Source organism: Coregonus lavaretus (genome assembly GCF_964263955.1).
Source record: "Coregonus lavaretus genome assembly, contig: HAP1_SCAFFOLD_3475, whole genome shotgun sequence".
NCBI classification, from domain to species: Eukaryota; Metazoa; Chordata; class Actinopteri; order Salmoniformes; family Salmonidae; genus Coregonus; species Coregonus lavaretus.
Window position 1 is genome coordinate 1 of NW_028156235.1, and position 55,000 is coordinate 55,000.

The window sequence follows — 55,000 nt, forward strand, 5'->3', positions numbered from 1 at the left end:
TGAAGAGGCCCAAGCAGCAGACTCAGCCCCTCAGCTTCCTCTCCTTCTTCAGCCGGAAGCCTAAATCCGACCCCAGGCTCGAGAGGCCTGCTGGGGCCCACAACAAGGAGGAGGTCTCCATCACTCTCACGCCCAGCGAACATGCAGACCAGGTGAGAAAGACACGTCTTATTCTCTTTTTATAGTGCACTACTTTTGACCAGAGCCCAATGAGGAAAAGGCACCCTAAGTTACACACTTTTTTTTTTTTACCAGTACCCTGTAAAGAGAATAGGGTGTTATTTGGGATACATCCAGTGGCTCTGTCCCTAATAGCACCCTATTCCCTATGTATTGGTTCCTGTAAAAAGTAGTGCACTATAGCACCCTATTCCCTATGTATTGGTTCCTGTCAAAAGTAGTGCAGTATAGCACCCTATTCCCTATGTATTGGTTCCTGTAAAAAGTAGTGCACTATAGCACCCTATTCCCTATGTATTGGTTCCTGTCAAAAGTAGTGCACTATAGCACCCTATTCCCTATGTATTGGTTACTGTCAAAAGTAGTGCACTATAGCACCCTATTCCCTATGTATTGGTTCCAGTCAAAAGTAGTGCAGTACAGCACCCTATTCCCTATGTATTGGTTCCTGTCAAAAGTAGTGCAGTACAGTACCTAGTGAGTAAGCTGCCACGTCAGCCTCTGAATGCATTCATTTGAAAGCCCCTGTGTGTTTGGTTTTCCCGTTCCCTCCTATAACCCCCTGGCGCCCTGCGGAGTGTATGTTCAATTAGTTGTCTCCTGCATTCTGTGCAGGTTGGTGTTTTTTTTCGTCATGAATCTTGTTCTGGGGGCAGCTCTGCCGATTGGTCACTAGCTGGCACAGCCACAAAGTCATACAATCCCATTTTTAAACCTAACCTTAAATTAAGACTTAAAAAAGTAAATTTGTGTTTTCATTATTTATTTATTTTTTACAATATAGCCAATTTTGACTTTGCAGCTGGCCCATCTAGCGGAAATCGCTCAGTGCTTTCTCCAGGACAACATTTTACATTGACATTTTAGTCATTTAGCAGACGCTCTTATCCAGAGCGACTTACAGGAGCAATTAGGGTTAAGTGCCTTGCTTAAGGGCACATCGACAGATTTTTCACCTAGTCGGCTCAGATTTTTTTTTGTCCATTAAAAGAACATAAAATTGATCAGAAATACAGTGTAGACATTGTTAATGTTGGAAATGGCTATTGTAGCTGGAAACTGAATGTTTAATGGAATATCTACATAGGCGTACAGAGGCCCATTATCAGCAACCATCAGTCCTGTGTTCCAATGGCACGCTGTGTTTGCTAATCCAAGTTTATCATTTTAAAAGGCTAATTGATCATTAGAAAACCCTTTTGCAATTATATGTTAGCACAGCTGAAAACTGTGTGCTGATTAAAGAAGCAATAAAACTGGCCTTCTTGAGACTAGTTGAGTATCTGGAGCATCAGCAATTGTGGGTTCGATTACAGGCTCAAAATGGCCAGAAACAAATAACTTTCTCCTGAAACTCGTCAGTCTATTCTTGTTCTGAGAAATGAAGGCTATTCCATGCGAGAAATTGCCAAGAAACTGAATATCTCGTACAACGCTGTGTACTACTCCCTTCACAGAACAGCGCAAACTGGCTCTAACCCGAATAGAAAGAGGAGTGGGAGGAAAAGCCATATCTCAGACTGGCCAATAATAATATAATAATAATAATAAGCCATTTAGCAGACGCTTTTTTAAATCCAAAGCGATTTACAGTCACACATGCATACATTTTTACGTATGGGTGGTCCCGGGGATCGAACCCACTACCCTGGTGTTACAAGCGCCATGCTCTACCAATTGAGCTACAGAGGATAAAAAGAAAAGATTAAGATGGCCAGTCTTTCTTTGCAACTCTGCCTAGAAGGTCAGCATCCCGGAGTTGCCTCTTCACTGTTGACGTTGAGACTTGTGTTTTGCGGGTACTATTTAATGAAGCTGCATATAGGGAGAAGGTCAGAGACCTGGCAGTGTGGTGCCAAGACAACAACCTCTCCCTCAATGAGAGCAAGACAAAGGAGCTGATCGTGGACTACAGGAAAAGGAGGGCCGAACAGGCCCCCATTAACATCAACGGGTCGAGAGTTTCAAGTTCCTTGGTGTCCACATCACCAACAAACTATCATGGTCCAAACACACCAAGACAGTCGTGAAGAGGGCACGACAACACATTTTCCCCCTCAGGAGAATGAAAAGATTCTGTATGGGTCCCCAGATCCTCAAAACGTTATACAGCTGCACCATCGAGAGCATCCTGACCGGTTGCATCACCGCCTGGTATGGCAACTGCTCGGCCTCCGACCGTAAGGCGCTACAGAGGGTAGTGCGTATGGCCCAGTACATCGCTGGGGCCAAGCTTCCTGCCATCCAGGACCTACAGTGGGGAGAACAAGTATTTGATACACTGCCAATTTTGCAGGTTTTCCTACTTACAAAGCATGTAGAGGTCTGTAATTTTTATCATAGGTACACTTCAACTGTGAGAGACGGAATCTAAAACAAAAATCCAGAAAATCACATTTGTATGATTTTTAAGTCATTAATTTTACATTAACATTGTAATTACTCCACAATACTAACCTAAATGACAGAGTGAAAAGAAGGAAGCTTGTACAGAAAAAAATAATTCTCCATAACATGCATCCTGTTAGCAATAAGGCACTAAAGTAAAACTGCCAAAAATACAAAGCGTTATGTTTGGGGCAAATTCAAGACAACACATCACTGAATACCACTCTTCATATTTTCAAGCATGGTGGTGGCTGCATCATGTTACGGGTATGCTTGTCATCGGAAGGACTAGGGAGTTTTTTTTGGGATAAAAACGAAACTGAATAGAGCTAAGCAGAGGCAAAACCCTAGAGGAAAACTTTTTTTAATTTTTTTTATAGGGATGTCATACTGAGACTAGGGTCTCTTTTACAGATGAGCCCTGCATAAATACAGTGCATTCGGAAAGTATTCAGACCCCTTGACTTTTTCCACATTTTGTTACAGCCTTATTCTAAAATTGATTAAATGTGTTTTTTCCCCTCATCAATCTACACACAAAACCCCATAATGACAAAGCAAAAACTGGTTTTTGCAAATGTATTAAAAATAAAAAACTGAAATATCACATTTACATAGTACTCAGTACTTTGTTGAAGCACCTTTGGCAACGGTTTCTGCCTTGAGTCTTCTTGGGTATGACGCTACAAGCTTGGCACACCTGTATTTGGGGAGTTTATCCAATTCTTCTCTGCAGATCCTCTCAAGCTCTGTCAGGTTGGATGGGGAGCGTCACTGCACAGCTATTTTCAGGTCTCTCCAGAGATGTTCGATCGGGTTCAAGTCCGGGCTCTGGCTGGGCCACTCAAGGACATTCAGAGACTCGTCCCGAAGCCACTCCTGCGTTGTCTTGGTTGTGTGCTTAGGGTCGTTGTCCTGTTGGAAGGTGAACCTTTGCCCCAGTCTGAGGTCCTGAGCGCTCTGGAGCACGTTTTCATCAAGGATCTCTCTGTCCTTTGCTCCGTTCATCTTTCCCTCAAACCTGACTAGTCTCCCAGTCCCTGCCGCAGAAAAACATCCCCACAGCATGATGCTGCCACCACCATGCTTCACCGTAGGGATGGTGCCAGGTTTCCTCCAGACGCGATGCTTGGCATTCAGGCCAAAGAGTTCAATCTTGGTTTCATCAGAACAGAGAATCTTGTTTCTCATGGTCTGAGAGCCCTTTAGGTGCCTTTTGGCAAACTCCAAACGGGCTGTCATGTGCCTTTTACTGAGGAGTGGCTTCTGTCTGGCCACTCTACCATAAAGGCCTGATTGGTGGAGTGCTGCAGAGATGGTTGTCCTTCTGGAATGTTCTCCCATCTCCACAGAGGAACTCTGGAGCTCTGTCAGAGTGACCATCGGGTTCTTGGTCACCTCCCTGACCAAGGCCCTTCTCCCCCGACTGCTCAGTTTGGCCTGGCAGCCAGCTTTAGGAAGAGTCTTGGTGGTTCCAAACTTCTTCCATTTAAGAATGATGGAGGCCACTATGTTCTTGGGGACCTTCAATGCTGCAGAAATGTTTTGGTACCCTTCCCCAGATCTGTGCCTCGACACACAATCCTGTCTCGGAGCTCTACGGACAATTCCTTTGACCTCATGACTTGGTTTTTGCTGTGACATGCACTGTCAACTGTGGGAACGTATATAGACAGGTGTGTGCCTTTCCAAATCATGTCCAATCAATTTAATTTGCCACAGGTGGACTCCAATCAAGTTGTTGAAACATCTCAAGGATGATCAATGGAAACAAGATGCACCTGAGCTAAATTTTGAGTCTCATAGCAAAGGGTCTGAATACTTATGTAAATAAGGTATTTCTGTTTTTTATTTGCTAAAGTTTCTAAAAACCTATTTTCACTTTGTCATTATGGGGTATTGTGTGTAGATTGATGAGGATGTTTATTTAATTGTATCCATTTTAGAATAAAGATGTAACATAACACAATGTGTAAAATGTCAAAGGGTCTGAATACTTTCCGAAGGCACTGTACATCAAACATATTCAACATTACAAAACATATTAAGAAAAACAGACACATTTATCAACATACAGGTCTCCCGAGTGGCGCAGTGGTCTAAGGCGCTGCATCGCAGTGCTAGCTGTGCCACTAGATATTCTGGTTCGAATCCAGGCTCTGCTGTAGCCGGCCGCAACCGGGAGACCAATGGGGCGGCGCACAATTGGCCCAGCGTCGTCCAGGGTAGGGGAGGGAATGGCCGGCAGGGAGGTAGCTCAGTTGGTAGAGCATGGTGTTTGCAACGCCAGGGTTGTGGGTTCGTTTCCCACGGGGGGCCAGTATGAAAATAAAAAAGAATAATGTATGCTCTGGATAAGAGCGTCTGCTAAATGACGTAAATGTAAAAAATGTAAATGTCTCCGATCATTACTCTGAATTGACCAAGGGGGACCAAAACATCTAATTTCAGAGAGCTCTGTGAGTTGTTCCACTGTATGGAAAAATAAAAAATAAAAGCAGCTTTACCCAACTCTGTGGAGACCGAAGGGGCCTCCAGTGTTATCCAAGCCAGAGACCAGGTTAGGTAATTTGTAAATCTAAATTGAATTAATGATGATAGATACATAGGAAGTTACTGCATGAGTGCTTTTAAGATAAACACAAGAGAATGCTGCTCTCTCCTTACATACAAAGAGGCCCAACCCACTTTTTGATACAAAACAAAATGGTGAGTTCTAGAACCATCACCAGTAATATCCCCATAATCTAAAATAGACATAGAAGTGGACAATTTACTTCCTATTAACAAAAGTAATATATGCTTTGTTTCTGTAAAAGGAACCAACCTTGAACTTCAACTTCTTCACCAGCTCTGTGACATGTTTTTTAAATGACAGTTTGTCATCAAGCCAGACACCAAGATATTTGTGGGAAGGAACTTACTTAATATGTGTTCCATTCAAACTAGTCATTACAAATTCATTTAAATCTGGGTTATGGGACCTAAAAAAAAAAGCATGCATTTTGTTATGTTTGCATTTAGCACTAACTGTATATCCAATAGTGACCTCAACAGTGCTTGAAAATCAGACTTCAAATGTGAAAAGGCTTGGCCAACTGATGGAGCAATGGAATACAACACTATCATCTGCATACAAATGAATATATATTTTACAGCCTTACCTATATTATTTATATAGATTGTAAACAGTAGTAGGCCGAGGATCGAACCTTGGGGCACCCCTTTATGTAACTCAAGAAACTCAAGATTTGACCCCATCTACCTTGATGGCCTGAGTTCTGTCATTGAGATAATTATGAAACTATCGGCGAGCATCAGTACCCAACCCTATCGAGGACAGCTTATTCAACAGAATAACATGGTCTACAGTACCAAAAGCTTTTGACAGGTCTACAAACAATTCTTTCTATCATCTAAGGCATTTGCAATTTAATTTACAACAAGCATGGTAGCCGTAGTGGTGCTATGTTTAGGTCTGAATCCGGATTGATTAACATTTAAGAATAACATTTTCAGATAGACAATAACGCAGCTGTTTGTTGAACAATGATTCTATTATTTTCGCAAGAGAAGGGAGCCTGGAAATGGGTGGATAATTATCGAGATCACTACTATCCCCGCCCATATTGAGTGGTAGCGCAAAAGCTGCTTTCCACACTTTTGGAATATTTCCTGATACTAAAGTTAAATGTGTCTCACTGAGCCAGCAATGAGGGGCGCTGCATACTTAAGCAAAGATGGGTCCAAATTGTCAGCCCCTAATGACATCTTGGTGTCAATAGCTAATAAGGCAGCAATAACTTTTTAGTTTCTGTGAGTAGTCAAAAAGAAAAAACCCAAGTCACGTGAGGTTGACTGATCGTTCATCAACTGGAGGCTGTATGTGGGAAGAACAGTCAACTGGAGGCTGTATGTGGGAAGAAGAACAGTCAACTGGAGGCTGTATGTGGGAAGAAGAACAGTCAACTGGAGGCTATATGTGGGAAGAACAGTCAACTGGAGGCTGTATGTGGGAAGAACAGTCAACTGGAGGCTGTATGTGGGAAGAACAGTCAACTGGAGGCTGTATGTGGGAAGAAGAACAGTCAACTGGAGGCTGTATGTGGGAAAAAGAACAGTCAACTGGAGGCTGTATGTGGGAAGAAGAACAGTCAACTGGAGGCTGTATGTGGGAAGAACAGTCAACTGGAGGCTGTATGTGGGAAGAACAGTCAACTGGAGGCTGTATGTGGGAAGAACAGTCAACTGGAGGCTGTATGTGGGAAGAACAGTCAACTGGAGGCTGTATGTGGGAAGAAGAACAGTCAACTGGAGGCTGTATGTGGGAAGAAGAACAGTCAACTGGAGGCTGTATGTGGGAAGAAGAACAGTCAACTGGAGGCTGTATGTGGGAAGAAGAACAGTCAACTGGAGGCTGTATGTGGGAAGAAGAACAGTCAACTGGAGGCTGTATGTGGGAAGAAGAACAGTCAACTGGAGGCTGTATGTGGGAAGAAGAACAGTCAACTGGAGGCTGTATGTGGGAAGAAGAACAGTCAACTGGAGGCTGTATGTGGGAAGAAGAACAGTCAACTGGAGGCTGTATGTGGGAAGAAGAACAGTCAACTGGAGGCTGTATGTGGGAAGAAGAACAGTCAACTGGAGGCTGTATGTGGGAAGAAGAACAGTCAACTGGAGGCTGTATGTGGGAAGAAGAACAGTCAACTGGAGGCTGTATGTGGGAAGAAGAACCGTCAACTGGAGGCTGTATGTTGGAAGAAGAACAGTCAACTGGAGGCTGTATGTGGGAAGAAGAACAGTCAACTGGAGGCTGTATGTGGGAAGAAGAACAGTCAACTGGAGGCTGTATGTGGGAAGAAGAACAGTCAACTGGAGGCTGTATGTGGGAAGAAGAACAGTCAACTGGAGGCTGTATGTGGGAAGAAGAACAGTCAACTGGAGGCTGTATGTGGGAAGAACAGTCAACTGGAGGCTGTATGTGGGAAGAAGAACAGTCAACTGGAGGCTGTATGTGGGAAAAAGAACAGTCAACTGGAGGCTGTATGTGGGAAGAAGAACAGTCAACTGACTGACCAAGACCAGTGTGACCACTATTTCTTACAAATAGGAAACCAGCTGAGATAAAATGCTGATTTTAAATGCATCACAAATCTTAACTTGTTCAGTAATGATGCAGGAGTCTAAAGCTACTTGCTTAGGCGGGGAAGTAGAGAAATTACCCCGTTTCAGTGACTTAACGGTTTTCCAGAATTTAGAGGGATCGGTAACAGTCTGCCATAGCGCTAAGGAAGTAGTTTGATTTGGCCTGTTTAACCGAGGCAGTGAACCCATTTCTCAATTGCCTAAAAAGCTGTCAATCAGCTAACGAGCCAGTTTCTCTAGCCTTGGCCCAGGCTTGATTTCTTATCAAGAGGAGGTCTGAGAGTACAACAGAGTACCATGGATTCGTTCGGTATTTGACTCTGAGTCGCTTGAAAGTTTATCAGCCAGAGAGCTAAAAATGGATGAGAAAAATTCAAGCGCCACAACAGGGTCTGGTATACAGCTAGTAGACAACAGCTCTTAGTAATATAGATCATGAAGGAACGCCTGGGGGGTGAATAATATAGATCATGAAGGAACGCCTGGGGGTGAATAATATAGATCATAAAGGAATGCCTGGGGGTGAATAATATAGATCATGAAGGAACGCCTGGGGGTGAATAATATAGATCATGAAGGAACGCCTGGGGGTGAATAATATAGATCATGAAGGAACGCCTGGGGGTGAATAATATAGATAATGAAGGAACGCCTGGGGGTGAGTTTTCAATTTGGTTTCTCTAATGCAAGCAATAGGGCAGTGGTCGCTGATATCATTTGGTTTCTCTAATGCAAGCAATAGGGCAGTGGTCGCTGATATCATTTGGTTTCTCTAATGCAAGCAATAGGGCAGTGGTCGCTGATATCATTTGGTATCTCTAATGCAAGCAATAGGGTAGTGGTCGCTGATATCATTTGGTATCTCTAATGCAAGCAATAGGGCAGTGGTCGCTGATATCATTAGCAAAAACACCACTAGCCAAATACTTAAGGGGATGGTTAGTCAGGATAAGGTCAACCAATAAGGAGTTTCAGGATAAGGTCAACCAATAAGGAGTTTCAGGATAAGGTCAACCAATAAGGAGTTTCAGGATAAGGTCAACCAATAAGGAGTTTCAGGATAAGGTCAACCAATAAGGAGTTTGCTAGGGTTTTTTTACATTAATCTGAGTGGGTTTCATTATCAACTGAGTCAAGTTGCCTCAGATCAGTTTAAGAATATCTGACTTGAGTTCATGTGTAAGCCAGTCTATTGAGATCTCCTAGCACAACCAGTTCAGATACCAGAAAGGGTTTTAAATCATCAGAAATAATGGCTGGGGGAGGGGTAGACCGCAGCAATAAATATATGCATATTTTGGCTTATGGCCACTTTTATAACCAACAGCTCACACATTTTGGGGGACAGAGATGCTAAGGCAGCATGATACCATAAGAGATCTTACATAAATAGCCACTCCCCTTTTTTTCACATCTGAAAAAGTTTTTTGTCCGCAATGGCAACGTCCTTATCCCTAATCAAATAATTCAGCCAGGTCTCTGAGATAACCGGAACGTCTGGGCAAGCGTCATGCACCCAGACATCCAGAAAGTCCAGTTTAGACATTAGGCTTCGCACATTTTATATGCAACAGTCCAAGCCCTCTGCGAGATTGGAAAACAGCAGGAGTATCCATGGTGACACAAGACTCAATAGAACTGGATGAGCTAGCCACGATAGGCTTCCTGATTGGATTAGAAGTTGCAGAGCTAATAGTAGAATTCAGGTAAATGTGCACAAGATTACTATTGACAATACCCCTATGCTTATGAGCACATGTAGCAATACGATATCTTGATATAAAACTATTAATAGCATAGGTGGAGCTTACAACAGTGGGTTCCTTACGGAGCTAACAGCTATCAATGGGAATTAAATTAACAGGCACATAATTACTTTTTACAATACCCCTATGCTTATGAGCACATGTAGCAATAAGATATATTGATATAACACTATTAATAGCATAGGTGGAGCATACAACAGTGGATTCCTTACGGAGCTAACAGCTATCCATGGGAATTAAATTAACAGGCACATAATTACTATTTACAATACCCCTAACAATATCGGAAGCTGTGGTGGAATGATATCACTGCGATATAATGGGAGTAAATACCTTTGAGGAGTTTGATTTGATCAGTCAATGCCTCAGCGCAGCCTTGTAGTGTTTGGACAGGATCCAGGCACCCAAATGATTAGAGTGGATCCCATCTTCCTTATAGAGCATCCTCTGCTTCCAAAAGGTGTAAACGTTTTCTACAAAAGTTACACCCAAGGAGCTGCAGGAGTAACGTAGCCAGTTGTGAAGTGCTAGTAGCCTGCTAAAACTTTCACTACCTCGACCCTAGCGAGGGCACAGGTCCAGAAATGATAGGACGTTTTTTTTTGTGTCCAGCAGAGACCCAATCAATTCTTCAAAGTCCTGTTGCAGCCATTCCAAGCTACCATTCCTAATGTCTTTAAATCCCACATGGACTACAACAGCATCAATCTCCGTGTGCTGATGTAGAATGGTGGCTAACAGCCTAGTAATATCCTGTACTCGAGCCCCGGCGTAGCACAGAGTTTTTGCTCCAGAAACCGAGATGCTTCTTACCATTGCGCCACCTAAGACAACAGCTGGCAAGATGGAAGAGAAATCTGCCCGTTCCCATGCCTCGCATGATTCAGGAGACCCGTCGAGGACTTGCGAGAGAGGCGGAATCTCGCAAGCCCGCAACTTTTGGCACCCGGTTCGAGCCTCCCATAACCAATGAAGCCTCATTCACTGTAGAAGCCACCGGAGAGGGAGTCAGAACAGGCTGAATCTCTGGATCCAGGGCGGTGAAGCTGTTTTGACGTCTGTATCCGGTCCAGGCTTCCCAAAGGCCGCTGCTTTCGACTTCCACGGCAAGTGACGTGCCTCCCATGGCTGTTTGGCAGGGTCAAGAATAGGAGCATCCACTAAGTCATCCAGAAGCATCCTCAACTAACTCAATTTCCCAGGGAAGGGGGGAGACCCCTTCGGGGAGGGATCCCTGCAGAGCACCGGCCAGTCAGCTATGGAGAGACGACACGGCGGCGACATTCCCGTCAGGTCAGAGAAGGCGTCCAGCTACGGGAGTAAAAGAGAAAGAGATAGTAGGTGGACGTGGATTCTTCCGGAAGGATCTCTGCACTTCCTCTGCAAACAAACCGTGGTTAGATTGAAAGTCCAGACATTATCCTGGAATAGAGTAAAATAAACAGCATTGAAAACCGTTCATTAGTGAAACTACAGGCTTGCTAGGCTAACTCGGTTTCTTCTTGACAGGAATTTACTAGATGTTTGCTATAAGCTACAGTGGGTTCGCAAACGCAGCCCCTCCCGAAACAAGCACAGCCTGTGAAATGGCAAACATTCAAGCAACACACACCGGAGTCGCACACCAGTACGGCAAACGGAGAGAAAGCGGAGGATCCTGTATCCTGACTGCACATAGGCTAAATGAGCGGGAGATGACCAACTCGCAAGTTGGTGCTGTAGAAGTAAAGCAGTAAATTGCGGGGTAGTTTTGATGCCAAAACATCAGTCAACAAGTTAAGGAGAGACCGGTAGCTGGACCATTCGCTTAACTACGAGCAGGTTCAGTCTGCTTTCCAACAGACACTGGGAGACACATTCACCTTTCAGCAGGACAATTACCTAAAACACAAGGCCAAATATACACTGGAGTTGCTTACCAAGACGACATTGAATGTTCCTGAGTGGCCTAGTTACAGTTTTGACTTAAATTGGCTTGAAAATCTATGGCAAGACTTGAAAATGGCTGTCTAGCAATGATCAACAGCCAACTTGACAGAGCTTGAAGATTTAAAAAAAAAATTAATAATGTGCAAATATTGTGCAATCCAGGTGTGCAAAGCTCTTAGAAACTTACCCAGAAAGACTCACAGGTGTAATTGCAAAGGTGATTTTAACATGTATTGACTCAGTGGGTTGAATACTTATCTAATCAAGATATATTCGTTATTTCTTTCCATTATAATAAAACATTTTGTACAAAGAATCTTACATTACATAGTATTTTGTGTAGATCGTTGACAAAAAAGGACAATGAAATCAATTTTAATCCCACTTTGTAGCACTATTTTTTAAATTTTTTATTTCAAGGGGTCGGAATACTTTCTGAAAGCTCTGTATATGTCAATAGGCTTTGGTATGGGTTCCTCTCTGACTTCTCTCAAGGCTTTGGATTTGAGTGATTTCACTAATGAAAGGGTTACATCCGCTGGAGAAATGGAGCAAGTTGTTTCGAAGCTCATGAGCTAGATTCAGAGATACATTCAGCTCGATGATAGTTGTTAGTACAGAAAACGTATGATATATATATTTTTAGTGAGTTTTATCAAGTGAAACGTGAAAACACATACAGTACTTTGGGGCCTAAGCAACTCTGGAAACTAATGCTACTTGTCTAACCTTTCTGTCTGTCCATCTGGCAGGACCAGAACATTACAGCCGAAGAGGGCGGGATCGAACAAGGTGGCATCGGGGCGGCGTCGTCGGGAGTGACGGGTGACGAACCTGCCGCTGCGGTGGCGGCGGAATGCTGCGGGGGCGGAGCCAACAGCTGTTCCTCAGGTGTCCTATCCCTCTCGTCTTCCAGCCAGGACCAGCTATTGGACGATCACCACTTGGAAGAGTGTCCTTTGTGCCTCCTCAGCCAACCACGATGCCGGTTCCCCCGCCTCTCTTCCTGTTCCCACCGGGCCTGCTACGACTGCCTGAGACAGTACCTGAAGATCGAAATCTCAGAGAGCAGGGTGGGCATTGCCTGTCCGCAATGCCCCGAGGCGTTGGCGCCGCAAGATGTGCGGGCCATCCTGGATGACCAGGCGCTGCTGGAGAGATTCGAAGAGTACCAGCTGAGACGGTTTCTGGCGGCCGACCCGGACACACGCTGGTGTCCTGCACCCGACTGCAGGTAGAGCCACTGAGTCACTCAGTTCATTCTACTGATTTCAGAATCGTTTATAGTCAGAAGCTTCATATTCGGGGAGTCAATAGTACCAGCTCAGGAGGTACCCTGCGCCTGACCGCCTGACTGCAGGTCGAGCCATTGTAACAAGTACACCATCTGATAATTATGTTCATAGATTCAGGGTAAAATGTTTTGAGTCAGTCAGTCAGAACTATCCAGGGAGAGAGTTAACTGCAGGAGTCACGTAACAGGAGTAAAGGGAGACTCAGCGAAGTGACTTTGGACGAGCAAAGATGCAAGACTTCTCACGCAGAGTATCTGCTCATGTGCTTCAGTTCCCTTCACGCAGCTACAACGCGGTAGATACGGGACCAAAACAGCGGAGAAGTTTTAGCCTTGTGCTTCAACGCTCTTTAGTTGTTGCGGACATTGGCAACTACATTTTGCTTAGGGTCCCCCCGCAAAAAAAAGGCTAGGGCCCGGCTCTGACTGCATGTGTGTGAGCATGCTGACCCACGAGCCACTGCGGCCCCTCCCCATCAGTTGGCCGTTCTATATCAGACGATGTTGACACAATGGGCCTCCAGTATTTATTTATCAGGTATTACTGGGGCCAAGAGGGGAAAGTCCAGAATTGCATAAGCCCGAAAGTCTTTAAAAGTATCCAGCATTGCATAAGCCTTGAATTCACAGCTGTGACTCATGTTCCTAATATACGCACGTTCCACAAGGTCTTAGGGACAGAAGGTTAATACTAGAGCCTATTCAGTTTTTCAATGTGTGTTTTGTTTTGTGTATGAGACTGAGTGTGTGTCTGTCTGTGTCTGTGTGTTTCACTGTGTGTGACAAAATGAGTTTTTAGTGACATTTGAGTTCGATTTCTACAGAAGTGTGTGTGTGTGTGTGTGTGTCTGTGTCTGTGTCTGTGCCTGTGTGTGTCTGCCTGTCTGTTTTATTGTCTATTTGGTATCCATTCTATTCTCTCTGTGTCCTCCCAGCAAGGCAGTGGTAGCATTCTGTCTTAGTTACCTGTTCTGTTCTGTTCTGTTCTGTTCTGTTCTATTCTATTCTGTTCTCCTCTCTGTCTCCCCAGCTTTGCAGTGATAGCGTATGGCTGTGCTGAGTGTCCTAAGCTAAGCTGCGGGCGTGAGGGCTGTGACACAGAGTTCTGCTACCACTGTCGCCAGCTGTGGCACCCCGACCAGACGTGTGACCAGGCTCGACGCCAGCGGGCACGCCACACCTCCGGGGGAAATGATGCCTCCACACTATATGTCTTCAACGAGGAGCCTGGAGGCGGTAGGGAGATAGCCACACTGTATATTTACGTACTAAGTCCCATACATACACTACATGACCAAAAGTATTGTGGACACCTGCTCGTCGAACATCTCATTCCATGGGCATTAATATGGAGTTGGGCCCCACTTTGCTGCTATAACAGCCTCCACTCTTCTGGGAAGGCTTTCCACTAGACGTTGGAACATTGCTGCGGGTATTTGCTTCCGTTCAGCCACAAGAGCATTAGTGAGGTCGGGGACTGATGTTGGGCGATTAGGCCTGGCTCGCAGTCGGCGTTCCAATTAATCCCAAAGGTGTTCGATGGGGTTGAGGTCAGGGATCTATGCAGGCCAGCCAAGTTCTTCCACACCGATCTCGACAAACCATTTCTGTATGGACCTCACTTTGTGCACGGGGGCATTGTCATGCTGAAACAGGAAAGGGCCTTCCCCAAACTGTTGCCACAAAGTTGGAAGCACAGAATCGTCTACAATGTCGTATGCTGTAGCGTTAAGATTTCCCTTCAATGGAACTAAGGGGCCTAGCCTCCTCCACCAAACTTTACAGTTGGCACTATGCATTGGGGCAGGTAGTGTTTTCCTGGCATCCACCAAACCCAGATTCGTCCGCCAGACTGCCAGATGGTGAAGTGTGATTCATCACTCCAGAGTCCACTGCTCCAGAGTCCAATGGCGGCGAGCTTTACACCACTCCAGCCGACGCTTGGCATTGCACATGGTGATCTTAGGCTTGTGTGTGGCTGCTCGGCCATGGAAACCCATTTCATGAAGCTCCCGACGAACAGTTATTGTGCTGACGTTGCTTCCAGAGGCAATTTGGAACTCGGTAGTGAGTGTTGCAACCGAGGACAGGCGATGATTTTTACGCGCTACGCGCTTCAGCACTCGGCGGTCCCGTTCTGTGAGCTTGTGTGGCCTACCACTTCGCGGCTGAGCCGTTGTTGCTCCTAGACGTTTCCACTTCACAATAACAGTACTTACAGTTGACCGGGGCAACTCTAGCAGGGCAGCAATTTGACGAACTGACTTGTTGGAAAGGTGGCATCCTATGACTGTGCCACGTTGAAAGTCACTGACCTCTTTAGTACAGGCCATTCTACTGCCAATGTTTGTCTATGGAGATTGCATGGCTGTGTGCTCGATTTTATACACCTGTCAGCAACGGGTGTGGCTGAAATAGCCGAATCCACTCATTTGAAGGGGTGTCCACATACTTTTGTAAATATAGTGTAGTCCATGCAGTATACATACTAGTCATGATACAGTACATTGTACAGAGGAGGTAGTCTGACACAGAGACACTGTGGACACTGTTCAGACTGTTAATACAGTTCAGGCTGTTAATACAGTTCAGGCTGTTAATACAGTTCAGGCCGTTAATACAGTTCAGGCTGTTAATGCTGTTCAGGCTGTTAATACAGTTCAGGCTGTTAATACTGTTCAGGCTGTTAATACTGTTCAGACTGTTCAGGCTGTTAATACTGTTCAGGCTGTTAATACTGTTCAGACTGTTCAGGCTGTTAATACTGTTCAGGCTGTTAATACAGTTCAGGCTGTTAATATAGTTCAGGCTGTTAATACTGTTCAGGCTGTTAATACTGTTCAGGCTGTTCAGGCTGTTAATACTGTTCAGGCTGTTAATACTGTTCAGGCTGTTAATACTGTTCAGGCTGTTCAGGCTGTTAATACTGTTCAGGCTGTTAATGCTGTTCAGGCTGTTAATACAGTTCAGGCTGTTAATGCTGTTCAGGCTGTTAATACTGTTCAGGCTGTTAATACTGTTCAGGCTGTTAATACTGTTCAGGCTGTTAATACTGTTCAGACTGTTAATACTGTTCAGACTGTTAATACAGTTCAGGCCGTTAATACAGTTCAGGCTGTTAATGCTGTTCAGGCTGTTAATACAGTTCAGGCTGTTAATACTGTTCAGGCTGTTAATACTGTTCAGACTGTTCAGGCTGTTAATACTGTTCAGGCTGTTAATACAGTTCAGGCTGTTAATACAGTTCAGGCTGTTAATACAGTTCAGGCTGTTAATACAGTTCAGGCTGTTAATACTGTTCAGACTGTTCAGGCTGTTAATACTGTTCCGGCTGTTAATACAGTTCAGGCTGTTAATACAGTTCAGGCTGTTAATACAGTTCAGGCTGTTAATACTGTTCAGGCTGTTAATACTGTTCAGGCTGTTCAGGCTGTTAATACTGTTCAGGCTGTTAATACTGTTCAGGCTGTTAATACTGTTCAGACTGTTAATACAGTTCAGGCCGTTAATACAGTTCAGGCTGTTAATACAGTTCAGGCTGTTAATGCTGTTCAGGCTGTTAATACAGTTCAGGCTGTTAATACTGTTCAGGCTGTTAATACTGTTCAGACTGTTCAGGCTGTTAATACTGTTCAGGCTGTTAATACAGTTCAGGCTGTTAATACAGTTCAGGCTGTTAATACTGTTCAGGCTGTTAATACTGTTCAGGCTGTTAATACTGTTCAGGCTGTTCAGGCTGTTAATACTGTTCAGGCTGTTAATACTGTTCAGGCTGTTCAGGCTGTTAATACTGTTCAGGCTGTTAATGCTGTTCAGGCTGTTAATACAGTTCAGGCTGTTAATGCTGTTCAGGCTGTTAATACTGTTCAGGCTGTTAATACTGTTCAGGCTGTTAATACTGTTCAGGCTGTTAATGCTGTTCAGGCTGTTAATACTGTTCAGGCTGTTAATACAGTTCAGGCTGTTAATGCTGTTCAGGCTGTTAATACTGTTCAGGCTGTTAATGCTGTTCAGGCTGTTAATACTGTTCAGGCTGTTAATGCTGTTCAGGCTGTTAATACTGTTCAGGCTGTTAATGCTGTTAATACTGTTCAGGCTGTTAATACTGTTCAGGCTGTTAATGCTGTTCAGGCTGTTCAGGCTGTTAATACTGTTCAGGCTGTTCAGGCTGTTAATACTGTTCAGGCTGTTAATACTGTTCAGGCTGTTAATACTGTTCAGGCTGTTAATACTGTTCAGGCTGTTAATACTGTTCAGGCTGTTAATGCTGTTCAGGCTGTTAATACTGTTCAGGCTGTTAATACTGTTCAGGCTGTTAATACTGTTCAGGCTGTTCAGGCTGTTAATACTGTTCAGGCTGTTAATGCTGTTCAGGCTGTTAATGCTGTTCAGGCTGTTAATACTGTTCAGGCTGTTAATACTGTTCAGGCTGTTAATACTGTTCAGGCTGTTAATGCTGTTCAGGCTGTTAATACAGTTCAGGCTGTTAATGCTGTTCAGGCTGTTAATACTGTTCAGGCTGTTAATACTGTTCAGGCTGTTAATACTGTTCAGGCTGTTAATGCTGTTCAGGCTGTTAATACAGTTCAGGCTGTTAATGCTGTTCAGGCTGTTAATACTGTTCAGGCTGTTAATGCTGTTCAGGCTGTTAATACTGTTCAGGCTGTTAATGCTGTTCAGGCTGTTAATACTGTTCAGGCTGTTAATGCTGTTAATACTGTTCAGGCTGTTAATACTGTTCAGGCTGTTCAGGCTGTTAATACTGTTCAGGCTGTTCAGGCTGTTAATACTGTTCAGGCTGTTAATACTGTTCAGGCTGTTAATACTGTTCAGGCTGTTAATACAGTTCAGGCTGTTAATACTGTCCAGGCTGTTAATGCTGTTCAGGCTGTTAATACTGTTCAGGCTGTTAATACTGTTCAGGCTGTTAATACTGTTCAGGCTGTTAATACTGTTCAGGCTGTTAATACTGTTCAGGCTGTTAATACTGTTCAGGCTGTTCAGGCTGTTAATACTGTTCAGGCTGTTAATACTGTTCAGGCTGTTAATACTGTTCAGGCTGTTCAGGCTGTTAATACTGTTCAGGCTGTTAATGCTGTTCAGGCTGTTAATACAGTTCAGGCTGTTAATGCTGTTCAGGCTGTTAATACTGTTCAGGCTGTTAATACTGTTCAGGCTGTTAATACTGTTCAGGCTGTTAATACTGTTCAGACTGTTAATACTGTTCAGACTGTTAATACAGTTCAGGCCGTTAATACAGTTCAGGCTGTTAATGCTGTTCAGGCTGTTAATACAGTTCAGGCTGTTAATACTGTTCAGGCTGTTAATACTGTTCAGACTGTTCAGGCTGTTAATACTGTTCAGGCTGTTAATACAGTTCAGGCTGTTAATACAGTTCAGGCTGTTAATACAGTTCAGGCTGTTAATACTGTTCAGGCTGTTAATACTGTTCAGGCTGTTCAGGCTGTTAATACTGTTCAGGCTGTTAATGCTGTTCAGGCTGTTAATGCTGTTCAGGCTGTTAATACTGTTCAGGCTGTTAATACTGTTCAGGCTGTTAATACTGTTCAGGCTGTTAATACTGTTCAGGCTGTTAATACTGTTCAGGCTGTTAATACTGTTCAGGCTGTTAATATTGTTCAGACTGTTCAGACATACCGTATGTAGTCAGTCATAGTACTTTACATCCACACGGTAGTCAGACAGTGATCATGTATGTAGCTAGTCATAGTACATCCATAGTCTTCTTCTTCTTCTTTACATACTGCCATAGGAGTCACGTCCTTCCATGTCTCTGTCTCCTTCCAGAGTCAGAGGAGATCAAGGCGTGTCCTCGTTGTGGGGCCTACATCATGAAGACCAACGATGGCAGCTGTAACCGGATGAACTGTACCGTGTGTGCCTGTCAGTTCTGCTGGCTGTGTATGCAAGAGATCACCGACGTGCACTACCTCAGGTAGCTATAGCCACTGTTACTAACGGTTACCACTACCTCAGGTAGCTATAGCCACTGTTACTAACGGTTACCACTAGGGCTGTGGCGGTCATGGTTATTGTCATGCAAAAGACTGCTGGTCTCACGGTAATTTAACGTTAATTAACATAAACACGTTTAGTATCTCCAGGCCTCCAGGCATCCAGGCATCCAGGCATCCAGGCATCCAAGCTGCAATACAAGCTGCTTATGAGCGCCTTTGCAACTTCTACATTTAAAGAAGTCTAATATATCTATTTAATATACACCATCACAATACATCCATTATTTATTTAGTCAAGTCTAAAGAAAGATTATTTATTTATTTCACCTTTATTTAACCAGGTAAGCCAGTTGAGAACAAGTTCTCATTTACAACTGCGACCTGGCCAAGATAAAGCAAAGCAGTGCGATAAAAACAACAACACAGTGTTACATATGGGGTAAACAAAACAAAGTCAAAAATACAACAGAAAATATATATACAGTGTGTGCAAATGTAGCAAGTTATGGAGGTAAGGCAATAAATAGACCATAGTGCAAAATAATTACAATTAGTATTAACACTGGAATGATAAATGTGCAGAAGATTATGTACAAATATAGATACTGGGGTGCAAATGAGCAAAATAAATTACAATGTAAATAACAATATGGGGATGAGGTAGTTGGGTGGGCTAATTTCAGATGGGCTGTGTACAGGTGCAGTGATCGGTAAGCTGCTCTGACAACTGATGCTTAAAGTTAGTGAGGGAGATAAGTGTCTCCAGCTTCAGAGATTTTTGCAGTTCGTTCCAGTCATTTGCAGCAGAGAACTGGAAGGAATGGCGACCAAAGGAGGTGTTGGCTTTGGGGATGACCAGTGAGATATACCTGCTGGAGCGCATACTATGGGTGGGTGTTGCTATGGTGACCAAAGAGCTAAGATAAGGCAGGGATTTGCCTAGAAGGGATTTATAAATGACCTGGAGCCAGTGGGTTTGGCGACGAATATGTAGTGAGGGCCAGCCAACGAGAGCGTACAGGTCACAATGGTGGGTAGTATATGGGGCTTTGGTGACAAAACGGATGGCATTGTGATAGACTACATCCAATTAGCTGAGTAGAGTGTTGGAAGCTATTTTGTAAATGACATCGCCGAAGTCAAGGATCGGTAGGATAGTCAGTTTTACGAGGGCATGTTTGGCAGCATGAGTGAAGGAGGCTTTGTTGCGAAATAGGAAGCCAATTCTAGATTTAACTTTGGATTGGAGATGCTTAATGTGAGTCTGGAAGGAGAGTTTACAGTCTAACCAGACACCTAGGTATTTGTAGTTGTCCACATATTCAAAGTCAGAGCCGCCGAGAGTAGTGATTCTAGTCGGGCAGGCGGGTGCAAGCAGCGTTCGATTAAAGAGCATGCATTTAGTTTTACAAGCGTTTAAGAGCAGTTGGAGGCTACTGAAGGAGTGTTGTATGGCATTGAAGCTCGTTTGGAGGTTTGTTAACACAGTGTCCAATGAAGGGCCAGATGTATACAAAATGTTGTCGTCTGCGTAGAGGTGGATCTGAGAGTCACCAGCAGCAAGAGCGACATCATTGATATACACAGAGAATAGAGTCGGCCCGAGAATTGAACCCTGTGGCACCCCATAGAGACTTCCAGAGGTCCAGACAACAGGCCCTCCGATTTGACACATTGAACTCTATCTGAAAAGTAGTTGGTGAACCAGGCGAGGCAGTCATTTGAGAAACCAAGGCTATTTAGTCTGCCAATAAGAATGTGGTGATTGACAGAGTCAAAAGCCTTGGCCAGGTCAATGAAGACTGCTGCACAGTACTGTCTTTTATCGATCACGGTTATAATATCGTTTAGAACCTTTAGCGTGGCTGAGGTGCACCCATGACCAGCTCGGAAACCGGATTGCATAGCGGAGAAGGTACGGTGGGATTTGAAATGGTCGGTGATCTGTTTGTTAACTTGGCTTTCAAATACTTTCGAAAGGCAGGGCAGGATGGATATAGGTCTGTAGCAGTTTGGATCTAGAGTGTCACCCCCTTTGAAGAGGGGGATGACCGCGGCAGCTTTCCAATCTCTGGGGATCTCAGACGATACGAAAGAGAGGTTGAACAGGCTGGTGATTGGGGTTGCGACAATTTCTGCGGCTAATTTTAGAAAGAAAGGGTCCAGATTGTCTAGCCCAGCTGATTTGTAGGGGTCCAGATTTTGCAGCTCTTTCAGAACATCAGCTATCTGAATTTGGGTGGGGGGTGGTTGGGTGGGGGGTTGCATGGGCAAGTTGCAGCGGAGGGTGCAGAGTTTGAATGAATCATCACCTTAGAAAGCGCTGGCCATTTCGTTGTGTTAGGCTTTGAAACAACATCCACCACGTCCAAGTTTTTCACTCAGTTTCAACCTGCTGTTGAACTTCTTTCTTCAAATTGATCAATCACAGTTTTAAAACATGATACTATTTTGATGATGCGTTTTGATTTTTTGATTGCATTTGCATTGATGTCAGAGTGGTTAGAGGGACAATAGAGCGCTGAGTACCAGGCCATTAGGACCTGATGGTTAGAGGGACAGGAGAGCCCTGAGTACCAGGCCATTAGGACCTGATGGTTAGAGGGACAGTAGAGCCCTGAGTACCAGGCCATTATGACCTGATGGTTAGAGGGACAGTAGAGCCCTGAGTACCAGGCCATTAGGACCTGATGGTTAGAGGGACAGTAGAGCCCTGAGTACCAGGCCATTAGGACCTGATGGTTAGAGGGACAGTAGAGCCCTGAGTACCAGGCCATTAGGACCTGATGGTTAGAGGGACAATAGAGCGCTGAGTACCAGGCCATTAGGACCTGATGGTTAGAGGGACAATAGAGTGCTGAGTACCAGGCCATTAGGACCTGATGGTTAGAGGGACAATAGAGCCCTGAGTACCAGGCCATTAGGACCTGATGGTTAGAGGGACAGTAGAGCCCTGAGTACCAGGCCACTAGGACCTGATGGTTAGACTGACAATAGAGCGCTGAGTACCAGGCCATTAGGACCTGATGGTTAGAGGGACAATAGAGCCCTGAGTACCAGGCCATTAGGACCTGATGGTTAGAGGGACAATAGAGCCCTGAGTACCAGGCCATTAGGACCTGATGGTTAGAGGGACAATAGAGCCCTGAGTACCAGGCCGTTAGGACCTGATGGTTAGAGGGACAATAGAGCCCTGAGTATCAGGCCATTAGGACCTCCTAATGGTCATTAGCTAGTTGGGTACTACCAACGCCCAGAGTGAATAACAGGACATTACCATAATAATAATAATATGCCATTTAGCAGACGCTTTTATCCAAAGCGACTTACAGTCACGTGTGCATACATTTTTACGTATGGGTGGTCCCGGGAATCGAACCCACTACCCTGGGCGTTACAAGCGCCGTGCTCTACCAGCTGAGCTACAGAGGACCACCCATGACTCAGTCACATAGCATTTTACTGTGGTCATGACTCATGACTGCCGGTGTGGTGGTAATACCGTCACCGCAACAGCCCTGGTTACCACTACCTCAGGTAGCTATAGCCACTGTCACTAACGGTTACCACTACCTCAGGTAGCTATAGCCACTGTCACTAACGGTTACCAGCTGTTGGAAATAGATTCACTTTGACCAAGAACCCTATTCTATCACATGGGACACACAGGCAGATACACTGACAGGCAGCGGACACAGACACAAAGTGGGACAGAGAAATGTAACCAAAGAGACAGACCAACCACGCTCCACTCCGAGGTACTGTCATATCAATTTAGGTCAGACTGACAAAGCCTATGGGGTTTTTAAAGACTCATTGATCCCAGCCATCAGATAAAATGTGGCATTATACTACCCCATGTCTTTCTACAGTAGAGGAGCAAGCACCACGCATCTCTGTAGCTATTATATGAATGTATTCCAAATGGCACCCTATTCCCTATTTAGAGCACTGCTTCCCAATGGGCCCTGGTCAAAAGAAGTGCACTATATAGTGAATAGGGTGCCATTTGGGATGTAGACACATATAATGTGGTCCTCTGTAGCTCAGCTGGTAGAGCACGGCGCTTGTAACGCCCAGGGTAGTGGGTTCGATCCCCGGGACCACCCATACACAAAAATGTATGCACACATGACTGTATGTCGCTTTGGATAAAAGCGTCTGCTAAATGGCTTATTATTATTATTATTATTATTATTATTATTATTATTATTATTATTATTATTATAATAGCTATAGAGATTGTCTGGTTTGCTCCTATGTCTCTGTTTCTAAACTGTTTTAATAACATGGCAGTGGAGTGGTAGCAGCCGTTGATTTTCCCAATGTTGGACGAGCGCCAGTGCTGACTTTTAATCAATGAATCAGCCGAATCTGCTCCAATGTGTGTCCTAAATGGCTCCCTTTTCCCTGTGCAGGGCCTTCAGAAAGTATTCATACCACTTTTCTTATTCCACGTTTTGTTGTGTAACAGCCTGAATTCACCCATCAACACACACCTGATAATTACTGTTCAGACTTTTTAATTTAAATTTTTATTTCACCTTTATTTAACCAGGTAAGCCAGTTAAGAACAAGTTCTCATTTACAACTGCGACCTGGTCAAGATAAAGCAAAGCAGTGCGATTTAAAAACAACAACAACACAGAGTTACATATGGGGTAAAACAAAACGTACAGTCAATAACACAATAGAACATCTATATACAGTGTGTGCAAATGTAGTAAGTTATGGAGGTAAGGCAATAAATAGGCCATAGTGCAAAATAATTACAATTATAATTTAGTATTAGCACTGGAGTGATTAATGTGCAGAAGATGATGTGCAAATAGAGATACTGGGGTGCAAATGAGCAAAATAAATAACAATGTAAATAACAATATGGGGATAGGTAGTTGACTGTTCAGACTGTGTTACAGCCTGAATTGAAAAATAGATGAAATTGATTTTTCTCTCTCCCAATGACAAAGTGAAAACATATTTTTTTAAATATTTGTAAACTTATTGAAAATGAAATACAGAAATATTTCATTTACATAAGTATTCACACCCCTGAGTCAATACATGTTAGAATCACCTTTGGCAGCGATTACAGATGTGAGTCTTTCTGGGTAAGTCTCTAAGAGCTTTGCACACCTGGATTGGCCATTTATTCTTTTCAAAATTCTTATTTTCAAGTCTTGCCATATATTTTCAAGCAGATTTAAGTCAAAACTGTAACTCGGCCACTCAGGAACATTCAATGTCTTCTTGGTAAGCAACTCCAGTGTATATTTGGCCTTGTGTTTTAGGTTATTGTCCTGCTGAAAGGTGAATTCATCTCCCAGTGTCTGGTGGAAAGCAAACTGAACCAGGTTTTCCTCTAGGATTATGCCCTGTGCTTAGCTCCATTACGTTTCTTTTTTATCCTGAAAAACTCCCCAGTACTTAACAATAACAAGCATATACAAGCATACCCATAACATGATGCAGCCACCACCATGCTTGGAAATATGGAGAGTGGTATTCAGTAATGTGTTGTGTTGGATTTGCCCTGAACATGTTTTGGAATATTCCTTCTTTTCACTCTGTCAATTAGGTTAGTATTGTGGAGTAACTACAATGTTGTTGATCCATCCTCAGTTTTCTCCTATCACAGCCATTAAACTCTGTAACTGTTTTAAAGTCACCATTGGCCTCATGGTGAAATCCCTGAGCGGTTTCCTTCCTCTCCGGCAGCTGAGTTAGGAAGGACACCTGTATCTTTGTAGTGACTGGGTGTATTGATACACAATCCAATGTAATTAATAACTTCACCGTGCTCAAAGGGATATTCAATGTCTGCTTTCTTTTTACCCATCTACCAATAGGTGCCCTTCTTTGCGAGGCATTGGAAAACCGCCTTGGTCTTTTTGGTTGAATCTGTGTTTGAAATTCACTGCTCAACTGAGGGACCTTACAGATAATTGTGTGTATGTGTGGGGTACAGAGATGAGGTAGTCATTACAAAATCATGTTAAACACTATTATTGCACACAGAGTGAGTCCATGCAACTTATTATGTGACTTGTTAAGACATGTTTTACTCCTGAACTTATTTAGGCTTGCTCTAACAAAGGGTTTGCATACTTATTGACTCGAGACATTTCAGCTTTTCATTTGTAATTAATTTGTAACATTTTGGAAAAAACATAATTTCACTTTGACATTATGGGCAGTTGTGTGTAGGCCAGTGACAAACCATCTCAATTTAATCCATTTAAAATTCAGACTGTGTAACACAACAGAATGTGGAAAAAGTCAAGGTGTGTGTGAATACTTTCTGATGGCACTGTATATGGAACAAACTCTCATGAATGCATTGCAGTCCCTCGGGCTGTACATTCTGGTCCATCATCTAAACTCTTCTTCCTGTCTCTTCCTCCAGTCCCTCGGGCTGTACATTCTGGGGGAAGAAGCCGTGGTCTCAGACCCGGAGGGTGCTGTGGCAGGTGGGCATGCTGCTGGGCGCCCCAGTAGTCATCTCACTCATCGCTGGCATCGCCATCCCAGTCATCATAGTGGGCATTCCCATCTACATGGGCCGCAAGGTACGAGGATATATTGACCCCTAACCCTAACCCATCTACATGGGCCGCAAGGTACAAGGACATATTGACCCCTAACCCCTAACCCATCTACATGGGCCGCAAGGTTGGAGGACATATTGACCCCTAACCTTAACCCATCTATATGGGCCGCAAGGTAGGAGGACATATTGACCCCTAACCCCTAACCCATCTACATGGGCCGCAAGGTACAAGGACATATTGACCCCTAACCTTAACCCATCTATATGGGCCGCAAGGTAGGAGGACATATTGACCCCTAACCCCTAACCCATCTACATGGGCCGCAAGGTACGAGGATATATTGACTCCTAACCCATCTACATGGGCCGCAAGGTACGAGGACATATTGACCCCTAACCCTAACCCAGCTACATGGGCCGAAAGGTAGGAGGACATATTGACCCCTAACCCCTAACCCATCTATATGGGCCGCAAGATTGGAGGACATATTGACCCCTAACCCCTAACCCAGCTACATGGGCCGCAAGGTAGGAGGACATATTGACCCCTAACCCCTAACCCCTATCCCTAACCCCTAACCCCTAACCCCTAACCCCTAACCCCTATCCCTAACCCCTAACCCCTAACCCCTAACCCCTAACCCATCTAAATGGGCTGAAAGATAGGACCTTGTCTTGTATAGAGAGACTAGTAATGTCAGCTCTCTGTAAAGTCTATTGGTCGCTTGTTTTCTGCTCTTAAGTGATATTTTAATAAAGCTATCGGTCATACAAATACAGCAATTCAACCATTTTATTCTAAATTGAAATCTGTCATCAATTGTAAAAAAAATTAAATAAAAAAAATACTAATGATGCTATAAATGATCATGTCAACCATTTTGAAGTCATGAGTTATTCTTCCCCCAGGTCCACGGTCGCTGTAAGAAGAACAATATCTCAGGTAGTAAACATTACTTAACGGTGGCCAGCGGCGTCATGATGTCCGTGTTCGTCTCGCCCGTCATAGCTGCTGTCACTGTGGGTAAGGACAAACAACAAACAACAAACAACAAACAACAAACAACACAAACCACAAGAACAACACTCCCATCTTGTCCACTAAAACCCTAAGAGTTAGGCCCGGGAATTTACAGGGGGCGACATGCACTTCCTGATTCGGCCTTGTTTTTCATGAAGGCTCGTTAAGAAAACACGCTAGTGGTTCATGACCGAAGGCAAACGACAGTTGTCTTGGGGTTGTGGTTTGAAGTGGGTGCTTCTTGGATGCGTCTTTGCCATTCAGTCACAACAAACGGTCCCAGTAGTGAGGACAGTGAGGTAAGCTAAGCTAGCTTTGCTATGGAGAGTTGAGGACTTCTCTCCTGCTGACTGACTCGCCATCTCTAGATGGTCAGCTGATTGAGTCCTATGTAGGCTAAAGCCTGCGCTGACCTTGTGTTTAGCCAAGCTGACAGCGGCTAGCTAACACAGCTTGGTGATGGCTGCCCTATCTAGCTGATATTTCTAATAATAATAATCAGTTATGGCAAGAAATCAAGAGCCAGTGTCTGGAATGTGTTTCATAAGACACTCATTCTACAACACCTTGCTTCGAAAGTAGCTCGCAACTTAGTTTCAAAGTTTCATCACGTCATGGACTATATTTGCAGTGAAAGTTAAAGTCAAGAGTCTGTTTAATCTGTTTAAAAGTGTTACTTGCCGTCACACTGTGTTGTTATAATGGTACATGCAGTCCTTTGGGGAAGAAAAAAAAACGACTTCCTGGACAGTGGAGCAGCAATAAAGCAGTAATATAAGTAATCCCAGATGGCACCCTATTCCATATGGGCCCTGGTCTAAAGTAGTGCACTACATAGGGAATAGGGTGCTATTTGAGACGCAGCATTGATGTCTTACTGTGTGGAGAGAGAGATGGTGGAAGATGGAAGATGTCTTACTGTGTGGAGAGAGAGATGGTGGAAGATGGAAGATGTCTTACTGTGGAAATCTGGGAAAAGAGCTGACGCGCACAAGAACACACACATATATATATATATATATATATATATACACACACACACACATATATATATATATATATACACACACAGAATAGCCTTGGAATAGCTTCTACCCCTTATTCTCTTTGACATGTCATTTCATAACAATGTCTGTCTCTGGCAGAAGCCTGGGTTCAAATAGTATTAGGTTTCTTTCAAAAACCTTAACCTGTGCTTGATTGATCTTGCCTGGTGCAATGAAGCCAATGCAATAGTCCCAAAGGTGCAAACCCCACCCATCTGGCACTCCAGGCAGGCTCAATCAAATGAACCCAGGTCTGTCTCTGGGGCATGGGAGCTTACTGGAGCCTGCCCCTGTCTTGCCCTGGCTTGTCCTGGCTTGCCCTGGCTTGTCCTGGCTTGCCCTGGCTTGCCCTGGCTTGTCCTGTCTTGCCCTGGCTTGCCCTGGCTTGTGTGTGTGTGTGTGTGTGTGTGTGTGTGTGTGTCCTGCCTGACCCTGCCGCCTCTGAAGTGTCACTACGATCACCACACTGTTGAACTGAAGCCTCACTGTAGTCCCCTGCTCTTCGGCTCCACTCCCTCCTCCTCCTCCTCCTCCATCCACCCCTCTCTCCATCTGAAAGGACTTGTCTGTTGTCGGGGGCTTTAGCTCTGACCCCTCTTTTTCTATCCCTCTCTTCCTCTCACCTGTCTCTTCCTCTTTCTCTCTCTCCTTCTGTCTCTCCTGTCCCTCTTTCTCTCACTTTCCCTCTTTCTCCTCCTCGTCTCTCTCTGTCTCTCCTCCTCGTCTCTCCTCCTTGTCTCTCCTCCTCGTCCCTCTCTGTATCTCCTCCTCATCTCTCTGTCTCTCCTCCTTGTCTCTCCTCCTCGTCTCGCTCTGTCTCTCCTCATCTCGCTCTGTCTCTCCTCCTCGTCTCTCTCTGTCTCTCCTCCTCGTCTCTCTTCCTCATCTCTCTCTGTCTCTCCTCCTTGTTTCTCCTCCTTGTCTCTCTGTCTCTCCTCCTCATCTCGCTCTGTCTCTCCTCGTCTCGCTCTGTCTCTCCTCCTCGTCTCGCTCTGTCTCTCCTCCTCGTCTCTCTCTGTTTCTCCTCCTCGTCTCTCTCTGTCTCTCCTCCTCGTCTCGCTCTGTCTCTCCTCCTTGTCTCTCCTCCTCATCTCTCTCTGTCTCTCCTCCTCGTCTCGCTCTGTCTCTCCTCCTTGTTGCTCTGTCTCTCCTCGTCTCGCTCTCTCTCCTCCTCGTCTCTCTCTGTTTCTCCTCCTCGTCTCGCTCTGTCTCTCCTCCTCGTCTCGCTCTGTCTCTCCTCCTCGTCTCTCTCTGTCTCTCCTCCTCATCTCACCCTGTCTCTCCTCCTCATCTCGCTCTGTCTCTCCTCCTCGTATCTCTCTGTCTCTCCTCCTCGTATCTCTCTGTCTCTCCTCCTCGTCTCGCTCTGTCTCTCCTCCTCGTCTCTCTCTGTCTCTCCTCCTTGTCTCTCCTCCTTGTCTCTCTCTGTCTCTCCTCCTCGTCTCTCTCTGTCTCTCCTCCTCGTCTCGCTCTGTCTCTCCTCCTCGTCTCTCTCTGTATCTCCTCCTCATCTCTCTGTCTCTCCTCCTCGTATCTCTCTGTATCTCCTCCTCATCTCTCTGTCTCTCCTCATCTCTCTGTCTCGCCTCCTCGTCTCTCTCTGTTTCTCCTCCTCGTCTCGCTCTGTCTCTCCTCCTCGTCTCGCTCTGTCTCTCCTCCTCGTCTCTCTCTGTCTCTCCTCCTCATCTCACCCTGTCTCTCCTCCTCATCTCGCTCTGTCTCTCCTCCTCGTATCTCTCTGTCTCTCCTCCTCGTATCTCTCTGTCTCTCCTCCTCGTCTCGCTCTGTCTCTCCTCCTCGTCTCTCTCTGTCTCTCCTCCTTGTCTCTCCTCCTTGTCTCTCTCTGTCTCTCCTCCTCGTCTCTCTCTGTCTCTCCTCCTCGTCTCGCTCTGTCTCTCCTCCTCGTCTCTCTCTGTATCTCCTCCTCATCTCTCTGTCTCTCCTCCTCGTATCTCTCTGTATCTCCTCCTCATCTCTCTGTCTCTCCTCATCTCTCTCTGTCTCTCCTCATCTCTCTGTCTCGCCTCCTCGTCTCGCTCCGTCTCTCCTCCTCGTCTCGCTCCGTCTCTCCTCCTCGTCTCTCTCTGTCTCTCCTCCTTGTCTCTCTCTGTCTCTCCTCCTCGTCTCTCTCTGTCTCTCCTCCTCGTCTCGCTCTGTCTCTCCTCCTCGTCTCTCTTTGTCTCTCCTCCTCGTCTCTCTCTGTCTCTCCTCCTCGTCTCTCTCTGTCTCTCCTCCTTGTCTCTCCTCCTTGTCTCTCTCTGTCTCTCCTCCTCGTCTCTCTCTGTCTCTCCTCCTCGTCTCGCTCTGTCTCTCCTCCTCGTCTCTCTCTGTATCTCCTCCTCATCTCTCTGTCTCTCCTCCTCGTATCTCTCTGTATCTCCTCCTCATCTCTCTGTCTCTCCTCATCTCTCTCTGTCTCTCCTCATCTCTCTGTCTCTCCTCCTTGTCTCTCCTCCTCGTTTCTCTCTGTCTCTCCTCCTCGTCTCTCTCTGTATCTCCTCCTCATCTCTCTGTCTCTCCTCCTCGTATCTCTCTGTATCTCCTCCTCATCTCTCTGTCTCTCCTCATATCTCTCTGTCTCTCCTCATCTCTCTGTCTCTCCTCCTTGTCTCTCCTCCTCGTATCTCTCTGTATCTCCTCCTCATCTCTCTGTCTCTCCTCATCTCTCTCTGTCTCTCCTCCTCATCTCTCTGTCTCGCCTCCTCGTCTCTCTCTGTCTCTCCTCCTTGTCTCTCCTCCTCGTCTCTCCTCCTCGTCTCGCTCCGTCTCTCCTCCTCGTCTCTCTCTGTCTCTCCTCCTCGTCTCTCTGTCTCTCCTCCTCGTCTCTCTGTCTCTCCTCCTCGTCTCGCTCTGTCTCTCCTCCTCATCTCTCTCTGTCTCTCCTCCTCGTCTCTCTCTGTTTCTCCTCTTCATCTCTCTCCGTCTCTCCTCCTCGTCTCGCTCTCTCTCCTCCTCATCTCTCTCTGTCTCTCCTCCTTGTCTCTCTCTGTCTCTCCTCCTCATCTCGCTCTGTCTCTCCTCCTCGTCTCGCTCTGTCCCTCCTCATCTCTCTCTATCTCTCCTCCTTGTCTCTCTCTGTCTCTCCTCCTCGTCTCTGTCTCTCCTCCTCGTCTCGCTCTGTCTCTCCTCCTCATCTCGCTCTGTCTCTCCTCCTCATCTCTCTCTGTCTCTCCTCCTCATCTCTCTCTGTCTCTCCTCCTTGTCTCTCCTCATTGTCTCTCTCTGTCTCTCCTCCTTGTCTCTCTCTGTATCTCCTCCTCATCTCTCTCTGTCTCTCCTCCTCATCTCTGTCTCTCCTCCTCATCTCTCTCTGTCTCTCCTCCTTGTCTCTCCTCCTTGTCTCTCTCTGTCTCTCCTCCTTGTCTCTCTGTATCTCCTCCTCATCTCTCTCTGTCTCTCCTCCTCATCTCTGTCTCTCCTCCTCGTATCTCTCTGTCTCTCCTCCTCATCTGTCTCTCCTCCTCATCTCTCTCTGTCTCTCCTCCTTGTTTCTCCTCCTCGTCTCTCTCTGTCTCTCCTCCTCGTCTCTCTCTGTCTCTCCTCCTCGTCTCTCTCTGTCTCTCCTCCTCGTCTCTCTCTGTCTCTCCTCCTCGTCTCTCTGTCTCTCCTCCTCATCTCTCTCTGTCTCTCCTCCTCATCTCTCTCTGTCTCTCCTCCTTGTTTCTCCTCCTCGTCTCTCTGTCTCTCTCTGTCTCTCCCGTCCCTATGTACTGGTGTCACCTTGTCTGCGGGTCATTGATGCCACAGTGTCCTATAATGTCCAGTCTAGCGTTAACGATAACGGCCCCTTTGTTTGTGATGTGAGCACTATTGTGTCCCCAACATTCCTTACTGGGTTTCATGTTTCCGTGTTGCAGCACTCTACAGGGAAGCCTTTGTCCATCAGGTCAGGGTCACAGCAGGTTCGATGTACTGGAAAGGTTCTGTTGGACACTGCTAGCTTGCAATGTCAGTCCTGTTTCCATTTTTGTTACGTTAACCAAGTCACCGCCACATACTCTTAGTTGTTCTCATGTATCGTTAATCGTAGTACGGCCTAACAATAAAACATTTCATTTATTATTTATTTTAACCTTTATTTTGACAGGGAGTCGTGTTTAGATCAAGGTGTCTGTTATCAATGTCATACCAGGAATGTTACAATCATCACTCTTCTAGCTACATTCAGATGTTTATATGTGCAGGTTATTTTCTCAAAAAGTAACATTTATTGACAAGGAAATACAGATACCTCAGTCAGTTTCTCTTCCTGTTCTCCTGTAGGGGTGGGCGTCCTGTTGATGTCAGTCTCTCATCCTGTCTCTTCCTGTTCTCCTGTAGGGGTGGGCGTCCCGTTGATGTTGACATATGTCTATGGGGTCGTCCCCATGTCGCTGTGTCGGAATGGATGGTGCCGGCCGCAGAACGAGCCCCCGGAAACACACAAGATACAACTGGAAGACCTAGCCAGCTGTAAGGGTCTTTAGTATAGTATATTGTATGCTAAATATTGTATCTAATGCTTACCTATGTTGGTAATTTGTCTTTTTGTTTAAGAACTATGTACATTCTATTATATATTATGAGTTAAAAGATTTCTTAATACTTTTATTAGAGTAACTCAATTCATCCCATCTTGAATTTTTCAACAATGAATAGTTCAAAGTAAACTAAAATACATCAGTCCAATGATTGTTTCCTAGTTTTAATCCCATGTTGTTTCTGAACTTCTCTTGAAGATCTTCTATTCTCTCACGTAGTCAGCGACCACTGGCCGGGGCCAGGGCCAAGAGGCCAGACCAACCCCGCCCTCAGCGACACCAGCGTCCAGGAAGTCCTACAGGATGTTAGGGTCAGCGTACAGGAAGTTGGCGTACTCCCCAGCACCAGCAGTGCCGCCACGCCCCCGGAACCAGATGCATGCGCAGGATTGGACGAGCATCAGATACGTCATGTTTATACGCAGCAGGACAGCCAATCAGACTGCGAAGGGGCTGGGGGTGCTGGGATGCTGGATAACACGCAGACATTCTCCTTGCGGTCAGTGTCTCTTGTCGTATCGTTTTTTTTTTGATTGATTGATTGAGCCCAAAGTCTTTCTTTGCAAAGTTTCTCTTCGTTCAATTCAAGTCAGTTCAATACAAATAAATGTATCCCCTCAGGAGCAATTACGAAAGACAAGTCAGTTAATTCCTTTGATAAAACATGGCTGAAATGTCATGTGATAGGCCTTTCCTTGATGCTGTTCATGTTGTCATGGTTGCAGGGAGGGAACGAACATCGAGGTGCGTGTGGAGATTGAGGCCCATCCACGAGGCGCGCGTCAGTCCAGCCTCAGTAGCGTCCTGTCCAGTCGCAGCCTGTCGGCCGAGTCACTGGGTCGAGCGCACTCTGTAGGCCACGCCCACTCGCAAGATCACCTGGGCCACGCCTACTCCAGGGAACACCTGGACTCCACCCACTCCCAGGAACATCTGTGTGCCTCTGAACATGAAGAAGAGAGTGGAGAAAAGAGAAGAGGAGACGAGGGAAGAGGAGACGACCTGCATGTTTTTGAGACGGACAATATCTGAGCTCCGCCTACTATTTAGGCCACACCCTGTTTCCACTACAGGCCCCTCCCACCAGCTGTCTGCCTGCTCCGTCCTCTGAGAAAGAGCAGGGGGGACATGGCAAGAGAAAGGGGGGAGCGAGAGAGAGAGGAGGGAGAGATGGAAAACGTGTGTTTTGTGAAAACTAGACAAATTTAGAGAGGGAAGGATGGATCAAAAGAAACCAGAAATGACTGAAAGCATGTTGATTTGACTAGTTTGGTGGGTGTTAGCCTCACTTTATTTTACCGTGTCCTTTCAGAAGAGACTGCCTTCCCCGCTCCCACTCTTAACACTGGTCTATTTAAATGATTATTACCAAGCCCCTTTCTCTAGCTATACCCGCATACTTATAAATCATCTACAGCCATTTGTATCAAAAGTCTCAGAGTTGGAGCGCTGATCTAGGATCCGTTTTTTGCCTTTTCGATCACAATAAATACGATTATTAATAGACAGAGAAGACCTGATCCTAGAACAGTGCTCCAACTCGGGAGACGCTTGATACACACGGCGCCTAATTTCCCCTCATCTAAGAGAGAAATTGACGAGATCTAAAAGCATGTTTTGTTCTGTAGGGGTTAGCCATGTGTAACACGATGCTGCAACTCTCCTCCTGTCCTGACACCTGATGAGGTATAAAATGCTTCCTGCCCCGCCCCCCATGCCGATGACGACATGCCATGGAATGTTGTGATGCTGCTGTGTAACAGGGGGTCTAACGAGCGGGAGTTTTTCCCCTCGCAAAAGGGTTATTTTACAGTATTCTCAGATGCAGTGTTAACCTGACTTTATGCAACACGTTTTAACAGAGGAGCTATGCTGGGATAACTTTACAGCACTCGACTATGACTCGTTGGCGATCTCAGTACATTTCATAGTAGACCACTTTGACCATACTGGTTATCAAGCTGGGGGGGGGGGGGGGGTGGCGCTATATGTTTTGGTCAGGGCATTTTTTCACTGCTGTGAATTTAAGCAGTTTTCAGGGGCTAGGTTCTGTGAAGTTTAGAGACAGACATTTCCTACAGACTCTGATCGGCCATCCCAAACGGCACCCTGTTCCCTGCCCACTGGGAACAGACGTCAGTTTAACGTCTAGTTCTGATTTACATTTGGTTGAGTTGTCAACCAACGTGAATTCAACGTGATAAAAAAAATAAATAAAAAAAATGTCATTGGTTTTAGGTTAAAAGAAAAATGACTTTTTTTTTCAAATCCAATCACTTTTCCACGTTGATTCAACTTCATCACATTGCATTTTTTGGTTGAAATGGCGTGGAAACAACATTTGATTCAACCATTTTTTGCCCACTGGGTACATAGTGGACTACTTTTGACCAGGACCCATAGGGAATAGGGTGCCATTTTGGGATGCACACTCTCTGAATAGGGTGCCATTTGGTTTGGGATGCACACTCTCTGAATAGGGTGCCATTTGGTTTGGGATGCACACTCTCTGAATAGGGTGCCATTTTGGATGCACACTCTCTGAATAGGGTGCCATTTGGGATGCACTCTCTGAATAGGGTGCCATTTTAGATGCACTCTCTGAATAGGGTGCCATTTGGGATGCACTCTCTGAATAGGGTGCCATTTGGGATGCACTCTCTGAATAGGGTGCCATTTTAGATGCACTCTCTGAATAGGGTGCCATTTGGGATGCACTCTCTGAATAGGGTGCCATTTTAGATGCACTCTCTGAATAGGGTGCCATTTGGGATGCACCACTCTCTCTTAACAGATATGCATAATGCAGTATTTCACTAGCAACAGCAACAGCTTTCTAGCTAGGGCTTAGAACAGGGCTGGGTCACTCTGATATCCTGGCAGGGCTGTCTGCTGGTTTCTGTCTGTCAAACCAGCACCTGGGAAACCAGGTGTGTGGACTCTGTGTGTGTGTGTGTGTGTGTGTGTGTGTGTGTGTGTGTGTGTGTGTGTGATTAAATATCAGACATAAGAGAGAACAGCAGGCAGCCATGTTCCTGAGGAAGGAAGTTCCCAAATGGCACCCTATTCACTCTATAGGGAATAGGGTGCCATTTGGGATGACTTCTTGGCCTTCCCTGGCTTAGAACATCTCTCCTAAAGCTCCATGGTTCTGCTCCTCACTCACTGAGTATCCAGGAGTTAGCCAACACCACAACACACACACACACACACACACACAGTCGCTATTGAACTGCAGTAGTGTTGCTGTGGACAAACAGGAGACACAGGAACCACCACCAGACCCCCTCAGTCGATCACAGCACCCAGACCCCCTCAGTCGATCACAGCACCCAGGCGTTCTACAAGCAGCATGCTAACTCAGGCTATATCCATTCTAGATGATTATGATGATGAGAAAATATGAACTGAAAGATTCCTGAGTGTGAAATCCCATGTGAAGAGGACCATGGGACTGGACATGGTATGCATTCAGAGCCATGGGACTTGATACAGACATGGTATGCATTGTAAATCTGATGAGGAATAAAACATGAATAAAAGTTTCCCCATGAAGGACAAAACTGAATATCATCTCGTGTCTGTCAATTTAAAAATTATCTTCAGCCTCGCAAATCACACCCTATTCCCTAATATAGTGCACTACTTTTGACCAGATCCCTATGGGTTCTTATATGTCATAGGGTTCTGGTCCAAAGTAGTGCACTATTTAGAGAATAGGGTGTGATTTGGGACGAAGCCCTTTTGCTATGAATATAGCTTCAGGAACTCTTGAGTAACATCTGTATTGTAACTTATTTACGACTACCTAAAAACTATTAAGGACGTTAAATTGTGTCTTATTTACAGTGGTCTGAACGGAGTGGAGTGGGGACATGGCACAGGAGGAGTCAGGTTTTGCACCTTTAACGTTTGGCTGCGGACCGCCGTCGTAGCTCAGTTGGTAGAGCATGGCGCTTGCAACGCCAGGGTTGTAGGTTCGATTCCCACGGGGGACCAGTATGAAAAATAAAAATGAAATGTAAGTCGCTCTGGATAAGAGCGTCTGCTAAATGGACTAAAATGTAAATGAAGGAGTCTGTAGCCATGATGTAATGACTGCTCATATTCAACAGAGGGCGCTAGAACATAGGTGATATTGATCCTCAGAGCAGTGGTAGGCTACAGCTTGGGAAATTGCGTTATCTGCATCTAAGGACAAATGTTGATTGGATCATGAAAACAATTTCATTTTATTACGGGCTTTTTCCACAGGTTTTATATCCTACTTTTCATTAGATATAATTTGATACAGATCCTAAAGTTCCAAAATGTTGTGTCCTGCTCAGGGGCTTTGGAGACCCCAGGCAGAAAGCCAGTCTGATTGTCAAACAAATCACTTCAAAAAGTAGGTTACCTTCGCACGTTCATCCTAAATAAATTCCAGCATCCGAACAGTGCACTGTGCACCCGCCAACTTTCCTTCAATTACAAGTGGATGAAACTATCTCACCGGAGAAAGCATCCGAGCGAGCGAAACAACGCCCCTCTGTCTTACTTTGTGTAGTCAATGTACCTGACATATTATGTTTTGGCCAGACCGCATCAGATCCATGGGCTACACACACACACGTCGTCTATCTCCACGACGATGGCAGAATTACCAGCAGCAAATGTCTTTTTTTTTTTTTACTAAAGAAATGCGTTAACTTATGTCATTTTTCTGTTAAAATTAAAATATTTGTTATTTCTTTTTTATTTTCTCTGTCCAGGCTCTGAAAGCTCCTCATTGCTGCAGCTTCATTTCAACGAAAGTCGCGTTTGCAATCACACGGTGTGAAACAATTGACGGGAACTCTGTCAGGGTGCAATAGTCAACAATGTGGCCTCATCAAGCAGGGCACAGCGGCCAGGCAAAACCCCCTCCCTCCATCCCTCCCTCCCAATTTCCTTTGCAACTTTGAAGCTTCCAGCAGATTTAGCTGCTGCTAAACCAACCTGCTGAAGCAAGACGGAATGAGAGCGATGAGCTGACAATGGGGGGACTCAAGCGGTAAAATTATATAATAAATAAAGATGACTAGTAAAAACACATATATATATATATATGCTGTCTGAGGCAATTTCCTCTTCTGCCTAATGGTAAGTCTTTCACTGGTCCTGCTGAAACCCCCCTTTGTCACCTTGTTAATTGGCCATGTTAGTGCCGTGATTTCTGGTAGAGGGATGACTGTTAGAGGGATGACTGTTAGAGGGATGACTGGTAGAGGGATGACTGTTAGAGGGATGACTGGTAGAGGGATGACTGTTAGAGGGATGACTGGTAGAGGGATGACTGGTAGAGGGATGACTGTTAGAGGGATGACTGGTAGAGGGATGACTGTTAGAGGGATGACTGGTAGAGGGATGACTGTTAGAGGGATGACTGGTAGAGGGATGACTGTTAGAGGGATGACTGGTAGAGGGATGACTGTTAGAGGGATGACTGGTAGAGGGATGACTGTTAGAGGGATGACTGGTAGAGGGATGACTGTTAGAGGGATGACTGGTAGAGGGATGACTGTTAGAGGGATGACTGGTAGAGGGATGACTGTTTGTGACCTTTATGAATGATGAAGCCTTTATGTGCTTTGTGTTATTACATTAGCTGATGAAGACTATCTCATAAAAACAAAACGTATAAGATCTCCTAAACCTTTGTTTATCACGGACCTTATTTTCAGAGTTTATCCAACCACCCTACAAAAATGCCATTCATTTCCCAATAGGCTTTGTCCAAGGAACCATGGCGGAGTTAGTGCCTTCAAAAAGACGCCATTACTATTTCTCTCTATATCAATAAAACATTTTCGCTTTACTTTCGTCCTGATCTAGCCTACCTGTGAGCGGCTCCTGCCCTCACATCACGCAGCAAGTGTTCTGCCAGTTGTTCCTTTAGTAATTTAATTCCATCTAAAACTTATTTCCATGATTGAGAACGGAGTTAGGCTATATTGTAAATGCACTAGAGAGCGATAATACGAATTTATAGAATTAATCTGCAAATGTACCGCATTCAATAGAGTACCACAGTATGAGTCATAATACCCATAAAACCTAGCGGTCAAACAGGGAAATAGTTCCAATAGGGGATTTTAGAAACACTTCGTGTAGTCTTACCCTGACTCTCTCCAGGACAAGGTGCCTTTTATTTACCCCGACAAAAGTGAAATGCTAATTAGCTGCTAATATGGCTATCATAAAGAACTACAAATGCCATGATGATCTGGACGAGACTGCTGAATTGAGTCAAAGGTAATAATCTCCGGATTAACTATCTAGTGTTAACTAAATGTAGTAATGATTAAATTGCCTACATTTATTTAAATGGGCAATTCTTTGAACTGTCTTGTGCAAGTAAATTAACTCAATAACTGTTAATAAAGTTGTCAGCTGGAGCTGATGTGCAGGAGCTTGCAGGGATTTGTAGTTTTGCGTGATGTCTACTTTTATGCTAATTAGCATTTTCGAATCTGAGAGTAAATAGAGCCAAATATATTGATAAAAGTCACCTTGTCCGAGATAGATTTACACGGTTATCAAAACGTCATGCCAGGGTAAGCCTACACAAAACACAGCCTTTTTTTGAATTGTTTCTAAAATCCCCTATGGGAAAAATGAATGGTGGAAAAACGATTGGAACCATTTCCCTGTTTGACCGCTAGGTTTTATGGGTATTATGACACCTCCACTGTGGGGCTCTATGCAAGACTCCTCTAGAAATGGGTGTGGCGGAGGGCTAGACACACCTTTCCTTCATGCCCGCCCCATGTTCGTTCCGCTCCCAACCCAGGCAGCACCGGAGAGCAACGGACCCTTGTTTCAAGGAACGGGAGTTTGAACTTGGTCCTATCGGCTGCTTGTTCGCTCGCTGCACCGCGCATCACTAGTAGTCGACTATTGTAGCTTACGTAGGCTGGCTACTATCGTTTCTCTTTCTGAGCCGAAGCAAGCGAAGAGGAAAGGTATCCACCTGCCACTGAGATACACTGAAGCATGGATGCTCTGAAATCAGCTGGAAGAGCGATTATCAAGAGTCCCGGAGTTCCGCGGCACACATGGGGCACCTCCAAGCACGAAAGTAAGTCTATCGTCAATTCACACTGGTAGAAAGAGCACATATCGATGCAAAGACACGGCAACGTTAGGCTATAGCACAATGCAACGAGACTAGCTGTCACAAGCAAAGGATAGCGCTGACAATAGGCTGTCTGTCTTGTTCTGTTCTCACCACTCTTGTTGGTATAGAAACTAAAGAACTGTACAGGTGTGTGACATTGTGTGTGATGGAAAACAATAGGTTGCAGTATACCTTATTGAATTGCAATAATGTAACGTTTTTACAACGCATTATCTATCTAAACAATATTGCCCTTTATTTCTGCCCAGTGCACCGGGCAATATGGCCATTTTTCCTGGTCCTAATGCTATTCCTATTATCTGGTTACCTAAGTCGTCCACTGCACACTCGTGTGTGATGAATCAATTATTTAAAGCACCGTCAGGCAGTATAACCATGGTAAGTATCTTACTAACTTCAGACATATGCTATTTTTCTACTCCAGGGCACAAGGACAATTTACATTACTGTTGGTGTCTGAATTCATAACTTTCAAAATACAAAGTCCTATTTTAAGGATACCACAGACTCATTGGTTGTATATCACATACAGCCTATAGCTTATTCTTTGTTATATGAAAATGCACACTTGTTCACTGTCAAGTTAAATCCCAGTGGAACAATGCATTTCTCTTCCTCAGTGTTTGCTGACTTTTCCTTTTAACTCCAACAGCACTTGTCCTCCTTTCTTTACAATTCTCAGTTGGGTTAAAACTGTCTGTCAACTCAGTCCAGTTTGTAGAATACAGCAGGCTGTAGAATGTACAATATCCTCTCTTGATGAGAAGAGAGAGGTCAGAGAGACGGGCCAGTAGGGGACGAGAGATAGAGAGAGAGAGAGAGAGAGCCATATACAGTGGGGAGAACAAGTATTTGATACACTGCCGATTTTACAGGTTTTCCTACTTACAAAGCATGTAGAGGTCTGTCATTTGTATCATAGGTACACTTCAACTGTGAGAGACGGAATCTAAAACAAAAATCCAGAAAATCACATTGTATGATTTTTAAGTAATTCATGTGCATTTTTTTGCATGACATAAGTATTTGATACATCAGAAATTCATAACTTAATATTTGGTACAGAAACCTTTGTTTGCAATTACAGAGATCATACGTTTCCTGTAGGTCTTGACCAGGTTTGCACACACTGCAGCAGGGATTTTGGCCCACTCCTCCATACAGACCTTCTCCAGATCCTTCAGGTTTCGGGGCTGTCGCTGGGCAATACGGACTTTCAGCTCCCTCCAAAGATTTTCTATTGGGTTCAGGTCTGGAGACTGGCTAGGCCACTCCAGGACCTTGAGATGCTTCTTACGGAGCCACTCCTTAGTTGCCCTGGCTGTGTGTTTCGGGTCGTTGTCATGCTGGAAGACCCAGCCACGACCCATCTTCAATGCTCTTACTGAGGGAAGGAGGTTGTTGGCCAAGATCTCATGATACATGGCCCCATCCATCCTCCCCTCAATACGATGCAGTCGTCCTGTCCCCTTTGCAGAAAAGCATCCCCAAAGAATGATGTTTCCACCTCCATGCTTCACGGTTGAGATGGTGTTCTTGGGGTTGTACTCATCCTTCTTCTTCCTCCAAACACGGCGAGTGGAGTTTAGACCAAAAAGCTCTATTTTTGTCTCATCAGACCACATGACCTTCTCCCATTCCTCCTCTGAATCATCCAGATGGTCATTGGCAAACTTCAGACGGGCCTGGACATGCGCTGGCTTGAGCAGGGGGACCTTGCGTGCGCTGCAGGATTTTAATCCATGACAACGTAGTGTGTTACTAATGGTTTCCTTTGAGACTGTGGTCCCAGCTCTCTTCAGGTCATTGACCAGGTCCTGCCGTGTAGTTCTGGGCTGATCCCTCACCTTCCTCATGATCATTGATGCCCCACGAGGTGAGATCTTGCATGGATTCCCAGACCAAGGGTGATTGACCGTCATCTTGAACTTCTTCCATTTTCTAATAATTGCGCCAACAGTTGTTGTCTTCTCACCAAGCTGCTTGCCTATTGTCCTGTAGCCCATCCCAGCCTTGTGCAGGTCTACAATTTTATCCCTGATGTCCTTACACAGCTCTCTGGTCTTGGCCATTGTGGAGAGGTTGGAGTCTGTTTGATTGAGTGTGTGGACAGATGTCTTTTATACAGGTAACGAGTTCAAACAGGTGCAGTTAATACAGGTAATGAGTGGAGAACAGGAGGGCTTCTTAAAGAAAAACTAACAGGTCTGTGAGAGCCGGAATTCTTACTGGTTGGTAGGTGATCAAATACTTATGTCATGCAATAAAATGCAAATTAATTACTTAAACATCATACAATGTGATTTTCTGGATTTTTGTTTTAGATTCCGTCTCTTACAGTTGAAGTGTACCTATGATAAAAATTACAGACCTCTACATGCTTTGTAAGTAGGAAAACCTGCAAAATCGGCAGTGTATCAAATACTTCTCCCCACTGTATATATAGAGAGAGACAGAACCATAGAGAGAGAGAGAGAGAGAGAAAGAACCATAGAGAGAAAGATATAGTCAGACATACAGAGACATAGAGACAGAGAGATAGACAGAGAGACATATAGAGACAGAGAGATAGACAGAGACATCGAGACAGAGAGATAGACAGAGACATCGAGACAGAGAGACATACAGAGACAGAGAGACAGACAGAGACATAGAGACATCGAGACAGAGAGACATACAGAGACATACAGAGACATACAGAGACATACAGAGACATAGAGACATAGAGACAGAGAGACAGACAGAGAGACATACAGAGACATCGAGACATCGAGACATAGAAACAGAGAGACAGACAGAGAGACATACAGAGACATCGAGACATCGAGACATAGAAACAGAGAGACAGACAGAGAGACATACAGAGACATCGAGACATCGAGACATAGAAACAGAGAGACAGACAGAGCCATAGAGTGAGAGAGACCTACAGAGCCATAGAGAGAGAGACAGACAGAAACATAGAGAGAGAGAGAGAGAGAGAGAGAGACAGACAGACAGACAGACAGACAGACAGGCAGTGACTGGCGGTTGGTCTCTAGCTCATGGCAGTGCTTGCTGCTGTGTGCTGTCACTCTGAAGTGTGAAGCGTTTGGTTGAAGAGTCTCTCCCTGGGCGAGAAAACACTTCTTCCTCAAGCCTCCACCAGAGCTCAGGGGAAGACAAAAACAGACACTGCATCCTACATGGCACCCTATTCCCTATATAGTGCACTACCTTTGACCAGGGACCAGGACCCAAAGTAGTGCACTTTGGGAATAGGGTGCAATTTGAGATGTAGACTTAAAGTACAGTAGAGTACGGTACAGCTCTACTCTATTCAATCAAACCAGTTTCTGGAGTAACAAAGTCATAAACATAAATAAAACATGATTTACTGAGAATAATATTTTTGACTTTAACCCTGGAATCCCGGTTTCTGATTTTGATTGAATATTGCACCTAGACATTGCAAATCCTCGGCAGACTGACTAACTGAGCAGACTGACTAATTTCACAGACTGCGTCCCAAATGACCACCCTATTCCCTACATAGTGCACTACTTTAGACCAGAGACTTAAGGGCCCTGTTCAACGTAGTGCACTATGGGGAATAGGGTGGCCATTTGGGACGCACACAGAGATGTGCTGAACAGCTAGAGTCACTTTGAAACCAACGCAGTATAAATTAATTATTACATTTAAATGTGAACCTGAGGGGTTTGGATATGCTCCTATTGGATTCATATTTTAATGATTCCCTAGTGTGTGTGTGTGTGTGTGTGTGTGTGTGTGTGTGTGTGTGTGTGTGTGTGTGTGTGTGTGTGTGTGTGTGTTAATGCATTACGTCCATAAATTAGGACACTAGCTGCCATAGTGACTGTGTAGTGACTAGTTAGTCATCTGGTGGTTAGGACTGCTAGTGTCCTAGTGTCCTAATGTTTAGGTTGTAAACTAGGTCTGGATTACGAAGATTAGATGGTGATTAATGATAAGAGAAGATATTATCCACACATCATCATCATCATCATCATCATCATCATCATCATCATCATCACCACCATCATCATCATCAACATCATCATCATCAACACCATCATCATCATCAACACCATCATCATCAACATCATCATTCGAATAATGAAAATTATCAAACCCTTTTTCAGAGGACAGAAACGTTGTGGCTTCTACTCTGGCTGTTGTGTTCCTGTGAGACAATTGTTGTTGGAAGCATTGTGACTGGATGAGGGCTGTGGGCTTTGTGACTGGATGAGGGCTGTGAGCTTTGTGACTGGATGAGGGCTGTGAGCTTTGTGACTGGATGAGGGCTGTGAGCATTGTGACTGGATGAGGGCTGTGAGCTTTGTGACTGGATGAGGGCTGTGGGCTTTGTGACTGGATGAGGGCTGTGAGCTTTGTGACTGTATGAGGGCTGTGAGCTTTGTGACTGGATGAGGGCTGTGAGCTTTGTGCCTGGATGAGGGCTGTGAGCTTTGTGCCTGGATGAGGGCTGTGAGCTTTGTGACTGGATGAGGGCTGTGAGCTTTGTGACTGGATGAGGGCTGTGAGCATTGTGCCTGGATGAGGGCTGTGAGCCTTGTGACTGGATGAGGACTGTGAGCTTTGTGACTGGATGAGGGCTGTGAGCTTTGTGACTGGATGAGGGCTGTGAGCTTTGTGCCAGACAGAATGACATTATTAGAGTGAATGTAGCTGGGTTTTGGGTGACATTATTAGAGCTGGGTTTTTTTATGTCTGCATTATTTACCGGGGGAATCAGGGTGGAAGAGAGAGCAGTCGGAGACACACAGACTGTCTCACACACACACACACACACACACACACACACACACACACACACACACACACACACACACACACACACACACACACACACACACACACACACACACATCAGAGACAGACTAACAGAGTGACAGCTAATGTCCAGAAGCTACTTAACTCTTGTGGGTTTGGAAGGAGGACCGTCTTTCTGTGCCAGCGTGTGTGTCTCTGTGTGTGTGTTGGTGTGTGTGTGGTTGTTGTGTGTGCTGTTTGTGTGTGTGTGTGTGTATGTGTGAGTGAGTGTGTCAGTGATGTGTCAGAGCTGGCTGCTGGAACCATAACAAGGTTTAGCATGGCTGCTAGCTGCAGTATGTTGCCAAACAGACAGTCATCTGGTGTGATTTGAGGTAAAGTACATTGTAAATCACATGTTATCTTTATCTCTGTCTAGCTGTAGGTTTATACCTCACTGAATGAAAGGAAATAGGATTTTTAGTTTTGAGTGATATGAATGTACTATCCAGCATTTATAGAGATGTATTTTGATTTTTAAATTGGCAATCCTACTTTTCCCCACACACAAACATGTCCTACTAAGCTTGTGGGCATATAGAGGCTGGTTAACACTGACAAAGTCGGACGTGAAAGGTTTCAAATCAAGGTGGGAGAAAGAGAGAGACTGCTACAGCTGCATTAGACAGGGAAAAATACTGACAATCGTCAATCACAAAAACATGTCCTATCACAGCGACCATGTTACTTTTGGAGAGCCCAATTGATTTTGAGTTCGGGCATATAACAGTCCCAACCAATGGCTTTGAGCGAGAAATTGACTTTGAGCCAGAAATTGACTGTCGGGAGTTAAAATGGACTTGACATGGGGAGAGTCATTGTGGGAGGTTTTGAAAACTAAGGTAGGAACATATTTTTCCTTTACAAACTTATTCCTTACTGTGAAGTTTAATAGGAATATGCACTTCATATTTTCACATACAGTGCCTTGCAAAAGTATTCATCCCCCTTGGCGTTTTTCAGATTTTTTTGCATTACAACCTGTAATTGAAATTGATTTTTATTTGGATTTCATGTAATGGACATACACAAAATAGTCCAAATTGGTGAAGTGAAATGAAAACAATAACTTGTTTCAAAAAATACAAAAAAATAAATAACGGAAAAGTGGTGCGTGCATATGTATTCACCCCCTTTGCTATGAAGCCCCTAAATAAGATCTGGTGCAACCAATTACCTTCAGAAGTCACATAATTAGTTAAATACATTTTGGCATGGAGAAAGACTAGAAGTGGTTGCCATTTTCCCTCTGAGAAAAGGCTCAGTTTTAATGTCAGCCCTTCAGCCAAGAAGAGAAAGCACAAGCTCAGCTCTTTCTGGTGACTGTCATCTGTCGAGGTCAGGAGGAGAGTATGTCATTGGCTAGGGCAGGAGAGGACGCAGCATGTGGTCAGGAGGATAGTATGTGATTGGCTAGGGCAGGAGAGGACGCAGCATGTGGTCAGGAGGAATAGTATGTGATTGGCTAGGGCAGGAGAGTGATCCCTCCCCCTTGGATCTTGTCAGGAAGAACAGGAGCAAGGCGACCGTTAGATGTTCCAAAAGGTCAAACCTGACCAACTGCCATAGGGGACAGAAAGGACTCCTCTTTTTGGGACTGCTCATCGCAATCTACAGGAGGCACAGCCCCAGAAGGAAGATAGAACAGGCATGGACACTATATGGCTACAGGCTAAGAGGAGGCCTATGAACCCAGCAGATTGTCTTCTTTTATTTAGTCACATTTGAGCCCAGCAGCTGCAGCTCAATTCTGTCCCAGTTACTTCCAGTCTTTATTACTACACTATCCCCCTCGACCAATACAATACATCACTATCCCCCTCGACCAATACAATACATCACTATCCCCTCGACCAATACAATACATCACTATCCCCTCGACCAATACAATACATCACTATCCCCTCGACCAATACAATACATCACTATCCCCCTCGACCAATACAATACATCACTATCCCCTCGACCAATACAATACATCACTATCCCCTCGACCAATACAATACATCACTATCCCCTCGACCAATACAATACATCACTATCCCCCTCGACCAATACAATACATCACTATCCCCTCGACCAATACAATACATCACTATCCCCTCGACCAATACAATACATCACTATCCCCTCGACCAATACAATACATCACTATCCCCTCGACCAATACAATACATCACTATCCCCTCGACCAATACAATACATCACTATCCCCTCGACCAATACAATACATCACTATCCCCCTCGACCAATACAATACATCACTATCCCCTCGACCAATACAATACATCACTATCCCCTCGACCAATACAATACATCACTATCCCCTCGACCAATACAATACATCACTATCCCCTCGACCAATACAATACATCACTATCCCCTCGACCAATACAATACATCACTATCCCCTCGACCAATACAATACATCACTATCCCCTCGACCAATACAATACATCACTATCCCCTCGACCAATACAATACATCACTATCCCCTCGACCAATACAATACATCACTATCCCCTCGACCAATACAATACATCACTATCCCCCTCGACCAATACAATACATCACTATCCCCTCGACCAATACAATACATCACTATCCCTCGACCAATACAATACATCACTATCCCCTCGACCAATACAATACATCACTATCCCCTCGACCAATACAATACATCACTATCCCCCTCGACCAATACAATACATCACTATCCCCTCGACCAATACAATACATCACTATCCCCTCGACCAATACAATACATCACTATCCCCTCGACCAATACAATACATCACTATCCCCTCGACCAATACAATACATCACTATCCCCTCGACCAATACAATACATCACTATCCCCCTCGACCAATACAATACATCACTATCCCCTCGACCAATACAATACATCACTATCCCCCTCGACCAATACAATACATCACTATCCCCTCGACCAATACAATACATCACTATCCCCTCGACCAATACAATACATCACTATCCCCTCGACCAATACAATACATCACTATCCCCCTCGACCAATACAATACATCACTATCCCCCTCGACCAATACAATACATCACTATCCCCTCGACCAATACAATACATCACTATCCCCCTCGACCAATACAATACATCACTATCCCCTCGACCAATACAATACATCACTATCCCCTCGACCAATACAATACATCACTATCCCCTCGACCAATACAATACATCACTATCCCCTCGACCAATACAATACATCACTATCCCCCTCGACCAATACAATACATCACTATCCCCCTCGACCAATACAATACATCACTATCCCCTCGACCAATACAATACATCACTATCCCCTCGACCAATCACAGGAAGCTAGCTCAGCCTGTTTGCCAGACACAGTAAACCTGGAGAGAGGAGGGATCTAATCTGAAATAATATTTGGACTCAGACATCATTAACTGTCATTAGATCAGAATAGGGGAACTGGGGGTATAGGGGAGAGGGGAGAGGAGAGGAGAGGAGAGGAGAGAAGAGGAGGGGAGGGGAGAGGAGGAGGAGGAGGGGAGGGGAGAGGAGAGGAGAGATGGAGGAGAGGAGAGGAGAGATGGAGGAGAGGAGAGATGGAGGAGAGGAGAGGAGAGGAGCTGGAGGAGAGGAGAGGAGAGGAGAGGAGAGGAGAGGAGAGGAGAGGAGAGATGGAGGAGAGGAGAGGAGAGGAGGGGAGGAGGAGGGGAGAGGAGAGATAGAGGAGAGGTGAGGAGAATGGCAAACGAATTACAGGGCATTGCAGTGGTTTGGTTTTAGAATATGATGAATATTGACTCTGATAGGAATAGTGAATATAGTATTATTTCAGAAGCACTATAATGTAAGTTGGAAACAACTACATGATCTAGTTATTTTGGGAGAATAAGGGATGTGAACACTTTTCCTACTCCTCTGTCTGTTTAACCTGCCCAGTCCAACCATTAACCACAACAGAATGGGAGTCTGTTTAACCTGCCCAGTACCACCATTAACCACAACAGAATGGGAGTCTGGGTGGGCTTATATTCTGTATTCAACCAAGGATGTATGACTGTATCGTTACAAACTGACTCCCAGAGTCTGTATTCAACCAAGGTTGTATGGCTGTATCATTCCATGACCTCCAGGGAGAGAGGGGGGGAAGTCCCATTTAGGTCAGAACCAGGAAGTCCTATTTAGATCAGAACCAGGAAGTCCCATTTAGGTGGTCAGAACCAGGAAGTCCCATTTAGGTGGTCAGAACCAGGAAGTTCCATTTAGGTCAGAAGCAGGAAGTCCCATTTAGGTCAGAAGCAGGAAGTCCCATTTAGGTCAGAAGACCTCTTTTTTTATAAGGGAGGCCAAGAGGGCAGCTCAGTAAAATATAGAAGGCCCTATTGCCAACATTACATTTCCTCCAGGCCATAGTGTCCATTGCTCATCGGTTGTTAGTTACCCATACATCTGATTGGTTTTGACATACATGCACAGTATTGCACTGGCCTTTCCTCCTATTCCAAGTCATGACCTTTCCTCATATTCCCCAGTCATGACCTTTCCTCATATTCCCCAGTCATGACATTTCCTCCTATTCCCAGTCATGACCTTTCCTCATATTCCCAGTCATGACCTTTCCTCATATTCCCAGTCATGACCTTTCCTCCTATTCCAAGTCATGACCTTTCCTCCTATTCCCAGTCATGACCTTTCCTCCTATTCCCAGTCATGGCCTTTCCTCCTATTCCCAGCCATGACCTTTCCTCATATTCCCCAGTCATGACCTTTCCTCATATTCCCAGTCATGACCTTTCCTCATATTCCCCAGTCATGACCTTTCCTCCTATTCTCAGTCATGACCTTTCCTCATATTCCCCAGTCATGACCTTTCCTCCTATTCCCCAGTCATGACCTTTCCTCCTATTCCCCAGTCATGACCTTTCCTCCTATTCCCCAGTCATGACCTTTCCTCCTATTCCCCAGTCATGACCTTTCCTCCTATTCTCAGTCATGACCTTTCCTCATATTCCCAGTCATGACCTTTCCTCCTATTCCAAGTCATGACCTTTCCTCATATTCCCAGTCATGACCTTTCCTCCTATTCCCAGTCATGGCCTAAAATTAAAATAACATCAAATTGATCAGAAATACAGTGTAGACATTGTTCATGTTGTAAATGGCTATTGTAGCTGGAAACGGCTGATTTTTTTCTATGGAATATCTACATAGGCGTACAGAGGCCCATTATCAGCAACCATCAGTCCTGTGTTCCAATGGCACATTGTGTTTGCTAATCCAAGTTTATCCTGAGTGGCGCAGTGGTCTAAGGCACTGCATCACAGTGCTAACTGTGCCACTAGAGATCCTGGTTCGAATCCAGGCTCTGTCGCAGCCGGCCGCGACCGGGAGACTCATGGGCGGCGCACAATTGGCCCAGCGTCGTCCAGGGTAGGGGAGGGAATGGCCGGCAGGGATGTAGCTCAGTTGATAGAGCATGGCGTTTGCAACGCCAGGGTTGTGGGTTCGTTTCCCACGGGGGGCCAGTATATAAAAAAATATATATATATGTATTCACTAACTGTAAGTCGCTCTGGATAAGAGCGTCTGCTAAATGACTAAAATGTAAAATGTAAAAATTTTAAAAGGCTAATTGATCATTAGAAACCCCTTTTGCAATTATGTTAGCACAGCTGAAAACTGTTGTGCTGATTAAAGAAGCAATAAAACTGGCCTTCTTGAGATTAGTTGAGAATCTGGAGCATCAGCAATTGTGGGTTCGATTACAGGCTCAAAATGGTCAGAAACAAATAACTTTCTCCTGAAACTCGTCAGTCTATTCTTGTTCTGAGAAATGAAGGCTATTCCATGCGAGAAATTGCCAAGAAACTGAAGATCTCGTACAACGCTGTGTACTACTCCCTTCACAGAACAGCGCAAACTGGCTTTAACCAGAATAGAAAGAGGAGTGGGAGGCCCCGGTGCACAACTGAGCAAGAGGACAAATACATTAGAGTGTCTAGTTTGAGAAACAGGCGCCTCACTGGTCCTCAACTGGCAGCTTCATTAAATAGTACCCGCAAAACACCAGTCTCAATGTCAACAGTGAAGAGGCAACTCCGGGATGCTGACCTTCTAGGCAGAGTTGCAAAGAAAAAGCCATATCTCAGACTGGCCAATAAAAAGAAAAGATTAAGATGGGCAAAAGAACACAGACACTGGACAGAGGAAGATTGGAAAAAAGTGTTATGGACAGACTAATCGAAGTTTGAGGTGTTCAGATCACAAAGAAGAAAATTTGTGAGATGCAGACCAAATGAAAAGGTGCTTGATGCCATCTGTCAAGCATGGTGGAGGCAATGTGATGGTATGGGGGTGCTTTGGTGGTGGTAAAGTGGGAGATTTGTAAAGGGTAAAAGGGATCTTGAAGAAGGATCACTCCATTTTGCAACGCCATGCCATACCCTGTGGATGGCGCTTGATTGGAGCCAATTTCCTCCTACAACAGGACAATGACCCAAAGCACAGCACCAAACTATGCAAGAACTATTTAGGGAAGAAGCAGTCAGCTGGTATTCTGTCTATAATGGAGTGGCCAGCACAGTCACCGGATCTCAACCCTATTGAGCTGTTGTGGGAGCAGCTTGACCGTATGGTACGTAAAAAGTGCCCATCAAGCCAATCCAACTTGTGGGAGGTGCTTCAGGAAGCATGGGGTGAAATCTCTTCAGATTGACAACTAGAATGCCAAAGGTCTGCAAGGCTGTAATTGCTGCAAATAGAGGATTCTTTGACGAAAGCAAAGTTTGAAGGACACAATTATTATTTCAATTAAAAACCATTATTTCTAACCTTGTCAATGACTACATTTCAATGACTACATTTCCTATTCAAACTCATTTAATGTATGTTTTCATGGAAAACAAGGACATTTCTAAGTGACCCCAAACTTTTAAACGGTAGTGTACTCACTGTTCAATTACAGCTTTATATATAGCTTTAAATAGACTCTACTTTGACGAGAGAGGAGTTGAGGTAACAAATGGGATTTGGGGAATGTGTGTTAGTTTGATTAGCGTCAATAGGAACAGTGGCTTATTGACAGCTTAACTTTCTCTGGGCTTCTTCTTGGTGTTACCACTGTTATGACATTGTAAAATACAGAGAATACCTTATTGTTTAAAAGCCTTATGATTATTACGTCAGTCAGTTCTTGTGAAATCAGTGTTTAAAAGCCTTATGATTATTAAGTCAGTCAGTTCTTGTGAAATCAGTGTTTAAAAGCCTTATGATTATTACGTCAGTCAGTTCTTGTGAAATCAGTATTTAAAAGCCTTATGATTATTACGTCAGTCAGTTCTTGTGAAATCAGTGTTTAAAAGCCTTATGATTGTTAAGTCAGTCAGTTCTTGTGAAATCAGTGTTTAAAAGCCTTATGATTATTAAGTCAGTCAGTTCTTGTGAAATCAGTGTTTAAAAGCCTTATGATTATTAAGTCAGTCAGTTCTTGTGAAATCAGTGTTTAAAAGCCTTATGATTATTAAGTCAGTCAGTTCTTGTGAAATCAGTGTTTAAAAGCCTTATGATTATTAAGGAAAGAAAAACAGCGCCGGAAGAAGATGGCTGCCGTTTTACAGCCCTCTAACCAATTGTACTATTATGTGTGTTTTTCCGCGTTATTTGTAATTTATTTTGTACATAATGTTTCTGCCATCGTCTCTTATAACCAAAGAGAGCTTCTGGATATCAGGACAGCGATTACTCACCTCGCGTTGGACGAAGACTTTTTCTTCAACGAGGCGTTCGCGAAGGATATTCTACAGACACCCAACAAGGCCCAGATCCCCGTCATTCGCGTGAGGAAGAGACGGAGATATCGTGGACGCAGATCCGGGTGCCTTGTAAGGATCCGACGGCGAACGAGTAAACTGCCTCTCCCATCAATCCTATTAGCCAACGTTCAATCTTTTGAGAATAAAATTGACGATTTAAGATTACGGTTATCCTACCAACGGGACATTAAAAACTGTAATATCTTATGTTTCACGGAGTCGTGGCTGAACGACAACAATGACAACATTCAGCTAGCAGGCTATACGCTACATCGGCAGGACAGAACGTCTGACTCTGGTAAGACAAGGGGCGGCGGTCTGTGTATATTTGTAAACAACAGCTGGTGCACAAAATCAAATACTAAGGAAGTCTCGAGGTTTTGCTCGCCTGAGGTAGAGTATCTTATGATAAGCTGTAGACCACACTATTTACCAAGAGAGTTTTCATCTATATTTTTCATAGCTGTCTATTTACCACCACAAACCAATGCTGGCATTAAGATTGCACTGAATGAGTTGTACAAGGCCATTAATCAACAGGAAAACGCTCATCCAGATGCAGCGCTCCTAGTAGCAGGGGACTTTAATGCAGGGAAACTTAAATCCGTTCTACCTCATTTCTACCAGCATGTTAAATGTGCAACCAGAGGGGAAAAAACTCTAGACCTACCTTTACTCCACACACAGAGACGCATACAAAGCTCTCCCTCGCCCTCCATTTGGCAAATCTGACCATAACTCTATCCTCCTGATTCCTGCTTATAAGCAAAAACTGAAGCAGGAAGCACCAGTGATTCGGCTAATAAAAAAGTGGTCAGATGACGCAGATGCTAAGCTACAGGACTGTTTTGCTAGCACAGACTGGAACATGTTCCGGGATTCTTCAGACAGCATTGAGGAGTACACCACATCAGTCACTGGCTTCATCAATAAGTGCATCGATGATGTCGTCCCCACAGTGACCGTACGTACATACCCCAACCAGAAGCCATGGATTACAGGAAACATCCGCACTGAGCTAAAGGGTAGAGCTGCCGCTTTCAAGGAACGGGACACCACACGGCCGGGACACAAGTCTGGCCGTGTGGTGCCAGGACAACAACCTCTCCCTCAACGTGACCAAGACAAAGGAGATGATTGTGGACTACAGGAAAAAAAAGAGGACTGAGCACGCCCCCATTCTCATCGACGGGGCTGTAGTGGAACAGGTTGAGAGCTTCAAGTTCCTTGGTGTCCACATCACCAACGAACTATCATGGTCCAAACACACCAAGACAGTCGTGAAGAGGGCACGACAAAGCCTATTCCCCCTCAGGAGACTAAAAAGATTTGGCATGGGTCCTCAGATCCTCAAAAAATTCTACAGCTGCACCATCGAGAGCATCCTGACTGGTTGCATCACCGCCTGGTATGGCAACTGCTTGGCCTCTGACCGCAAGGCACTACAGAGGGTAGTGCGTACGGCCCAGTACATCACTGGGGCAAAGCTCCCTGCCATCCAGGACCTCTATACCAGGCGGTGTCAGAGGAAGGCCCTCAAAATTGTCAAAGACTCCAGCCACCCTAGTCATAGACTGTTCTCTCTGCTACCGCACGGCAAGCGGTACCGGAGTGCCAAGTCTAGGTCCAAAAGACTTCTCAACAGCTTCTACCCCCAAGCCATAAGACTCCTGAACAGCTAATCATGGCTACCCGGACTATTTGCACTGCCCCCCCACCCCATCCTTTTTACGCTGCTGCTACTCTGTTAAGTATTTATGCATAGTCACTTTAACTCTACCCACATGTACATATTACCTCAACTACCTCAACTAGCCGGTGCCCCCGCACATTGACTATGCAACGGTACCCCCCTGTATATATAGCCTCCCTACTGTCACTTTATTTTACTGTATATATAGCCTCCCTACTGTCACTTTATTTTACTTCTGCTCTTTTTTTCTCAACACTTTTTTGTTGTTGTTTTATTCTTACTTTTTTGTTTAAAATAAATGCACTGTTGGTTAAGGGCTGTAAGTAAGCATTTCACTGTAATGTCTGCACCTGTTGTATTCGGCGCATGTGACCAATAAAATTTGATTTGATTTGATTAAGTCAGTCAGTTCTTGTGAAATCAGTGTTTAAAAGCCTTATGATTATTACGTCAGTCAGTTCTTGTGAAATCAGTGTTTAAAAGCCTTATGATTATTAAGTCAGTCAGTTCTTGTGAAATCAGTGTTTAAAAGCTTGTTTTCCATAACTTCTATCCTTCCAGTTGAGATTATGACTAGCTAGTCTGTCATCTTGACTCAGGATTGTTTGTGTACAGGGAACAACATAGTCAATGTCTGTCTGTCTCCTCCCGCTGTCTGTCTGTCTCCTCCCGCTGTCTGTCTGTCTCCTCCCACTGTCTGTCTGTCTCCTCCCGCTGTCTGTCTGTCTCCTCCCGCTGTCTGTATGTCTCCTCCCGCTGTCTGTATGTCTCCTCCCGCTGTCTGTCTGTCTCCTCCCGCTGTCTGTCTGTGCCCTCTATGGTATCGTCCCAAATGGCACCCTATTCCCAGGGCCCTGGTCAAAAGTAGTGCACTATATAGGGAATAGGGTGCCAGAAAGAAGAAAGAAACACATGCAGTCGGACTCTAGATTCTGATTGGGTCTGAAGTGTTGACCTGAAACACATGCAGTCGGACTCTAGCTTCTGATTGGGTCTGAAGTGTTGACCTGAAACACATGCAGTCGGACTCTAGATTCTGATTGGGTCTGAAGTGTTGGCCTGAAACACATGCAGTCGGACTCTAGCTTCTGATTGGGTCTGAAGTGTTGGCCTGAAACACATGCAGTCAGACTCTAGCTTCTGATTGGGTCTGAAGTGTTGGCCTGAAACACATGCAGTCGGACTCTAGATTCTGATTGGGTCTGAAGTGTTTGCCTGAAACACATGCAGTCGGACTCTAGGACGGGAAGAGAATATACTAATATTTGCTTTCATATATATATATATATATATATATATATGAACTGGGAAGAGGCTGCACTAACTTTCATGTCAGGAACTGACAGAGAATGAATTCTCCAGGGAGCTCTGAGAGATAGTGCCGAGTCCCAAATGGCATCCTATTCTCTATATATTGTAGTACACTACTTTTCACCAGGGCAATATGGTGGCATTTGGGACGAGCCTCTGTGTATTTGTTCTGCTCTAAGGGCTGACATCCCTGCGGTGCCTGGCAGACAGACAGGAGACTCCCATAATCCTCACTACAGGTTTGGAAGAATAGAATAGTTTGAACTGCAGGAGGCCTATCTCTGCTCAAAAGTAGTGCACTACATAGGGAATAGGGTGCCATTTGGTTCTTGTACCCAGCGACTCGTTCAGACGTAATGTAT

General features: G+C 44.8%; 1 protein-coding gene across 1 annotated transcript; it reads left to right on the plus strand.

The window, feature by feature from the left end:
- Nucleotides 1–5: 5 nt before the first annotated feature.
- LOC311126573 (E3 ubiquitin-protein ligase RNF19A-like) lies at nt 6–35,385 on the plus strand (the record flags this gene model as incomplete). Its single annotated transcript, XM_084200565.1, has 9 exons — nt 6–152; nt 12,161–12,642; nt 13,733–13,938; nt 18,511–18,658; nt 25,087–25,249; nt 26,140–26,254; nt 31,618–31,749; nt 32,037–32,316; nt 32,543–35,385. Coding segments are annotated over 9 exons (1,980 nt in total), but the record flags the coding sequence as incomplete, so codon positions are not given.
- Nucleotides 35,386–55,000: the final 19,615 nt, after the last annotated feature.